Raw genomic sequence first — 72,089 nt, 5'->3', positions numbered from 1 at the left:
ATAATGTTCCTATATGTGTTGCTGAAGTCATATGAATGATTAGAAAGTTTAAAACTTTCATATCCATGGCCTTTTAGGTTTACAGTATTCTTCCGTCTAAAGCCACAATTACACGATAGTTTTTACTTTGATAATTTTTCGCAAAAAGGAAAAGGGTGTAAAAATATTTCTATCCTGCAGTAAAAATAAATGAATGAATAAAGGAATAGCATGTGAGAGAATAAAACAACGTTAGAAAATGGTTCATTTTTTACTGCAATTTTAGAAAACAACAGATGTGTTAATGAAATAGTATCATAATAATTAAAAGAAATAAAAACAAGAGATGAATGTTGACAATATAAAGGATAAAATAAGCATCTTAAAAAACCCAATTGAGATATGAGAGGGAGAATCTCTTTTATTCAATGTTAGATAGAGAGTTTGATATGTTAAGCAATGTTCTGAGGATGTAAATGATTTTCACTTATTTTCTGTTTTCTTACTCATAAATATGCTATTACTTGTAATAATATGACACTATTTGTGAACAACATTTATTTAATTAAGAATACAAAAGACTCTAATGATGAATAATATTTACTTCTATTTATAATCACTATATGATGAGCCTTTCCAATTGAAAGGACTGTTCTTCGAGGGGCAAGAGTTATTTTTCCGCATATATATTTAAATTCTTTGCTTAAACATTTGATTTTTAACTTCAAAGTATTTGCATTGGGTATAGTAGATACTGTTGTATGACGTGCATTATATACTTTTTTCTTTATTATAATATTATAACTTTAATTACTACCTTTATTAAATAAAAAAGTTTGATGGTTAAATAATAATACTTGTGTTGTTCTATTTGCTTTTAAGCACAATTAACATATTACGAACCCTACAATATAAGTTTTGCAGTAATTAGCTAGTCCCTTTTTAATTAACCCTAAGATGAGTATTTCTATTTTACATTTTATCTCATATAAAATGATATTTCTTTGTCCCATTTTATGTGACACTCTTTCTTATTTTATCAGTACTAAGAAAAATATTATCTTTCTATATTTATGAATAATTTAATTTTAAACTGTCCATTGTACCCTTAATGAAATAATTTATAGCCAACACAAATATCGATGTCTTATTTTAGGCCACAAATTTCAAAAGTTTTTAGACCCCGTAAACGGTCAAACTGCACTATCATATATTGGGACGAATATTTTTCTCTTATACAATCAAATAAAAAGTACATTACTTATGTGAAATTTATTTTTCCTAATCAATCAAACTTTTGTGTTATTTTAAGAGGAACTTTATTCTTGTAAGATTTCTCCTAATTCTTCTAAACAGACGACTCTTAATAATATGCAGATTGGCTTTGGAGTTGTGTTGCACTAATCTTTTAAAGTGTTAGTCAGTAAATTTCTCAATGGTTTAAGGCAGACGAAGTAAATATTATCTGCTGAAGTGTTAGTCTTAGTTATTAAGGGCCCGTTTGAAAAAAAAAAAGTTCAGAATTTATTTACTTTTCTCGGAATCGGCCATGAAAATTTTAAATTTCACTTGAAGTTAAATTTCGGAATTTTTAAAAATTTAAAAATTCCAAAAATTTATTTTTCAAGATCTTCCCGTCAAATCACTCATAAAAATTTAAAAATAGCTCCAAATTGTATTCTTGTCCAAACACAATTCTAATTTTTAAATACCATTTTTACTTGAAATTATTTTTTATTTTATTTTTCAAAATTTTACAATTCTTATGTCCAAACGTCCACTAAGGCTTCTCAAAAAATTTGATTTGTTTTTCCATCCATTAAATTTTTCCGTTTACTTTTTAGGAATAGCCTAGTAGCCCATTATACTCGAAAAAGGCATTGCTTAGATTTTTTTGTTCATATACAATATTTCAAACTTATTTACTATTGTCTTAGATTTATAATTTACCCGCTATAACTGTGGTTTCTTTACTGCTCATATACAATTTCTTTAAAGAGTCTCTTTCTAGTTGTGTTTCCTTATTTAAAGCGTGATTCACGCAGCAGTTACAAAAAAAGATGTCCGAGAAAAGAAAAAATAATTGAAAGCCCCTCATTCATCTGTCCCTACCTCATTCAACCATGATTATCAGTTTCTGCACCAAAAGTATTGTGGAATCCAAAAAGATAAAAAGCCTAAACTAAATCGACATAATTACATGTCTAAAGCTTCAAGTTCAATTGCATTAAAACACGAATGAGAACACTTCATAAATTGGAGGATACTCGACGAGGGCAATATCTATTGCATACCCAGCAACGGGTAATTTCAAATTCCTTGGAACAATGAATGCTTCGCTCATACGAGTTGTTGGCACTTCTTCAGCTACTGCACCATAGGAATCCATGTGTCAGGACGGTACTCTTCCCGATTTCAACTCCCTCCTTTTTAATTGCATCAAACAACTGCAAATGGAACAGAAGGAGAGACAAAGTTGGAAGGACCCAACAATAGCCATGTACCCAACCTGAATTACAGTGGTAAATATCGCAAACAAAATATATATATATCAATGATCTCGAGATTAGTTGGAGTTGAAGCGTAAGTAGAACACAGAGATGATAAATTTGTATGGTACAACAACATACAAATTAAAAAATAAATTTCGTAAAAATTTAATATATTTACAATATCATATAAACTAAAAAAAGATTATACAACTAATTATATAATATACAACTTATTTATAACTTATCTACAATTTTCATACATACTAAAAATAAATTTCATACAACTAATTATACACTATACACTTATTTACAACTAATCTACAACTTATTTACAAATTTCATACATTATTTTTACCAGTTATTATACATCTACAATATCATAAAACTTAAATACAATTTTCATACAAATTTTATACAATATGTATTTTGTATACAATATGTATTGGAGCTTGAGCAAAGGCGATTTTTGATATATTTTCAAAGAAAACTTGAGGTAAGTCCCTTGTGATCATTTCTACTCCATAATATTGAATTATCATCGAATAATCCGACTAGATTACATGATTTTGAGGTGTAAATCGGATATTGGAACTTAGAAATTTGAAAATAAGATTTGTAGATTTGAGGGTCGAGTTGAGGTCGGATTTTGGTAAAATTGGTATGGGTAGACTCGTGGTTGAATGGGATTTCAGATTTTATAACTTTTGTTGAGTTCCGAGACGTGGGTCCCATAGGCGATTTTCGAGCCAATTTCGGGTTTTGGTCTAATTTTAAAACTTTTCTTGTGGAATTCATTCCATTAGCGTATATTGATGGTATTATACTGATTGTGAATAAATTTAGAGCATTTGGAGGCCAAGTCCAGAGGCAAGAGCATTGCGGGGTAGAGATTTGACCGGTATGAGGTAAGTAACGATTGTAAATCTAGTCCTGAGGGTATGAAACCCCGGATTTTGTATCATTCTACTATTTTTAGTGACGCACCTGCTAGGTGACGGGCGTGTGGGCGTGCACTGTTGGAAATTTGTGAATTGGTCCGCCCCGTAGCAACTATAAAGTTGCATACTTTGTTGAAACCATTGATACTTATATGTTTTAGAAAGATTTTCTGTAAATTGGGCTGAATGCCATGTTTGGGCCTTGCGCCAATGCTGTTTGGACCCTTAGTGGCTGTTTCTTACCATCCTCTCATTGTTTTCGATTGAAAATCTATACTCAGTCATGTTTATACTTGTTTACCGCATAACTCAGTTTTATGACTCTATTTTGATGCATATAAATATTTTGGGCCGAATGCCCTGTTTTACTAAAATGCCCGAGTAGCCTGATTTGTGAGGATTAGTGTGGATCGGGGCTACCCGCCTGCAACATACTTTATGACTGAGTGAGGCCGAGGGCCTGATTTGTGAGGATGAGTGTGGATCGAGGCTGCCCGCCTGCAACATAGTTTATTATTATCGCACGTGAGTTGTCCTTGCAGATTATAGCGCTTGGGTTGAAGGAGCTCCTCCGGAGTCTGTACACACCCCCAGTGAGCGCAGGTACCTACTCAGTGCGAGTGCCGAGTGCTGAGTGACTGGGAGGAAAGAGTGATTGTGAGGTATGCCCGAGTGGCAAGAGTGATTGTGAGGTATGCCCGAGTGGCACGAGTGACTGTGAGGTTTGCCCGAGGGGCTGTATATGAGTGATGTTTTGCCCGAGGGGCTATTTATGATTTTATCATTTTTGCTCACCTTTGCATTGAGCCTTTGTTTGAAAAACTATTGGAAAAATGTCTTTAAATAATTTTTACTGGAACTGGGTTTAAACGAGATGTTTGATTCATCCTGATTATTTAAGAGCATGTGGTATTTTACTGAGATTTCCTGATATGAACGTTATATGCTTTATTGCTTGTCACTAATGCTCAGTCTTTATTTATTGTTGTTACTTACTGAATTGGCGTACTCACGTTACTCCCTACACCTTGTGTGCAGATCCAGGTGTAGCTGGACACGGTAGCGGTTATTGAGTGTTCTGGTTGCAGATTTTCTTGGAGATAGCAAGGTAGCTATTTGGCGATCGTAGCCCCTGCTATTCTCCCTCTTATTTTTCTCTAGTTGTATTTAGCTATTTTTCGGGCTGAGTTAGCCTTGATATTGTTAGACAGATTGTAGTATATGCTCATGACTAGTGACACCCCGATGTCGGGCTTTTCTTTTCCGCACTTTTATTTTTTCTTTGATTTGAACTTTTTAAATGGAGGTTTTATGTTAAATAACCTTGAAATTTTCTTTTAAATCAAAAATATCATTTTGTTTTGGAAATGAGTCGGCTTGCCTAGTTCCACGATAGGCGCCATCACGACAGGGGTTAGTTTTGGGTCATGATAGATTGGTATCAGAGCCTAGGTTACATAGGTCTCACGAGTCATGAACGGGTTTAGTAGAGTCTTGCGGATCGGTACGGAGACGTCTGTACTTATCTTCAGGAGGCTGCAGAACCTTTAGGAAACTTCACATTCTTGGATTCTTGTCGTGCGAATTTGTTGATTCTAGTAATTAAACATCTGTTGTTTCATTCTCTCACAGATGGTGAGGACTCGTACTACCGGTCAGGAGGACCAGCCACCAGTACCACCAGTCAGGGCCGCGAGAGGCCGAGGCCGCGGAAGAGGCCGTGGTAGGGGCAAAGGTGCAGCCCGTACAACAGTTGGGGCAGTACCTATAGATCCACCGGTTGTCCCAGATCAGGACCAAGTTCCAGTTGTTGATGCACCAGTTCAGGCACCACCTGTGCCTATTGTGATTCCAGGCCTTCAGGAGGCCCTAGCTCAGATTCTGACAGCATGTACTGGCCTTGCTCAGGCGGTCTCTATTTCGATGGCCGCAACCACTTCTTAGGCCAGGGGAGGCACTCAGACTCCTGTCGCTCGCACACCCGAGCAGGTCATTCAAGGACTTCAGACACCAGAGCTACCACCAGCCCAACCGGTTGCTGTTGCTCAGGATTATGTGGTTCCTGCTATGCCTGAGGATGATCAGCACATGTTGGAGAGGTTTGGGAGACTTCAGCCACCACCTTTCAGTGGCACAGAGAGAGAGGATGCTCAGGACTTTTTGGACATGTGTCAGAGGATACTCCGTACTGATGGTATTTTGGAGACTTGTGGGGTCTCATTCACTACTTTTCAGTTTTCTGGGGCTGCACTCAGATGGTGGGAGACTTACGAGAGGCGTAGGCCTGTTGGGGCAACGCCCCTTACTTGGCAGCAGTTCTCCGTGGTCTTTTTGGAGAAGTTCGTGCCTCGATCCCGCAGAGAAGAGCTGCGCAAATAGTTTGAGCGGCTCCGCCAGGGTGATATGTCTGTGACGCAGTATGAGATGCGGTTCTCCAAGTTGGCCCATCATGCTATCTGGTTGGTTCCCACGGACAGAGAGAGGATCATGAGGTTTATTGATGGCCTCACTTATCAGCTATAGTTGCTCATGACCAGGGAGCGGGTTTCGGGTGCTACCTTTGATGAGGTTGTCGACATTGCTCGGCAGATTCAGATGGTTCGCGGTCAGGAGAGGGTTGAGTGGGAGGCCAAGAGGCCTCGTGGTTAGGGTGGATTCGGCGGTGCTCCTTTTGGGTGTCAGTTCCAGCACGGTAGAGGTCGTCATTTCAGACAGGCTCAGTCAGCTCAGCCATTTCATCGGGGTGTATCATCTTGCCATAGTTCTCACAGTTCTCATCAGGGTCACTCATCACTTAGTGTCGTCCCGTGCTCCACCTGTTCAGGGCTCTTTCATGCCAGGTTCTTCTACCAGTCATCCCGGTGCTAGGGGTTCCCTTCAGTTTCCGCCGCCAGCACCAGGGAATTGTTTTGAGTGTGGGGAGCTTGGGCATATGTGGATGTAGTGTCCTCGTTGTCATGGAGGTCTATCTCAGCAAAGGAGTCAGCCTCCGACTACAGCACCCGCTACCTCACCATCCGCCTAGTCAGCTCGGGGTGGAGGTCAGTTAGCTAGGGGTGCCCTAGAGGGGGAGGCAGATCAGGGGGTGGTCAGGCCCGTTTCTATGCTCTCCCTGCCAGACCAGATACTATTGCTTCAGATGTTGTGATTACAGGTATTGTCTCAGTTTGCCACAGAGATGCCTCAATATTATTTGACCCTGGTTCCACGTATTTATATGTTTCCTCGTATATCGCCCATTTTCTGGATATGCCCCGTGAGTCCTTAGTTTATCTGTACATGTATCTACTCCTGTGGGTGATAATATTATTGTGGACCACGTATATCGGTCATGTGTGGTGACTATTGGGGGTCTGGAGACCCGAGTAGATCTATTGTTGCTAAGTATGGTTGACTTTGATGTGATATTGGGTATGGATTGGTTATCTCCATGTCATGCTGTTCTAGATTGTCACACTAAGACGGTGACGTTGGCTATGCCGGGAATTCCGAGGGTTGAGTGGAGCGGTTCTGTAGATTGTGTACCAAGTAGGGTGATTTCATATTTGAAGGCTCAGCGCATGGTTGAGAAGGGTTCTCTATCTTATTTGGTGCAGAGACTCCTGTCATTTATTCTGTTCCGGTGGTACGTGATTTTTCGGATGTGTTTCCTGCAGACCTACCGAGCATGCCGCCTGACAGGGATATTGACTTTGGTATTGATTTGGTGCCGGGCACTCAGGCCATTTCTATTCCACCGTATCGTATGGCACCAGCAGAGTTGAAGGAATTGAAAGAATAGCTTCAAGAACTCCTTGATAAGGGGTTTATTCAGCCTAGTGTGTCACCTTGGGGTGCACCGGTTCTATTTGTGAAAAATAAGGATGGTTCCATGAGAATGTGTATTGATTACAGGCAGTTAAACAAGGTCACAGTCAAGAACAAGTATCCTTTACCTCGTATTGATGATTTATTCGACCAGCTTCAGGGAGCGAGGGTGCTCTCCAAGATTGAATTGAGGTCCGGTTTTCACCAGCTGAAGATTCGGGATTCAGATATTCTCAGGACAGCTTTCAGAACCCGATATGGCCATTATGAGTTCTTGGTGATATGTTTTGGGCTGACCAATATCCCAGCAGTGTTCATGCATATGATGAACAGTGTATTCCAGCCCTATTTGGACTCATTCGTCGTTGTATTCATTGATGACATCCCGGTGTACTCTCGTAGCCAGGAAGAGCACGCTCTGCATTTGAGGGTTGTATTGCAGAGATTGAGGGAGGAGAAACTTTATGCAAAGTTCTCTAAATATGAGTTTTGACTCAGTTCAGTAGCATTCTTGGGGCACATGGTGTCCAGTGAGGGTATTCAGGTGGATCCGAAGAAGATAGAGGCGGTGCAGAGTTGGCCCAGACCGTCCTTAGCCACGGAGATTAGGAGCTTTCTTGGCTTGGCGGGTTACTACCGTCGCTTTGTGGAGGGATTTTCATCTATTGCATCGCCCTTGACCAAATTGACCCAAAAGGGTGCTCCATTCAGGTGGTCGGATGAATGTGAGGAGAGCTTTGAGAAGCTCAAGACTGCTTTGACCATAGCTCCAGTGTTAGTTTTGCCATCAGCTTCAGGTTCTTACACCATGTATTGTGATGCCTCGAGGATAGGCATTGGTTGTGTTTTGATGCAGGAGGGTAGGGTGATTGCCTATGCCTTGCACCAGTTAAAGACCCATGAGAAGAACTATCATATCCATGATCTTGAGTTAGCAGCCATTGTTCACGCCTTGAAGATTTGGCGACATTATTTGTATGGGGTTCATTGTGAGATCTATATTGATCACTGGAGTCTGCAGTATCTGTTAAAGCAGAAGGATCTTATTTTGCATCAATGCAGATGGTTGGAGCTTCTTAAGGACTATGATATCACTATTTTATACCATCCGGGGAAGGCCAATATGGTGGCCGATGCTTTGAGTCGCCGGGCAAAGAGTTTGGGGAGTTTAGCATATCTTCCAGTAGTAGAGAGACCTTTGGCATTAGTTGTTCAGACCTTAGCAGGCCAGCTGGTCAGATAGGATATTTCGGAGCCTAGTCGGGTATTGACTTATGTGGTCTCCAGGTCTTCTCTTTATGACCGTATCAGGGGGCGTCAGTATGATGACCCTCACTTGCTCATTCTTCAGGACAGGGTTCGGAGAGGTGATACTAGGGATATGAATATTGGTGATGACGGGGTGCTGAGAATACAGGGCTGGCTATGTGTGCCTAATGTAGATGGGCTTCGAGAGCTGATTCTTGAGGAGGCCCACAGCTCGCGGTATTCCATCCATTCGGGTGCTGCGAAGATGTACCAGGATCTGAGGCAGCACTATTGGTGGAGGCAGATGAAGAATGATATAGTTGAGTTTGTGGCTTAGTGTCTAAACTGTCAGCAGGTTAAGTATGAGCATCAGAGACCGGGTGGCTTGCTTCAGAGGTTAGAGATCCCAGAGTGGAAGTGGGAGCGGATCACTCTGGACTTTGTAGTTGGGCTCCCACGGACTTCAAGGAAGTTCGACGCTATTTGGGTTATTGTGGATCGGCTGACCAAGTTCGCGCACTTCATTCCATTTGGTACTACTTACTCTTCAGAGCGGTTGGCTGAAATTTACATCCGAGAGATCGTTCACCTGCATGGTGTCCCAGTTTCCATCATTTCAGATAGGGGTACTCAGTTCACATCGCAGCTTTGGAGGGCCGTGCAGCGAGAGTTGGGTACTCAGGTTGAGTTAAGCACAGCTTTTCACCCTCAGACGGACGGGCAGTCCGAGCGCACTATTCAGATATTAGAGGACATGTTGCGTGCTTGTGTCATTGACTTTGGGGGTTCGTGGGACCAGTTTCTGTCACTCGCGGAGTTTGCATATAACAACAGTTATCAGTCGAGTATTCAGATGGCTCCGTACGAGGCTTTGTATGGGAGGAGGTGTAGATCTCCGGTTGGATGGTTTGAGCCGGGTGAGGATAGGCTCTTAGGTACAGACTTGGTCCAGGATGCATTAGATAAGGTGAAATTGATTCAGGAGCGGCTTCGCATGACGCAGTCTAGGCAGAAGATCTACGCGGATATGAAGGTCCGTGATGTGTCTTTTATGGTTGGGGAGAAGGTTTTGCTGAAGTTATCACCCGTGAAGGGTGTTATGAGGTTTGGGAAGAGGGGCAAGTTGAGCCCCCGGTTCATTGGGCCTTTTGAGGTGCTTCAGAGGATAAGAGAGGTGGCTTATAAGCTTGCCTTGCCACCCAGCTTGTCGAGTGTGCATCCAGTGTTTCATGTTTCCATGCTCCGGAAGTATATTGGAGATCCGTCCCATGTTTTGGATTTTAGTACGGTTCAGTTGGAGGGTGATATGACTTATGATGTGGAGCCGGTGGCTATTTTGGATTGGCAGGTTCGAAGGTTGAGGTCAAAGGATATATCTTCAGTGAAGGTGCAATGGAGAGGTCAGCCTGTGGAGGAGGCCACCTGGGAGACCGAGCGGGAGATGCGGGGCAGATATCCATGCCTATTCGAGACTCCAGGTATGTTTCTAGACCCGTTCGAGGACGAACAAATATTTAAGAGGGGGAGGATGTAACGACCCAGTCGGTCGTTTTGAGAGTTATAACCTTGTTTTCCCCATTCCTACTTCTTTTTGGTGTTATTCAGCTATATTATGTTATATCGGGTTAGTGGGTTCGACTCCGGAAGGAACTCGGAGTGAAATGCGACACTTAGTCTCATAATTGAAAAAACAAAGTTGAGTTAGAAAAGTGGACTGGATATGGACCTATATGTAAACGACCTCGGATTTGAATTTTGATGATTCCAATAGCTCTGTATGGTATTTTGGGCTTAGGAGCGTGTCCGGAATATTATTTGGAAGTCCGTAGAGGAATTAGGCTTGAAATGCCGAAAGTTTTATTTTTGAGAAGTTTGACCGGGGGTTTGACTTTTTGATATCGGGGTCGGAATCCGATTCTGAAAATTGGAATACCTCTGTTATATCATTTAGGACTTGTGTGCAAAATTTGAGGTCAATCGGACGTGATTTGATAGGTTCCGGAGTTGTTTGTAGAAATTAGAAATTTCAAAGTTCATTAGGCTTGAATTGGGGTGTAATTCATGGTTTTAGCATTGTTTGAGGTGATTTGAGGATTCGACTAAGTTCGTATGATGTTTTAGGACTTGTTGGTGTATTTGGTTGAGGTCCCGAGGGCCTCGGGTGAGTTTCGGATGGCTTAACGGATCAAAAATTAAACTAGAACAGTTGCTGCAATTTCCTTCTGTTGGAAATTGCTTTTGGCCAGATCGAGCTCAGGGTCGAGGGCCACGACCGAAGCCCAGATCGAGCTTAGGGTCAAGGGCCACGATCGAAGCCCAGATCGAGCCCAGAGTTGAGGGCCACGATCAAAGGCATGATCAAGCTCAGGGTCGAGGGTCACGGTCGAAGGCCGGGTCGAAGACATAATCGAGGGCCAGGATCGAGAACCAGGATCGAGGGGCAGGACCGAGGACCTCGATCGAAGGCCAAGATCGAGGCAGAACCGAGGATGTCTGGGCAGAATTATAAAAACAGGGACTTCTTCTCATTTGCCATTTTTGACAAATTGGAGCTTGAGGAGAGGCGATTTTTGATATATTTTCAAGGAAAACTTGAGGTAGGTCCCTTGTGATCATTTCTACTCCATAATATTAAATTATCATCGAATAATCTGACTAGAGTATATGATTTTGAGGTATAAATCAGAGATTGGAACTTAGAAATTTGGAAATAAGATTTGTAGATTTGAGGGTCGAGTTGAGGTCGGATTTTGGTAAATTTGGTATGGGTAGACTCATGGTTGAATGGGCTTTCGGATTTTGTAACTTTTGTTGAGTTTCGAGACGTGGGCCCCACAGGCGACTTTGGAGTCAATTTCGAGTTTTGGTCTAATTTTGAAGCTTTTTTTGTGGAATTCATTCCATTAGCGTATATTGATTGTATTATACGGTAAACAAGTATAAACATGACTGAGTATAGATTTTCAATCGAAAACAGTGAGAGGATGGTAAGAAATAGCCCCTAAGGGTCCAAACAGCATTGGCGCAAGGCCCAAACATGGCATTCAACCCAATTTACAGAAAATCTTTCTAAAACATATAAGTATCAATGGTTTCAACAAAGTATGCAACTTTACAGTTGCTACGGGGCGGACCAAGTCACAAATCCCCAACAGTGCACGCCCACACGCCCGTCACCTAGCAGGTGCATCACTAAAATAGTAGAATGATACAAAATCTGGGGTTTCATACCCTCGGGACTAGATTTACAATCGTTACTTACCTCATACCGGTCAAATCTCTACCCCGCAATGCTCTTGCCTCTGGACTCGGCCTTCAAATACTCCAAATCTATTAGGGTTAGGCAAGCCACTTACCTCGAACCAATCAAATCAATCTGATTTCACGTTCTTGCCACGAGTATCTGACTCCAAATGGCCCGAATCTATTCAAAACAGTACAATAACATCAATATGCGCTAATGAAATGTATCCCACAAGAAAACTACAAAAATTAGGCCAAAAACCCAAAATTGGCTCAAACCCGGCCCCCAGGGCCCACGTCTCGAAACCCGACAAAATTCACGAAACTAGAAAGCTCATTCACTCACGAGTCTAACCATATCAAATTTACTAAAATCCGACACCAAATGGTCCTCCAATCCACAATTCAAACTCCCAAATCCCTAGTCTCCAACTTCCAATTTTCACCTTAAATACACATTAACTAGGTGGGAAAATACATGGCAAGGCAAGATTATTGACTAAAAATAAGTACAAGGAACTTACCTCAAGAAATGCCTCCAAAATGCTCTCAAAAATCGCCCTAACCCGAGTTTGCAAAGCCAAAAATGATAAAAATCGCGAAGCCCTTCGGTTTTAATCACTGCCCAGGTATTTCCGCACCTGCGGAACCTGGGCTCGCACCTGCGGGTGCGCTTATGCGGAAAAATGTGCGCATCTGTGCAACTCACTTACCCACTCTGCCTTCGCATCTGCGACGAAAGGGCCACATCTGCGCACTCGCGCCTGCGGAGTCCCTTCCGCTTCTGCGCATCTTGCGCATTTGCGAACGTCCTTGCGCAATTGCGGGCATCGCAGATGCGGAAACTTTCTCGCACCTGCGACCCCAGGCCAACTCTCGATATATCGCATCTGCGCTTACATCTCCGCATGTGCGGCTCACGCACCTGCGGTCTCTTTTACGCAGGTGCGAAAACCCTAGAACCAGTAAAGTTCAGAAATTCCTCTAAGTCCAAGTTTTCACCCGTTAAGCATCTGAAACACAACCGAGGCCCCCGGGACCTTGCCCAAACATACCAACCAATCCTAAAATACCATACAAACTTAGTCGAGCTCTCGAATCCCATCAAACAATGCTAAAATCATGAATCACCCTCCAATTCAAACTTAAAAAATTTGAAACTTTAAAATTCTACAACCGATGCCGAAACCTATCAAATCACGTTCGATTGACCTCAAATTTTGCGCACAAGTCATAATAAATATTACGAACCTACAGCCACTTTCAGAATTCCATTCCGAGCTCGATATCAAAATTTTCACTATCGGCCAAAATCGCTGAAAAACTAGCTTTCGCCAATTCAAGCCTAAATCTGCTACAGACCCCCAAAACATATTATGGACGCGTTCCTAACTCCAAAATCACTCAACGGAGCTAACGGAGTTAACGGAATTCCATTCCGGATCCGTCTTCACACAGTTCCGACTACGGTCCAAATCCTAAGGCTTAAGCTCTCATTTAGGGACTAAGTGTCCCAAAACACTCCGAAACTCAAAACCAATCATCCCGGCAAGTCACAATAGCAGAAAAATATTTGGGGAAAGCAGTTAATAGGGGATCGGGCCTATTACTCTCAAAACGACCAGTCGGATCGTTACAAAATTATTTGTTGATAACAAGCACACATGTGACCATCTTGTAGATGCATCTATAAAAAATATATAATATCTGAATGGTCCACATGAAGGGTGTATGAGCCCATATATATATCACTTTGTATACATTTCAAAAATGCAGGAGATTTAACTCCAACTTTAATTATTGATGGTCTAATAATCAGTTTTCCTTGAGAACATGCAGCACAAGAGAATTCTTTAGTTTGAAGAATCTTCTGTTTCTTCAATGAATGACCATGTGAATTCTCAATTATTTTGCGCATCATATTATAACCGGGATGACTCAACCGGTCATGCCAAATAATAAAATCATTAGTAAACTCCTTGTTTACTATGACATGTGATTCAACTACACTAATATTAGTGTAGTATAATCCGGAGGAAAATGCGGGAAGCTTTTCAAGCACATACTTCTTTTCCACTTTTATTGTAGTAATATAAAGGTATTCAACCTTTCCTTCATTGGTGGTCTCAATATGATAGCCATTTTGGCAAATATCTTTGAAACTCAACAAGTTTCTTTGAGACCTACTACAATATAATGCATCATTAACAACCAATATAGTTCCTCCTGGTAGTAATACAGTCTCTCTTCCAGAGCCCTCAATTAATTTTGTACTACCAGATATTGTTATGATATTGGCTTCTTTCATAATTAAATAAGAGAAATATCTCTTTTCTTTTAATATGGTGTGCGTCGTAGCACTATCTAGAAGACATATTTCTTCTTTATTATTCATACGGACAACTAAAGACTGGAAAGTTTTCATATTCTTCAAGAAGAAAAAAAATACATCATAAGCAATATTAAAAAATTTAAGAACAAAAGAAACTACATTTATGAAATTAAATACTGATAACATAAAAAGTTTTATTCAAAATATGAACTTCATAAAACAAAATACATTTATTCTTATAATTTTTCCCAATAATAAGTCTTCAGTTATGATGCTCAAAGAAGTCTCCAGCTTCTAAATAAGTAATATCTGCAAGGCCTTCAAAAATATCATCTTTATAGGCAAGGTTTGCTTCAACTTTATCATGATTATTCATAGGGCCCGCCTCAACATCATTTTGAAAAGTCAAGTGAGTCTCAACTTTATTTTGTTTCCTTTTTATAGATGCTTGATAAAGTTTGACAAAATATTCAGGTGTACGAAAAATTCGTGCCCAATGATTTTTCATACCACATCGGTGGCAAACATTACCTTTGCCTTTTGAAGGATTATTCTGAGAACCTTTATTATTCTCTTGTTTATAACGACCACCACCATGGCGATTATTATTTTGCCCCTTGCCATGCCCACATATATTTATACGGCCACGATAATTATTTTGTCTTTTTTCAGACTTTTGATCTATCGTTTCCAGATTCGCTTCTGGAAATGGAGCTGATCCAGTGGGGCGGGCTTCATGATTTTTCATTAAAAGGGCATTATGTTGTTCAGCCACCAAAAGGCATGAAATTAACTAAGAATATTTCTTAAAGCCCTTTTCACGATATTGTTGCTGTAACACCATATTTGAGGCATGAAAAGTAGAAAGAGTCTTTTCCAGCATGTCCTCATCATTCATAGGTTCCCCACATAATTTTAGTTGGAAAATTATTCTATATACAACAGAATTATATTCACTTATTGTAACGATCCAACCGGTCATTTTGACTTTTAGAACACCGTTCCCCTAAATAAAACTTCACATATGTGCTTTAAATGATTTATGACTTGTGGGGATGGTTGGTTCGAGATTTGGAAGTGTTTGGGTTAAAATCAGAACACTTGGTTCCTTGAGTTGGGTATAAAAGGCCAAGTTTGACTTTAAAAAGCCAAGTTTGACTTGGTTCCTTGAGTTGGATAGAAATCGTGCTTAATAATAATAATAATAATTATACGATACTTGGACAGTTTATTACAGCTTGTAAAGCTATTTGATAAATTGGAATTTTTATTGAAATTGAAGGATTTAATTAATAGATTAGAAATTATTTGAATTGAAGGAATTTAATTAATATATTGAGAATTTTTGGAATTGAAGGAATTTAATTACTTCTGCTGGTTCAATAAAATTATTGTTAACTCTGTGAATCACGTTGATATAAATATTTCTATTTTCATGATTATTTAATATTATTGACTCATAGTGAGTGTCATAGTCGGTCATCTCGTCTCTACCTCTTCGAGATTAGGCTTGATACTTACTGGGTACACGTTATTTTCGTACTTATACTGCACTTGCTGCATATTTTATTATGCGGGTACATATATGTATAGCGGCCTTGTGGGCGCAGAGGTGTGGTTAATAATTGTGTGGATATAGGTGAGTTGCATTCTATATTACGATCCGCAGCTAACAGAATCTCCTTCAGAGTTATTATATTTTCCTGTCTAATTTGTATTCTGGACAGATACTGTATTTTATTTTAATTCCCTAGTAAATGCTCATGCACTTGTGACACCGGATTTTGGGAATGGTTGTGAATTGTTTAGAAATTTAGTTACAAAAATATATATCATTTACTTTATGAGTTTTATCTCTACAATTTTATTAAAGAAAATTTTTATTTCAAAAATACTAAAATGGGTAATTAAGTTACTTGATTATGGTTGGCTTGCCTGGCAGTGGTGTCCGGCGCGATCACGGCCTTTTTTGGATTTTGGATCGTGACAACATGGTATCAGAGCACTAGGTTCACTTAGGTCTCACGAGTCATGAGCAAGTCTAGTAGAGTCTTGCGGATCGGTACAGAGACGTCTGTGCTTATCTTCGAGAGACTACAGGGCTGTTAGGAATACTTCTCTTTTTGATTCCTCATCGTGCGATTCGATTCCTTTGAGGCTTATGCCTTCATTTCCTTCCTACTCAATCTTATGCGACGTGAAGCGCTTGTTATAAATTGGGGATCGAGGAAACTTTTAATGGTACTACAGATGTAGTACATGATGTTTCTCCCTGTGTAATTAATTGGGCTATTGTCGTCGCCTTGCGAAAGGCCGCTCTGTCATTTCAAATTAAGTATCAGTACTACCTAAGGTTTTGAGATTTGGCATTGATTGTTATGATGATTCGTGCGTTGTTATCGCACAGTGTTTATGAAATGGTAAAATGCCCGTCTATGTGTCAGGGCACTAAACGACTTGAAAGAAGCTTTTTCTTAGTACATGATTCAGAGGTTCCATGTTTTATTTCCAGCAGAGAAAAATGCAATCGGGCTATGAATGTTCAGGTTTTGGGGTTGAAAGAGTAACAAAGCCTGATATTTTCGAGTGTGGTAGAGTTCTCAATTTTGATGTGGTGTCATCACCTTGTAAAATGTGTTAAGGTTCGCCAGTGTTATGGTTTTCTTCAACTCGCCTTCACGATATGGTGTTAGGAATTGGTATAGGGTAAGCAGTCGTTAGAGATCGCGGTGTGCAGTGATTCAGGATCGAAGCAGCATTTCTAGTATTGATGTCTCGAAAAGGATGATCGTCACAAAGGTTTAAAGCTGGTAACGAGCTATTGGTTCAAGTGCTACAGAGACGGATTTTGAGTTAAGGCAACAACTGGGCAGCAAAGGATGAGGAAGGACATGTGGAAGGTGCCTTGCGGTGGTTAGGTTCCGAAAAGACCAAGTGTAAGAAAACAGAAGTCGAGTAGTTGCTTAAAGAAGAAGGGTTTGACCAAAGTAGGAGAGTGACAAAGTAGCATATGGGTTACGTGGTAGGATGATTACACGTCTTGAGGAAATGTTTTGAGTGATTTGGGATGTAGAATGGACAGTGACTAGGTCTACAGACTTAAGTTGTAATATTAGCCGCTACATTGAGGAAGATCGGATACAACAGGAGGGAGTTGCTTGATATGAAGAAGGATACAACATGACTTTGGATTGGAATGTATTGTATCACCTTTAGTTGATGTCCACGAGGAGTGAACGGACTGATGCAGCTGGTGAATGAGCTTGGACTCATGATGATCTACTGATTTCGTCGTAATTACACCTAGTGCAGCGATGTTGGAATATGTCAGCATGTAATTTTCACAGGTGGATTATCTCCTGTAAACAGGTTAGCGGTCGTGTGGTGTTGACGAAGCTTCTGCGAAGAATTCTACTGGCTACCCGGTAAGAGATTTAATATGTAAATGTGGCTAGTGGTTCGGAGTGTCTATTAAAGGTTAATAGAAGGATTTCAAAAAAATATTGGCGAGTTGCATGTACAAGATCATGTCAACGATGAAGAAAGAATCTCGGTGGATTCCAAAATTTTGTAATTGTATCTTCAAGCTAAGTGGGAGATCCCCACCGTCTATGATTGCTTTGCGTAGTGTCAACTTGTGCGGTTTCTGGTTATCGGTGTATTTGTGGATCATTGCAACTAAGGAAAGAAAACATCAGTGGTAATTTGAGCAAAGTATTTGGGGAATGTGTGCCATATTTGGCCTTATCAATTCATATTCAGGTTGGTGGGAAGACTCAGAGTTTATGCTTCGTGTAGATGTAATGCACAGGGAAAGTGAGACAGTCGGGTGTTTCCTTGAGAAAGTGTCCATGTGCTAGCAAGGCCTTGGAGTTGATCATGTATGGGAACAAGTCAGAGCAAGTGACTCTCAATAATGGTCCTAGTGGATTCAAAAATTTAAAGTGTGGTGTCTAAGGATCTCGAGTCTATGGTATGGTTGAGTATCGAGCTTTTGTAGCAGATTATGAAACGGGGCTTGGAGTACTCTACGTTATCTTCAGGTTGTGGTGTAGCATTGGAAAAACGGAAGAAAATAACTTCGAATTCATAAAAGAAGTATTAGAATGGGTGTACCAGTTGAAGATGTAAAAATTGCGCACAAGGAGGGATATGAGATAATTAGTGGGTTTTGAAATAGCGTGGTCTCGTGAAATAAGGTCATTTGGTATGAGTGTGGATTTGAGTTCGTGATGTAATGAATGGAGCTATTATTATTTCTAAGGAAAGTTGAGAGTAAATTGAGAAAAGACGGATCGGCTAACAATAGTTGAATCGGCATGATTGTGGCAATGATCAGTTCCTTCAGCGCATAAGAGTTATGCATGTAATTTGTGGCGGTACGTGCGAGGCTTGGTGGCTGCCGTAATTTATTTTATTTGGAGTAATTCAAGTATTATGACATGTTACGTGTAGAGGGATCCCAGAAGAGTTATGATGGTTTAGACCACTACTTGAGGCCGGTATTTTCTACGGATATGGAAATTCAGTCACGTGTTGCAATGGTTCTCTTGAAATGAGTTAAGAAGAAGGTTTCTATATGATGAAGTGTTTACCCTATTAGTGGTTTGGGAGTTATGATGGAATTCTTGTACTCCTGCGCATTGGCGTGGTTAAGTGCACTAAGTAGCATGGGATTCGAAAGTTGAGGATTTAAGATTTTGGTTCGGTGTTGACAAGGATGTCATGAGCTAGGATGAGCAGGAAAGGGATTTAGATGTTTAAAGTAAGATGGTATTGTTTTTGGCATTATCTAAGGTGGATGTTAGGTGTAAGAGACCTTGTGTATTGATTTGTGGATTCTTGATATGCTTTACAGCATTAGTGTAACCGGTAGCATGGATGTGCAGACTTGTTACCTGGTGCGAAAGGTCGTAGGACTGTGTCTCACGGCAAGATTGTGTAAGAGTGACATGTAGTCACTTGATTGAGTGAAGATTGAAACCAAGTATGAAGATTGTGGTAATATCGCTGATTCGAGAATTTATGCCTGGAGGGCGCTCTGTTCATTTGGTTGTGGACTGTGGAAGTTTGTTCCGATTGTGATGGCTATTCTTGTGTGCTATGGGAAAAGGGTTATTATGGATCCTTGAAAGGTTATTAGCCTAGTACGGTGCGATCAGAATCGGCTTGAGGTCTGTGGATAGATTTAAATATGAATACGGGCTCTATATCAGGCCGGATGTGTCCATTTCAGCATAAAAGCTCCCTATGGAGGAGTATTCGGACGTTGGATGTCGTTTCGTCGTCGGTTATTACATGTAATACTATATTGTGCCGTGTGAGTTATGAAACGACTTGATAAATTTCTTAAGTGATGAGGTTCCGCGTAGCGATGGTGTTATGTGAGCAGGATGGCTCTCGAGATTCAGATCATATATCGCACCTTAGTTGTGCTTGAGTTTTGTAGTATATGGCGATGTCGGTCCTTCCAGGGATGATATTATGCACTGATCGTGCTTGTGTCCGATATTCGGATATTTTGTAGTAATGAGAATTTTAGCTCGATAAATATTTTCTTATAGATTCTTTTTGTGAGGATCGGGTGGCACGCCACCACGGGTATGTTGTTTGGATCGGGTTGCACGCCGCAACAATATCATGTGTGGATTGGGTTGCACGTCGCAACAATGTGATGTTGAGTACATTCCCCTATATTCTATTTTGTGTGTTTGTGTCCCATTTTCTGAGGAAGGTTCATGACACCTTTTCAGTTGTCTAATTAGTCACGTGGGTTGAGTAAATCTTTCCGGAGTTCGATTTTCTTATGTATCGCAATCAAATCCGTAGCTTATTAGCTCATCGTGGTGTCATATGAGGCTTTTTGATCGTGTCTGAAATGGTTTATTGCCTGAGCAGCTTATACTTGGTGAGATGAGATTATTGGATTTGGGATCAGTGCGATCGGATTATATGGAGTGTAATAAAGAGCAAATACCATTATTTGGTTATAATGAGGCAATGGTTCTTGTCAGAAGGAGAAACTCAATAATTATTGACTCGGCACTTGATTATGAATTTCTACACATTTCTTCCATCGTGGAAGCATTTCAAGAGTTGGAACAGGATTTATATGTATCATGAGGTGTGTTGTGAACATCAGATTCGTGGAATTTTGGCTATTGTTATCGGAGGATGTTATTATAGTCATATGAATAATGCTGTGCATGGTCTAAACTCAACAAATGTATGCAATCCTGTATTGGTGCATCGCGTAGTGATTGATACGACATTCATAGGTTGGAAACAGGCATGGTGGAGAATTCTGGATGTTAGAATTGGGCTCTAAGGCTTATTATCCTAAATAAAGGGGAGAATTTTCAGATTGGCTCGAGTTAATGTGCTTAACTAGGTGTGGTAGCACGGGTAGGTGCACGAGGTGTTAAATAGTGATTTTGGATAACTCCGGAACACTCCTTAGCACGTTCGATGACGAACGTATATTTAAGTGGGAGAGAATGTAATGACCCAACCGGTCATTTTGACTTTTAGAATCCCGTTCCCCTAAATAAAACTTCCCGTATGTGCTTTAAATGATTTATGACTTGTGGGGATGGATGGTTCGGGATTTGAAAGTGTTTGGGTTGAAATCGGAACACTTGGTTCCTTAAGTTTGGTTTAAAGGCCAAGTTTGACTTTGGTCAACATTTTAAGCAAACAGACTCGGATCAGTATTTTGACAGTTTTGGTGGGTCCGTATCATGATTTGGGACTTGAGCGTATGCCCGGAATCAAATTCCGAGGTCCCTAGCCCGAGTTATGGATTTTTGATGAAAAATATTAAAAGTTTAATTTCAAATAGTGACCGGATGTCTAATTATGTGCAAACGACCCCAGAATAAAATTTTGATGATTCCAACAGTTTAGTATGGTGATTTTGGACTTAGGAGCGTGATCAGAATTTTATTTGGAAGTCCGTAGTGAAATTAGGTTTGAAATGGCTAAATGAAGAATTTAAGTTTAGAAGTTTGACCGGGGAGTTGACTTTTTGATACCAGAGTCGGAATCCAGTTCCGAAAATTTTCATAGCTCCGTTATGTTATTTATGACTTGTGTGTAAAATTTGAGGTCAATTGGAGTTGATTTGATAGGTTTCGACATCAAATGTAGAAGTTGGAAATTTTAAGTTTCATTAAGCTTGAATGGGAGCATAATTCGTGGTTTTAGCATCGTATTTTGTGATTTGAGGTTTCAAATAAGTTTGTATGATATTTTAGGACTTTTTGGTATATTTGGTTGGTGTCCTGAGGGCCTCGGGTGAGTTTCGGATGGTTAACGGATCAAAAGTTGGACTTAAAACAGCTGCTGCAATTTTTCCTTTCTACTGGAAATTCTGGCCCAAAATCGAGGCCTAAGATCGAGGCCCAAAATCGAGCTCCCAAGATCGAGGCTGAGCATCGAGGCCGAGGATCGAGGCTGAGGATCGAGGCAGTGGATCGAGGGCTGCCTGGGCAAAATTATAAAAGAGGGCATTCGTCCCATTCGCCATTTTTAACAAACTGGAGCTTGAGCAGAGGCGATTTTTGATAGATTTTAAAGGAAAAGACATTGGGGTAATTGATTCTAACTTGGATTTGGTCTATAAACACAAATACATCATTGTTCTCATTATTTAATTAGTGTTTTGAGATTGAAATTTGGAAAAATTTTGGAAATCTCATAGAAACGAATTTTTGAGATTTCGATATCGATTCGGAGTTGGATTTGTGTGAAACTTGTATGGTTGGAATCATAATTGAATGGGTTGTCAGATTTCATAACTTTTGCCGTATTCCGAGATGTGGGCCCCACAGATGAAGTTTTAATTAATTTCGGGATTTTTATTGAAAATTTAGTATTTCCTTATAGAATTGATTCCTATAAATTTTCATGATTGTATCGCATTATTTTGGCTAGATTCGAGCCAGACGTAGTTGGATAATCGAGGAAAGGGTCTACTAATGGATTAAATTGGAGCAAGACGAGGTAAGTCTCTTGTCTAATCTTGTGAGGGGGAAATTACCCCATAGGGATTAAATTGAATAATTGTTGCTAATTGCGGGGGCTATGTACGCACGAGGTGACGAGAGTCCGTGCGTAGCTACTATAAATGCTAAAGTCCGGGTAGTTTATGACTCAAAGCATGAATTACTTGTGTAAATTGTATTCCTTGATTAATTAATATTAATTGATATATATATATATATATATATAATATTGTGAATTGTTAGATAAAGATATTAAAGGATGGAAATCTCATACGCTTGATTTTCTATTTAAATCAATTAATTGTTAAGAGAAATTGTTCTTCCTCGTGAATTTTATCTTATAATAAATATACGCTCATTCCAGAGGTACATAAGAAAATGTCCTCCTTTCTTAGGGAGCGGGCCGAACGCCTCGGCAGGATAGATACATCTATGAATCGCACCGCACGTCCCTCGGCAGTGTACACGACACTCTGGATCGGGTCGTACGTCCTCGGCAGAAATCGTGCTTAATAATAATAATAATTACACGATACTTGGACAGTTTATTACAGCTTGTAAAGCTATTTGATAAATTAAAAATTTATTAAAATTGAATTGCAGCTTGTAAAGCTATTTGATAAATTGAAATTTTTATTGAAATTGAAGGATTTAATTAATAGATTAGAAATTATTTGAATTAAAGAAATTTAATTAATATATTGAGAATTTTTGGAATTGAAGGAATTTAATTACTTCTGCTGGTTCAATAAAATTATTGTTAACTCTGTGAATCAGGTTGATATAAATATTTCTATTTTCATGATTATTTAATATTATTGACCCATAGTGAGTGTCATAGTCGGTCATCTCGTCTCTACCTCTTCGAGATTAGGCTTGATACTTACTGGGTACACGTTGTTCTCGTACTCATACTGCACTTGCTGCACATTTTATTGTCCAGGTACATATATATATAGCGGCCTTGTGGGCGCAAAGGTGTGGTTAATAACTGTGGGGATATAGGTGAGCTGCATTCTATAATACGATCCGCAGCTAACAGAATCTCCTTTAGAGTTATTATATTTTCCTGTCTAATTTGTATTCTGGACAGATGCTGTATTTTATTTTAATTTCCTAGTAAATGCTTATGCACTTGTCACATCGGGTTTTGGGAATGGTTGTGAATTGTTTAGAAATTTAGCTGCAAAAATATTTATCATTTACTCTATGAGTTTTATCTCTACAATTTTATTAAAGAAAATTTTTATTTCAAAAATATTAAAATGGGTAATTAAGTTAATTAATTATGGTTGGCTTGCCTGACAATGGTGTCCGGCGCCATCACGGCCTTTTTTGAATTTTGGGTCGTGACACTTATGGTCTTATAATCTTGTAGTCGTAAGTGCATCCACTCATGACGAGCTCTTGGCAGTACCGTGGACTTTAGGTGGTCATATCGTTCCTTCAAAATAGTCCATAATTGAAATGGATCTTTCAAGGATAAATATTCACTTTTTAACCTTTCATCGAGATGATGGCGAAGGAAAATTATGGCTTTCGCCTTATCCTGACTTGATGCTTCATTTCCTTCTTTAATAGTGTCACCAAGACCTTTAGCGTCAAGGTGAATTTCAGCATCAAGTACCCATGGCAAATAGTTATTCCCAGAGATGTCAAGTGCCATAAATTCAAGCTTTGACAAATTCAACATAGTGAAAACTATCATAAAAATAAGTGAATTAGAATGACAAGAATTATTATCAATTCAGTGCAGTACATAATCGTGTATTAATATTCTATATGTAAAATTATCAAACAAACAATTATGTGCAGTGCGATGATAAATTAGTATTTAATATTACCCACAAAAACTTTAGACATGTAAGTATATTTCCATAGAATAAATAAATTGAATTAATATGTACTAGTATAATTTTGTTCTACTTAGAATACGTTTCAATAAGCTAAGTAGGCATAAAACTAGATGATATCAATTCTGACAAGTTTCAACATTCAATACGATTCATCTAATAGTTCAGTCATTAATTTTAAAGTCATTAATTAGTTTGTACACTTAGGTGATAAATTTATTGAAGACACATTTAAACCTTTTAAAAATTTTACAAGAACTCCTTCTAAATGCATATTCTGTTAGAATATTTGGATGTGGGCTTAATTAGTCTAATTATTATAATTTAATTTTAATACTTATTTATTTATGTGTAGGATTAAACTTCTTCGTAGTTTATATAATGAAATAACAATTTAACCGAAACTTATTATTTTCATACCAATGTAATTATTATAATCATATTCAAAACAAGTTATGCATATGGTAATTAAATTGCAGGTTAAAGAAGATCCTAATAGAAACGTTATAAACATAGGAATGTATACCTGAATCGGAAAAGAAACTGACTACCTCTTTTAGGAAGAAGATAAAATTCGGATGAAGCAGATAACCTCAGTTGGTTAGAACCTCGTGCTGATAACGTGTTAAGGAATGAGAGAAAAATAGAACAATATAGTAATGGAGACAAGATATATAGGAGGAGAATGTAAAAATTATCTTATAGTGTGTTTCTTGTGTGTACTTCCATGGACAAAGAATGTCATATTTATAGATACAAGATAACACCTAAAGTTCACCAAATACATCTTAAGAATTAATAGGTACATCTATCTAAGTAGTACATTGAATAATATGTATGGATGGATTAAATGAACATCCATATACATTCACTTTATTTCATAATATTAAGGAAATAATTTGTAAAAGATGATTAAAATTCTAATTGATTTTAAATTGTACATATTAAGACTTCTGACATGGTTCAAATAACACATATTCGATAAATAAAACAGATTTGAAAATCCTAAATAGGTAAATATTAGGAAAATTAAAACATGAAATAATTATAGGTGTGAAACAATTTAATAAAATATAATTTAAACAACCAAGAAAATATTTTTGTATGGAAAGGAAAATAAAGGATCAAAATTGATCTTGCACGATAAAATATTTCTTGTACGATATAGGCACAAAAATTTTACATGAATATATAATATTTTTTATCCTTCATTTAAAAGAAAATTACTTTTTAATTTTTATATTCTCTTCTTTTTTCTTAATATATTGTATCCTTATTTAGTTGATCTCGAACTCCTAAATATTAGGCAATAATAAAAAAATTACTTGGTTTTAATTAAAATCCTAAATATTGGGAAAGTAACTTAAATTACATAATTGTCCAATGCGAAATTTATTTTTAAAGGGCAAAAAGACGAATGACATTGTAGATTGGTGCAACTTCTGTACTAATAAATCTATAATTGCAATCGTTCATCATCATTTATCAATTACTAATTATTTGTTTGGTTGGAGTTACGTTCTTGTTGTTAAAATAAATATTTCATAACATTAACAAATTCACCATCTTTTTACCTATTTAAAGGCTCTTGATTACTAATAAATATTTCATCTGTCTCAAATTATTTGTCGTATTTGTATTTGATATGCCCTTGAAATAATATTAGTTAGAAGGAATTTGACTATTTTACCCTTATTTATGTCTTTAATATAATCTCTCTTCATTGAACTTTTACTTTATTTATGTGTCATCTCCATCTTCAAGAACAATTACTACTAAGGATAAGATGGGGAAAAAATAATTAATTTTGTCATGAACTTCCAAAATGACAAATAATTTGAATTATCTATTTTTAATAATTACGATAAATAATTTGAGATGGAGGAAGTAGAAATTAATTCCATTATATTAGTTGAATATTGGATTATTTTAACTATAATTCCTTGTCTAGCTTTACTTTTAAAATAATTTATAGTTCTGGACAAAACAATAAATGGACGAATCAATACTTTAAATTAAAAAGTAGTATGCCTTGAACACAAATCTAACGCTTAGTGGTGAGATATTTAAACTTTGAAATTTGAATTCCTAAAATGTATTTTAACGTAAAAAATAGTTCTTATATTTGATTCCTAAATATTAGGATTTTGAATTATTAAAGAAAAATTCAAGTTGATTTAAATGTCCTAAATATTGGGATTTTCTACTATAATAAATAAAGTTTTGTTTATTTCAAAATCCTAGATATTAGAAAATTAATAAAATAATTATTTTATTCAATGTGAGCTCTATTTTTAAAGGGTAAAAAAGGTGAACGACATTCGGCTAAGAGCTTTTGTGCTTTTAATATATAATATATATATATATATATATATATATATATATATATATATATATATATATATATATATATATATATATATACACACACACACACACACACACACACATCACGCGTTCAATTGTATTTTTCAAGGCTATTTTTCCCATGTGGACTCTACCTTTTTTACCTTCCTATACTACATATGAAATTTTACTACCCTTCCTAATTAAATTTTAACTTAATTACATGGCCATATATAATTTACTAATTATATATAAATTAGTTTTAAATATATATCCCTTTATATTATGAATTGAATAAGGAATCAGTTATTTCTCATCCATGTTCTCTCTCCTGCGCTCTCTCTCCGTCTCTCTCTATTGCACTCTCTCTCTCTCTCTCTCTCTCTCTCTCTCTCTCTCTCTCTCTCTCTTTGTCTCTCTCTGTCTCTCTATCTCTCATTCATGTTGTACAATTGGTGTTCAAATTGAAATTGTCAATCAACAAATTTTGAAGGTGTTTGACTATCCACCATTGACAACCATTAAAAGTTTTGAAGCTTCAAATTTGAATTTGGATTTTCAAAAACCATTATTTGTTTGGATTGGGTGTTGTTGCTGTCACGACCCAAAACAAGCCTCTGTCGTGATGGCGCCTATCGTGGAACTAGGCAAACCGACTCATTTCCAAAACAAAATGATATTTTTGATTTCAAAGATAATTTCAAGGTTATTTAACATAAAACCTCCATTTAAAGAGTTCAAATCAAAGAAAAAACAGAAGTGCGGAAAAGAAAAGCCCGACATCGGGGTGTCACTAGTCATGAGCATGTACTACAATCTGTCTAACAATATCAAGGCTAACTCAGCCCGAAAATAGCTAAATACAACTAGAGGAAGATAAGAGGGAGAATAGCAGGGGCTGCGATCGCCAAACAGCTACCTTGCTATCTCCAAGAAAATCTGCAACCAGAACACTCAATAACCGCTACCGTGTCCAGCTACACCTGGATCTGCACACAAGGTGTAGGGAGTAACGTGAGTACGCCAACTCAGTAAGTAACAACAATAAATAAAGACTGAGCAGTAGTGACGAGCAATAAAGCATATAAAGTTCATATCAGGAAATCTTAGTAAAATACCACATGCTCTTAAAGAATCAGGATTTGAATCAAACATCTCGTTTAAACCCAGTCCCAGTAAAAATCATTTAAAGACATTTTTCCAATAGTGAGCAAAAATGATGAAATCATAAATAGCCCCTCGGGCAAAACATCACTCATATACAGCCCCTCGGGCAAACCTCACAGTCACTCGTGCTACTCGGGCATACCTCACAATCACTCTTGCCACTTGGGCATACCTCACAATCACTCTTGCCACTCGGGCATACCTCACAATCACTCTTGCCTCCCAGTCACTCAGCACTCGGCACTCGCACTCAGTAGGTACCTGTGCTCACTGGGGGTGTGTACAGACTCCGGAGGGGCTCCTTCAGCTCAAGCGCTATAATCTGCACGCACAACTCACGTGCGATAATAATAAAATATGTTGTAGGCGGGCAGCCCCGATCCATACTCATCCTCACAAATCGGGCCATCGGCATCACTCAGTCATAAAGTATGTTGCTGGCGGGCTGCACCGATCCACATTCATCCTCACAAATCAGGCCACTCGGGCATTTCAGTAAAATAGGGCATTCGGCCCAAAACATTTATATGCATCAAAATAGAGTCATAAAACTGAGTTATTCCTTTCTAAATCATAAATTATTTTTTTCCTTATTAAATTGCACTAATATGTTTAATTGTGAAACTTAGACTAGAGAAGCATGCTTACGTGTTTTAACTGCCTAATTGACATTCTGTGCGTCATGTTTAGTTAAGTCCTTATTTGCCTTATCTGTGTCCAGTATAAACTGTATAACTCGATGCCATACCTGCCATTTCATCTTGCATTGCATATTTAAATTGGGACTACAGACGTATTCCGGGAGATCCCCCTGTACTGCATATTTAAATTGGGACTACGGACGTATTCCGGGAGATCCCCCTGTACTGCATATTTAAATTGGGACTACGAACGTATTCCGGGAGATCCCCCTGTACTGCATATTTTAATTGGGACTACGGACGTATTCCGGGAGATCCCCCAACACTGCATATTTACTTTGGGACTACGGACGTATTCCGGGACATCCCCCATGTACCGCATATTCATTTGATACTACGGGACGGTATCCCGAGAGATTTCCCACTGTGTTTACCTTGTTTTGAGCCGAGGGCTCCCTTAACTGTTAAATTTTCAAAAATTTCTTTAACTGTGTTACCGTAAATTCTACTTATATCTTTTACTGTTTAATTTATTATATTTACTCCGGTAGGGCCTTGACCTGACCTCGTCACTACTCGATCGAGGTTAGGCTTGGCACTTACTGGGTACCATTGTGGTGTACTCATGCCCTTCCCTGCACCTGTTGGTTAAGTGCAGATCCAGGTGCGAGCTATCAGCCTCGGGGTTAGCGCGTGGTGCTAATTCTAGGAGACTTCAAGGTATTTCTGCTTGCATCCGCAGATCTTCGGAGTCCCCTTCTACTCCCTCGTCTAGAGATTTTTCTTTATTATCTTCAGACTTTTGTATAGAGCTACATAGATTATAACAGCTTGTGACTTAGCGATATTCCGGGTCTTGGGAAATTATTTTGTATATGCCGAGTGATACTACTCTTGGCTATTTATAATATGTTGTTTATCTTTAAAATGTTGTGTTTCTTTATATTTTTCGCAATATTAGGCTTACCTAGTCGTAAAGACTAGGTGCCATCACGACACCTTACGGAGGAATAATTTGGGGTCGTGACAAATTTGGCCTTTGCGAGGTTACTAGCTCAATTAATAAGATTAAAAGCACAGTTTTCAGATTATGCAATTAAGACACTTCGTCTTGATAATGCTGGTGAATTTACGTCCCATGCCTTTAATGATTATTGCATATCAACTAGGATAACAATTGAGCATCCAGTTGCTCATGTTCATACTCAAAATAGTCTAGCGAAATCATTGATCAAACGCCTCCAATTAATTGCTAGACCAATGCTTATGAAGACAAAAGTTTCCATTTCGGCATGGGGCCATGCTATTTTGCATGCAGCACCTCTTGTGCGGATCAGACCCACAAGTTATCATAAAGTCTCCCCAATGCAATTGGCTTTTGGTCAGGAGCCAAATATTTTCCATCTTAAAATATTTGGATGTATAGTATATGTTCCAATTGCTCCACCATAACGCAAAAAGATGGGACCCCAAAGAAGATTTGGGATATATGTTGGGTATGAATCTCCTTCTATTATAAAATATTTGGAACCTATAACTGGAGATTTATTTACGGCAAAATTTGTTGATTGTCATTTTGATGAATCAGTATACCTAATATTAGGAGGAGAAAATAAGCACCTGCAAAAGGAGATAGATTGGAATGCATTATCACTATCTCATTTATATCCTCGAACAAATCAATGTGAACATGAGGTTCCAAAGATAATTTATTTGTAAAATATTGCAAATCAACTACCTGATGCATTCACTAACCTACCAAGGGTGACTAAGTCACATATTCCAGCTGCTAATTCTCCTATTCGAATTGATATCCCGGTTGGACAATCTATAAATGCAAATGAGTCTAAGCCACGCTTGAAACGTGGTAGACCAATTGATTCCAAAGATAAAAATCCTCGAAAGCGAAAATAAGCAAATGATCTAGGAGATCATAATATGGAGGCAATTGCTCAAAAAGAGCCCTATGACATAACAAATGATAAGACCTCAGAGGAGGTCCACGTACCTGAAAATAATAAGAATGAAGAGATCTCAATAAGTTATGTCTCTACGGCAAAAAAGTGGGACCGAAATAATATTATTGTCGACAACATTTTTACTTATAATGTTGCTGTTGAAATAATGTAACAAGATGAGGATCTTGAACCAAGATCTGTCGATGAATGTAGACAGAGAAATGATTGGCAGAAATGGAAAGACGCTATCCAGACAAAATTAGCATCACTTAAAAAATGTGAAGTATTCGGACGTATAGTCCAAACACCTGAAGGAATAAGTCAATGGGATACAAATGGGATTTTGCGCGAAAACAAAATGATAAAAAATAAAGTCGTTAGATATAAAGCACGACTTGTGGCACAAGGATTTTCTCAAAGACCTGGCATTGATTATATGGAGACATATTCTCCTGTGGTGGATGCAATCACTTTCAGGTATCTTATAAATTTGGCAGTCCATGGAAAACTTGATATGCGTCTAATGGATGATGTCACAACCTATTTATATGGCACATTAGACAACGAGATTTATATGAAAATCCCTGAAGGGCTCAAAGTTCCTGAAACTAATAAAAGTTTTCGGGAAACTTGTTCAATAAAGCTTCAAAAACCCTGATATGGATTGAAACAATCAGGGCGAATGTGGTATAATCGCCTGAGTGAGTATTTGCTGAAAGAAGGGTATAAGAATGATCTAATTTGTCCTTGTGTATTTATAAGAAGGTCTGGATCTGAATTTGTTACAATAGTTGTGTATGTTGATGATCTAAATATCATTGAAACTCCTAGGGAACTTCCAAAAGCATTAGACTGTTTGAAGAAAGAGTTTGAAATGAAAGATCTTGGAAAGACAAAATTTTGTCTTAGTCTACAAATTGAGCATATGAAAGATAAAATTTTTGTCCATCAATCAACTTATACCGAAAAGATCCTAAAGCGTTTTTATATGGATAAAGCACATCCATTGAGTACCCCGATGGTTGTGAAATCACTTGATATAAATAAAGATCCATTTCGACCTCATGAAAATGATGGAGAGCTTCTTGGTGATGAAACTCTATATCTTAGTACAATTGGGGCACTAATGTATCTTGCAAATAATACTCGACCAGATATAACTTTTGCAGTAAGTTTATAGCAAGATTTAGTTCCTTTCGAACAACAAGACACTGGAATGGTGTTAAGCATATTTTTAGATACCACCGAGGGACTATTGATATGGGATTATTTTATTCTTATGAATCTGATTCACAGTTGATTGGTTATGCAGATGCAGGTTATTTGTCTAACCCACATAAATTCCGATCTCAAACAGGCTATCTATTTACTTGTGGGGGTACAACTATTTCATGGCGTTCAACAAAACAAACTTTAGCTGCTACATCTTCCAATCATACAGAGATAATAGTTATTCATGAAGCTAGTCGAGAATGTGTATGGTTGAGATTAATGACTCAACATATTCAACAATTGTGTGGTCTTTCTTTAAAAACGAAGATTCCAATGATATTGTATGAAGACAATGCTGCTTGCATAGCTCAATTTAAAGGAGGATATATCAAAGGAGACATAACAAAGCACATTTCACCAAAGTTCTTTTTCACATACGATCTTTAGCAAAATGGTGAGATAGATGTTCAACAAATCTGTTCAAGTGACAATCTAGCAGATTTATTCACTAAGGTATTGCCAACATCAACATTTGAGAAGCTGAGACATAAGATTGGAATGCGTCATCTCCGAGATATCAAATAAAGCTTTCATGAGGGGGAGTATAATACGTGTTGTACTCTTTTTTCCTTAACTAAGGTTTTGTCCCAATTGGGTTTTCCTTGTAAGGTTTTTAATGAGGCAACACTCAATGCGTATTACAAGATATGTGTACTCTTTTTCCTTCACTAGGTTTTTTCAAATGAACATCCAAGGGGAAGTGTTATGAAATAAAGTGAATGTATATGGATATTCATTAATCCATCCATACATATTATTCAATGTACTACTTAGATAGATGTACCTATTCATTCTTAAGATGTATCTGGTAAATTTTAGGTGTTATCTTGTATACTATAAATAGGACACCTTTTGTCCATGGAAGTATATACAAGAAACACACTATAAGATAATTTCTACATGCTCCTCCTATATATCTTGTCTCCATTACTATATTGTTCTATTTTGCTCTCATTCCTTAACATTTAAGCAAATATTTAATTTTTTTTGATATAAATTTCTATGTTTTAATAATTTGTTCTTCTTACATATAAATCATTTATTAATTGACGCGACACACACGTGCAACGCACGTGTACTAAAACTAGTACTATATTAAAAGCACGAATGTACTTAGTAAAATATCGTTCGCCTTTTTTACTCTTTTAAAATAGAGGTTACACTGGATAATATAGTCATTTAATTATTTTCCTAATATTTAGCACTTTTAAGTCAACTAAAATGTTGCTTATTAAAGTTTTCCTTATTTAAACTACTACATAGGAAATCCTAATAATTAGGACATCAAAATAAATCAAATTGAACAAATTATTTATAGAAACTAATTAGAAACGTACATATCAGATTTCATGAAGCATTTTATGATTCCATTAAAGGCATACTTTTCTCCCAAATTAAAGTGTAGTCTATATAATTATTTTCTTGAAAAATATACTTATGTCATTAAAATGTAGTCTTTTTTGACTACCTATAATCTTTAACCCATTCTAACCATCTAAAATTCTAAATACCATGAAAAACTTAAAAATCATATTTTAAAATAATGTATGTGAAATATATGAAAAAGTAATAAAAAAACATAAATATATAGCTCACTATAGTCTGGAAACAACATAAACATAATCATTGGAAACAATTACTGTAATTTTAAAATATGTAGAATTCTAAATCAGTTAAAATTTTGATTATTAAATTTTTTTATTTGAATTATGTAGAAAATCTAATAATTAAAAGTTTAAATCAATAAATATTTTATCTTAAATAAATTCTTTCCTTATTTGGACTATGCAACATAACTATAACACATTGCATGTTAATCTTAAAATTTAGAACTTCAAAATCCACTTAAATTTTATCTATTGAATTTTTATATAATATTTAAAAATTACGCTCAGTAATTATTTCAGCTTGCAGAATCTTAAAGAAAAATGTATTCTAAATGAGTAGATTTTACTCAATAATGCACTCAATAATTATTTTTCTATTAATATTTGCAGACTTGAAGCAATAAGGAAAAAATAGTAAAAGATAAAAATATATTCTAAATGAGCTGTCATTAATTGATTTTCTTTTCCCCCCATAAATATTCCAGCAAATGACAGCTCCTTATATATATTATATACTATATTATTTATTATAAATTATAAATTAAATATTAGTCATCTTTAAAGTTTATAATACCACTTATCAATTTGTATTATTTGAAAATTTATCGTAATAAAAGTATTTTTTTTACTTGTTTGTTTCTATATTAGGAAAAAATCAACAATAATTTTTATAAGTTATTCTTATTATTCTTTGAAGACTTCCATTTACAAGATTTCATCCTTTATTTTGGCTGCTAAATGGGATCAACATTTATATTTTTAGAAAGTTATCTATTTTATTTTTATTTTAGAATTCAAGTATATTATTTACTAATATTAATTTATATAATTTAAAAAAAATATATTTATTTATTGACATGGGAAACACACGCGCAAAGCGCGTACTCTAAGGCTAATACTATATTAAGAGCGGAAAGCCCTTAAGTTAAAAGTTAATTTATCTTTTTACCCTTCCTAAAATCTAATTACCCTCCTATATATGGCTACAAATAACCTCCAAACCTTCGTACCCCTTCATTAGAAAATCATAACCATTCAAACGGTCATCTTCTTTCCGACGGAGAAGAAAAATAGCACTCTGCATAATATTTTGCCAGCACGAAGATCGGATTTTCATGGACATATTTATTGTAAGATTGGACAAATAAAGGATGTGTCTAACAAGTATCTCTCTTTCTCATGGTTTGCTTTGGTGTTAATGATTCGGTGGATTCTAAATCTAACACGTTCATATCAACCTTTAATCTGGCTTGTTATATATGCAGTGACTTAAATACATGCATTTCGCAGCCACGCAATTTCAAAAGTATGGATCATCGACCAGTGTTGCTGCAACTCAGAGGAATATTTAATTGTCATAATGCTCATGAGATATATGATTTTAATTTTTTCTTCTTTTTCAGATCATGATTAGAAATATTTGATGCCACAATTTTGGAAGAAGATCATCTCCAAAGCATGGATTCATAAAGAGAGCGATAATGAAAATCAGGTTCTACTTTCTTAGTCATATTCTTTTACTTATTCCTATTAATTTCATACCTTCTGTGAATTTTGTGAAAATCATTTTAATAAATGTTTGGTTAGATGAAACATATATATATATATATATATATATATATATATATTATTTTCATGAATGAAATCATGTGAAATTTATTTTCAAGTAGTGAAATGATATAAAGTATATTATTTGAAAGGATCATATCTATACTTGAAAGTTATTGTTTATGTCATCTGAGATCATGAAAAGAAAATGATATTCCTCTTTAGAATTATTTTTTAAGAGGTTGCAGATTTTTAATAAATTAATTTTATTTTTTTATATGATGAGGAACTACATCTTTGAGTTATTGGGTTCTATGTGGACACTAACTGAAATATGATAAACGTTTCATCATTTTAGATATTTCTATTTTATGCAAAATTATACATATTAAACCATATTGATAATATTTTGTGGATTGCATAGTATATAAATGTGTCTTATGCTTCTACATGCATAATAACTAGGATTGAGGTTCATATGTTGATATATAAAAATATAGGGATTATACTGAATAGCGTGTGAATTCTTTGCCACCTCAAAGAGATGTTGAAGCTATATAGAATATAATCGAGCTTATAAAGTGATGTGTCATGTTATCATGTATTTGAGAACTATGTTTATATTTAAATAGTTTGAATATGAAAAAATAATTTTTGATATGTGAGGTAACATCATACTCCCTCCGATACGTCCCAATATGTTTATTGCAATTCAAATATCGAGAGCAAAAATGAGTACCAGTTTATTTTGTTTATCTCATTTATTTATACATATGGAATTTCGACATGATAAGCATTGATGTGACGACGCCACAATTGCTAATGCAACAAGATATTTTTGAGTGAGCGAAAGAGAAATCTGAGGTTGAGATAGAAAATAATTAGAGATTGAATATTTCCAACAGAGTAATCACGTTGGATTACATTCGGTTTTCAAGAAATATTTAAGATGACGAAAGAAATTGCCAAAAAGCAAATAGCAAAATTTTCAAGAGGGATGAGACTGAAGTCTTATAATTAGTAATTACTGACAGTAGCAACCCAAACTTACAATTGGAAATTCTATGACGAAGATTCAATGTGGTAATAGTAAGTTGTCTATTAATTGGAGAAGTGGCATAACCTTTCTTAGTTCAACCGTGATTAAATTTTAAAGTACTTAATGCAACAACTAGGAACAATGCACACTTATAATGAGTTCGTAGCAACTTATTCAGGATATGGTTTCATTACATATATCCTAAAAAATACGCAGAATCATATATTACATAACTTATATACACGTGCAGGCCGGGCACCTTCTTTCTCTTCATTTCATTTCACGAAGAAGAAGAAAGTTGAGGATGATCAATTACAGTTCCACATCCACTTCGTCCTCGCTTCGTTGTGCGATGGTCTGGTCCATGACTAGTATGCTCGGACTCTCGGATTCGGTAAACGCAATGGGCATGAGGTCTTCATTGGCTCCTATCTGCCCAAAGAATGCTCCTTACGAATGACGGTCGTGCTCATCTTGGACTTGGCCGTGCCCTTTGGGAACGCACGTGTCGAGAAACTAATTATATTATAAGTGGGAAGCCCTTAAGTCAAAAGTTGAATTACCAAAATACTCTTCTAAATAATTTAAATATCTTACATATAAAAAATTGCACAAAAATGCTAAATTTACTTGAAAAGGTGTGGTCCTTCGTATTAGTATCTAATGCCTATTGTTTACTTTGTTTTCAAACGTGTTACCTTTTCGCAAAAGAATAGAAAACGTTGGGTGACTTTTTCAAAATTAGAGCACATAAATTATACCTTCCAAATTCTTACAAACACCATTTTATTTATACTCACACCATCCAACGTCTTCTTATTAACATAAAGAATAAAGTAATAGTCATTATTCTCAATATAATGCTCTTCTCTTCCGTATTTAATCGTTAGAGTTTCACCGTCGGCTGTCTTCTTTCTTTTCCTTTGCCAGATCAACTCTCATTATAGTACTAGGAAGTAGTAAAAAGTAAAGTAATATGTTTTTCCGCTACATAGTAATGGAGTAAACAGTATACAACACATGATCAGATCTCTGCCTTTTCTTCATTGAAACATAAGGCAAAACTGAAACACGATTAATTTGCACCATATCTCATTCTCTTCACGTCATTGAATTTCTATACCTAACTAATATATAAAGAATCTTGGAACAGAACTATCATTTTCCCACTTGGAAATCCTTCTAACTGTTGGTTAAGTTCATCCTGTTAAAATTCCCCCCCCAAAAAATACTTAGTATCCAAAAGAAAGTAGACTCAAAACCATAGCTCATGAGCTCAGATTTCCAGCATGTTGATACGCCGTGTCTCTTACATGGCTGGCCACAATCTCACCAAAAGGCACCAAACCAAGCAACCAAGCTACAAGCTTGTGTTGTACGTACAGTTGACAGTTATTAGGACCAAATAAATAGCATAATTACCTAACACAATGGAGGAAAGATGACACTTGTGTGAAAGTTGGAGTTTGTTAATGAAACATTAATATTTTGCTCCTAAAGCAATGTTAACTTGAAGGAGAAGAATGTGAATCCTCATTCCATCTCAAGGTAAGCTAGCCATTAAAAGTTGGAGTATCTACCGAATACTGAGGCTTTATGTCCTCATTCTACTTCAGAATTAGAAACAAAGCTCGGTATAACCATGTGCATAGGGCAAGAGCTCCTCCACCTCAATTCTTGAGCTTGAACAACTCATTTTCCTCAATCTACTGTGTACTGACTCAACTTCAACCCAAAAAATACTGAAAACGGGTCTATGATCTGAAAATCTAGATTCCCCACGCACATAAGACAACTGTTGGAAACCCCTTCCATGCCACAAAATCCGATCACACCTTCAGATGGAAATTGCACATATTAGTTCTAAACTTAATAGATAAATCTTCAGTAGATATTTTGATAAAGGGATGCAAAATTATTCTTCTTTTTTAGTTTGTTATTATTTTTAATGCTTTTGTTTAAGGATTGCATAGCGATTTTAGATTGAGAACTATTTATTTTTTAATAGTCAAAGAATAACACTAACCATGCAGGTGTGCGACGCTTCTCCTTTGGTTGAATGTCTTCCCCAGCATACATATCTGAATTCCTAGAATATTTATATGTTGGTGGAAAAAATATCTTTCCTTCTTTCCATCCCACAAAAACTCGACCACGTCTTTGTTCTATCCTCAGCTGTCAAGGAAATAGAAAACAAGATCACTTGAACATTGTCCTACGACGATTTCAAACTAAATTAAGTTCAGGTAAAGGAGTGGGAGGAAAAACACAAGATTGTTAGGACACCTGGTCATTTCCCAACAATGCTCTCCAGTTTTGCATCTCAACAAGTGCTTTTGCAGAACGATAAGAAAGTGCAATCCGATAGTTCAAATCCCCAAGCCAAATAACCCGGCTGAAAAAGGTTGGATAATCATCAGAAAATGGATGCATTGAATATTTCAGATTAAACAAATTAAAAAATGTAAACTGAGCATGGTTTTACATGGAAACAACTATATTAAACTCAAGCCTTTCCATCCTTTTCCCCTCAATTATCTTCATAAAACAACTGGAGTTATTTTGACAAAGTAAACAGTCATCTTACTCGTGTTCAAGTATAGTCTCTGGTGACTTCTCTTCACCTGCACCATTAACTTGTGGAAATCTCGTTTTCTTTAGGATCTCCATGACATCAGAATTTCTGCGCAACTCATCACCCTTTTTTTGACCAGAGGTTAAGTGAGTGCAAACAAAGCAAAAGCTTGTCTGATGGAACTGCATACTGATTGAAATAGATCCCTGCAAAACCAAGCATGGAATTGCACGTTACGTTAAGTATTTCTTTTCTAAGTCGAGATGTGCAAATCTCTAAATCAGCCAAAAAATGACCAAGCTTTTCTGCACTTAAAAATTACCTTATTCCTAAGGTAACCCATCAACCCTCTGCCAACACATGATATTTTCATATTCCGAACATGTTCCCTCAAATCACTCCGCATCCATACAGTGAGAAAAATGCCAACCATTTGTTTACTTGCAGCTAAACAGTAGGTTGAATTTTTGGGCATTCTATAACCATATTCCATAGGAGCGTACCCTCCATTTGTGACAGGTGAAAACGAAGTAGTTGGCGAATCTGCAGGTCCATAATCATCATTTGACGAGCCGCATCTGGAGAAATCACTTGGCCTTTGTCCGCAGGAATAATCACTAAGCCTATGACCAGATGAATAATCGCTTGGCCTGTGACAAGATGAATAATCACTTGGCCAGTGAGCAGAAGAATAGTCACTTTGCCTCTGCTCCCACCTAATATTAGGATCAAAATCACTAGACCTATGACCAAAAATTACTCGATCACAAACACTGTATCGTCCATCCATGCGAGGTTGCGAGGTGGATGGATCATTTTCCATGCTCCCGCATTGAGGAGTCTGGAATGACCGGCGATGAAAGAAGGACGATGCCTTGTGTCTTTTTGACCCCTCAAAGTCAGCATTCCACTCGGCAATTGGATCTGGAACAGGAGAAGAAGTGTAGTAACCATTACCTCCACTAGTACCAGGACTGCTGTTTAATGTCTTCCCGATCAAAGCAATCCACTTTTTGGCAGGGCCAGTGTCTTCAACTCCCAGAATATTACCAGCATTTAGCGGAACTATTTCCTGAAATCTGAAAATGCAACAACGAACAATATTGCAGTCAACTATGGTAAAATGTAACCCAAAAGATGTTTTAGCTACTGTGGTAAATGACAAACTTTGGAAAGAAAAAAAAATGAGAATCAAATCGTATAGCACATACCCAAGTACATAAATATCTGCAGGGGGTGAGGAATGAAGCCATTCATCTAGATTCAAATTGCTCGGTGGTGATTCTCCGCCCACATTCCATGTAGACACAAAGACTCTGAGCAATATGAAATTAAAAATATTAGTAACTGGGTACCAAAAAATATTGATGTTGTCACTGACCAGTGACTATAAAGGCAAAAGAGACAAAATCTGGAATATCTATTGGATATATCAAGAAGGCAAACCAATAATTATGTACATTTATAATCTGTGGACGATCAAGATCGACACTTCTCCGTGCGGGATGTTCCATACCCCTGGTTGATTTTTCTGGTCATTTGAGAGGGCAAAGAAACTAGAATTAGTTTAAATCATTGAACAAGAGTCTCTTATATACCACAGTTGGGCATTATATGCATCTAGAGTACCGATCATGCCACTTACCTGTTTTACTCTTCTTCATTGTGCAATGCTCCCAGTCGGATATGCTTCTTCTCCACTCATAACTTCCTAAAGAAGGGAAGATTAACATTACTTCCCAATTGAAGAGTTGGTGACGTTGGTAAAAATCAACCATGATTCTAACAGTTAACAAATTGCAAAATTAGGAATGACTGTATTTTACATTATCTTTAGGGAAGAGAGCCATCAATTTTGGTTGGAGGTAGAGAATAAATAAATAAATAAATACAATTCCAATAATTTTTAGGAATTTTCTCATAAGGCTTGAATTTCAAATTTTGAAACAATCCCTTCACCAATCACCATAAACATATCGTGCAGCTAGAGATAAATATCCATCTCCCAAAGTTTGACACCCTCAAATGGAAAACAAAAGAACAGAACAGAAGCACAAAATGAAGATTCACCTAAACTTTGTAAACAAAGAAGAATGCAGATATATAATCTCCTGGTTTTAGTGACCCCAGAGAAAATCCCAATTCAAAACAACAAGCACACCCCCCCCCCCCCCGGGGGGGCACAACAAACCCCCCAACCCAAAACAATACAAACAAAAAGAAAAGAACAAGGAAAAGGAGGAAAAAGCAATACACACACACACACACACACACATATACACACGTTAAATAGTTTTAATTGTTCTTGGTTTATTGATTGAACCTTGAAAGTATTTATTTGTTTTTTAGGGCAATGAAATATAGGATATGAAATTTTACACCTCCTGATGATTTAAGAGCCCTAATTACACTTTATATAAATATTTTCAAATAATTATCCTACATAATAATTTTTTTAAAAAATTATAACAACTTAATGGAATATGTATCTCTTGATTTGAGGCTCTAATTTTGGTAAATCTTATCCCTCCCAATCTTTCCTATTTCCTTTTCCCCCACCCCCTCTTTCTCAAAAATTTTTCACGTTAATCTTCTTCAAACCACCATCCAGTATCTCAAACTTGAATTATATATAGAAAAAATTGGCTCAAAGCTAGAGGAAATTAGATGCTGACCTCCACAGACAGATTCATCAGACTGAAATTCCTCAATTTTGCCCTTAATATTGAACCATTTCCTAACTAATTTTCTTGACCAGGACAGCTTCAACAATCAAAGGGGAAAATGTCAGGAAACCAATAATTGAGTTAGCACAAAAACAAAACTCCAAAATTGCATTTTCCAAGAAATGAAAGCAAAAGGAAAAAGATTCTTTTAGAAGAATTCACCTTGATTTTCTTGGAATATTCATCCCTCATTTTCTCTGTCACTATTTCTTCCCTTCCCCCTCTTCCAAATAATTCTGAATTACATATATTCAGAGTGATCCAAACAAAATCAAAATCTGGAAAGTCTGTCTTTATGCTACTTCAGTTTCTGACTAATTGTTGTGTAGTAAATGACCAAAAACCAAAAATGATTTAGCAACTTGAGAATGAGCACTCTTCAAAGATTATTTCTTTGTTGGCAAAATCACTAATCTATAATAACGTTACAGTAGAATTTACACACGTTGCAGTATATAGTAGGACTGTAAGAGAAGAAAAAGGAAGCAAGACAACAGAAAGACCAAGGGAGAGACAGCAATCACTTTTAAGTTTAGCACAAGACAAAGTAAGGCTAAAAAAAGAGAAGGAAAGACAGAAAGAAACAAAACCTCGTTTTTTGCTACAACAAAGTGGAGTATGGAACTTGAAGAGAATAAAGTGCAAACTATCCCCCTATCTTTGTATGTTATCTCTCTCTCTCTCTCTCTCTCACACAGACACCCTCTCCCACAAAGGTTAAACTTTTTTTTTTTCTTTTCTATTTGTCCAATTTTAATTGTGAAATTAGTCCATTCCTAAAAAATATTGTGCTTAGAAATAATTCATCTTTAATTTTTTTATACTTTATTTTTTCATGAGATGATTACGTAGCTATAAAAATATCATAACATGTTTAAGAACATAAATTTTAATAGTCTTATTTGTTTTATATGCCTTCACATAAAATAGACAAAAAGGGTATGTAAAATGTTGCTAAAATAAAAATTCTGAATTGGCAAAAAGAAAATAATGCCGTTCTTTTTAGCCGACTAAAAAAGGAGTAGTATTTTTTAATTAAAATTACTAGTAGTATTTTTAAATAAACAAACTTATTGTTGCAAATTACTTTACGTTAATAATATTTAAAAACTTATACCTTTTCAGTCTACACTCTACATCAAAGTTAAATCTTTTGTTTTTTCAATAATCAAAAATCCAAAACGCAAGGTTGGCAGGCCAATCAAGTTGGGGCAAGAGACATGTAATTTTTCAGGCTAAAATTAAGAACGCTTGCAAGTTATGTTGTGTGTAGCCGTGTAAGGTTATCAGATAAATTGTACAGAGTATATGAAACCCACCCATAGTGTCACTCCACCCCTCCCTTCGAGTGTCAAAAATACAGGATCAAATATATAATCCCATATATCCATATCTTAACCTTGATATGTTTAAGAGTTACAAAGCATTAGTTGAAAATCAATTGGAAAAGAAGATTAAAATCCTACGTAGTGATCGAGGAGGCGAATATCTTTTCAATAAATATTTTGTATTTTGTGAAGAAAATAATTTGATTCACCAAGTCAGTGCACTGTATACCCCACGACAAATGGTCTTGCTGAAAAAAAAAAAACGTTGGTAGATATGGTTATAAATGCCATGCTTTTACATGCAAAGTTACCAACGAATTTGTGGGGGGAAGCTTTGTTAACGGCTTGTTTTGTGCACAATAGAGTACCTTCAAAGAAGTTTAAGGTTTCACCATATGAATTATGGAAAGGAAGAAAGCCTAACTTAAATTTCTTAAGGGGGTTGTTTAGCCTATTATAGAATTTCAGATCCTAAAAGAACTAAGTTAGGACATAGAGGAATTAAAAGCATATTTGTAGGATATGATGAGAACTCAAAGGCATACAAATTATTGGACATTGAGTCTAAATATATTGTGGAATCTAAAGATGTTGAGTTCTTGAAAACAAAATTTATTGGTGATTCTAATAGTTCACACGAGGATACATAATTTACTAAAGAAGGTGGGTAATGCAACAAGAATTGGTGATAATGCAGTAACTCAAGAAAATTGTGCAGAGCCTAGTTCTTCTTCTAATAATAAAAGAAAGACAATTGAATCTCCTGTAGAACCAAAGAAAAGTCAAGTAGTTAGAAAGGAGAAAAATATACGTTCTGATTTTATTTCTTCTCAAGCACTAGTCTTTTTGGTAGAAGGAAATAGAGATGGAGTATTAAATAAAATACCCTTTATTTTAAATTTAGAAGAGGATCCTAAAACCTATAGTGAGGCTATGGCTTTGCGGGATTTGGCTTTCTGGAAAGAAGCTGTAAATGATGAAATGGATTCTCTTTTATCAAATAGTACATGGGTATTGGCAGATTTACCTTCTAATACTAAACATATTGGGTGTAAATGGATTTTCAGAAGAAAATACAATACTCATCTACAATCTTTTAAAGTTAGACTAGTAGCCAAAGGATTTAGACAAAAGGCAGGAGTAGATTATTTTGACACATATGCTCATGTGGCCAGGATTACCTCAATAAGAGTATTGTTTGCTTTGGCATCAATGTATAATCTAAATGTCCATCAAATAGATGTTAAGGCGACATTCTTAAATGGTGATCTTTTTGAAGAAGTTTATATGGAGCAACCCGAAGGGTTTGTGCTTCCTGGAAATAAGAAGAAAGTTTATAAATTAGTTAAGTCCTTGTATGGATTAAAACAAGATCCAAAATAATGGCATGAAAAATTTGATAGTGTTATTTTATCAAATGGTTTTAAACATAACGGAGCAGATAAATGCATTTATTCCAAATCCACAAAGAATTATGGAGTGATAGTATGTCTTTATATTGATGACATGCTAATCATAGGAACTAACATGCAAGGCATAAATGAAACTAAAAAGCATTTAAATTCTCAATTTAAAATGAAAGATTTAGGAGAAGTTGATATTATCTTAGGTGTTAAAGCTAAAAGACATAGTGGGGGGTTTTGCCTTATGTCAATCTCATTATATTGACAAGGTTCTTTCCAAATTTAATCATTTGGATATTAAAGAATTTAATACTCTATTTGACGTTTCTAGCAAGATGGTTGAGAACCCCGGAAGATCTGTTAGTCAATTAGACTATGCTAGTGCTATTGGTAGTTTAATATATGTGTCATGACCCAAAATCCAACTAGTCATGATGGCACCTAATTCAACCCGCTAGGTAAGCCAATTTATTAATAATCCAACTCAAGGAGATCTACTGAGAAAATAAATAATAAAGAAACTGTACTTTTATACAAAAATCCCAAGCATTGGTAGTACAAATCATGAGCTTCTAAGATTTAGAGTTTACAAAGTTAGTATGAAATAAATACATCATCTGTTCGAAATGTACATAAGCAGATTTATAAATCTAAATCTACCAAGAATGAGAGGCAGGTGTAACAGGAACGCAGATACATCTTCAATGCTAGCTCCCTCCATACACAACAACATCAGCTCCAAAATTTGCACGCAAGTTGCCAAAGTGTAGTATGAATACAACCGATCTCATGTACTCAATAAACAACATACCTAACCTTAGGTTGAAAGCAGTGATGAGCTTGGACAACGGTCAGAGTCCAACACCAACAGCCAAGATCAACTCGTAACAATATACAGAAAATAGTACAAGTAATACTCAAAAATATGATGCTCAGCTCGTTTATAGTTACGGAAAATAGGCATGCTTTTAAGGTATAACAGTAAAATCCAAATCTTTCACCGAAATTACCAAAGTGTGAGTATATCAGATAAAAACTGCGATTTTTCCCAAAAACTTTTGACAACAGATAAGATATTTCATTCTCAGATAGCATGAGGAAAGTACATCTCTATGCCTATATGTCGATGTGCATGTGAAGTCATGAATGTCACAAAACCGTGTAGCATGAGGAAATGCATCTTTATGCATGTATGTCAAGTATGCAATGCATCACAGTGATGAAGTCATGTACTCACACTTTAAGAGTACTCAATCTCACTGTCTTGCACTCCCACTCATCACGCTCAATCACTCAGCATACTCAGTCACTCAACATTCTATTGTACCTACACTCACTGCTGGTAGGTCAGACTCCGGAGGGGCTGATCTTGCCCAAACGGTAATAAAACCCGCTATGGCGCGTAACTCGATTCCATCATGGATCAATAATACTTGCTGCAGCGTGCAACCCGATCCCATCATGAATCAATAATATTTGTTGCGGTGTGCAGCCAGATCCCATCATGAATTAATAAAACTTGTTGCGACGTGTAGCCCGATCCCATCAATATTACTCTCAATCGGGCCCTCGGCCTCACTCAACCATCATCCTCTCCAGCCTATCGGGCTCACAAATCTTATGCCAAACAACCCAAACAATAATAATATTATGTGACAACAATTTATAACAGAGACTGAGGTATGGTATGCAAATGAATGAATTTGACTGAGTACATAATTATAATTTAAGCAAATAACTCAACAACATAAATGACCTTAGTGGGTCCCAACAGAATCAGTATATAGCCTAAACATGATTTCTAACATGGATCACAACTCAATTACTTTAACACGTAGGAATTTCATGGAGAGAAACAAGATTATGTAACTACACAGTACTACATAATCAACCGAGTCATAATTCACACGGTGCACACCCACACGCCTGTCACCTAGCATGTGCGTAACCTCATCATCAAACACATAACACATATATTCAGGGGTTCATACCCTCAGCACCAAGTTTAGAAGTGTTACTTACCTCGAACAAACCAAATCCAATACCGAGCAAGCCAAATAATACTCTAAAAATGCCATCCCGCGCGTACCAACCTCCGAACGGCTAAAAACTAGCCAAAAGTAACTCAGGAACATCAAATAATACCAAAGGAAACAAACCCAATCGATAAAGGTTGAATCTTTAATCAAAAGTCCAAAGTCAACCAAAAGGTCAAACCCGTGCCCGCACCTCGGAACTCAACAAAACTTACAAAATATGACAACCCATTCAATTACGAGTCCAACCATACTAGTTTCACTCAAATACGACTCCGAATCGATGTTCAAAACTCAAAAACTCACTTTATGAAATTTTAGATAAACCCCCCAAATTTCACTTTGAAATCATTAATCAAATGCCAAAAACGAAGATGGATTCATGAAATATAATTAAAATCGAGTATATAACACTTACCCAAATCTATGTGGTAAACGTCGCCTCCAAAATCGCCCAATTCCGAGCTCCGCAACTCAAAATACGACCAAATGAACAAACTCTCGATATTATATGCTTCTGCCCAGTTCTTCTGTCTCGTTTCTTATACCAACGATTCCGAAACTCGCTTTTGATGTCTCCAATGCATTCCTTGTAAAATTTCAATCAAGTTAGGCTTTTGAATCACCCCATTTGACCTTATAATGAAGGAGTTATGTTGGTTTCGATATTTGAAAATATTGCAGATTTTTAAATACCAATGCAGTGACAATTGCGTAATTAATCTGAAAAATATTTGGCAACCAAATTCTTAGTAAAATGACCATAAATTCCTCATACGATGTCGAAACTTGATGATTTTAGTTGCTATGGTTCCAAAATTACGACACGGATCTGATGCTTCAATAAAAACAAAAATTAGAGCTCATTTGCTTAATGTGGTACCATTTATGCTTGAAGAAATGACGTCGAAACATAAAAAAAAGCGAGCGCAACACAACCCAAAACCTATCCGAAACTCACCCGAACCCTTTGGGACCCTGTCCAAACATAGAAAAAAGTCTCATAACATAACACGAACTTACTCGAGGCCTCAAATCACGTATAACAGTATCAAAACCACGAATCGCACCTCAAATCGAACTTATTGAACTTTAAAATTTTCAACTTCCAAAACTCTTGCCGAACCTTATCAAATCAACTCGGAATGAATTCAAATATTGCATACAAGTCCCAAATGAGATAACGAACCTATTCCATTCCGGAACCATAATCCAAACCCTTCAACTCCCGGTCAAACTTATGAATATTCTAAACCTTCAAATTGCCAACTTTCGCCAATTAGTCCCAAAACCTTCTAGAGAATTTCCAAATGCAAATCCGGGCATATTCCCAAGTTCAAAATCACCATACGGACCTAACGGAACCATCAAAACTCCGATCCTAGGTTAAATACTCAAAAGTCAAACTTGGTCAACTCTTCCAACTTAAAGCTTCCTAGTTGAGAATCATTCTTCTGAATCAATTTCGAATCACCTGAAAGCCAAAACCAATGATACATACAGTTCATAATACATCATAAGGAGCTACTCATGCCCTCTAACCACCAAGCAAAGTGCAAATGCTCAAACCAATCGGGTCGTTACATTCTCCCCCACTTAAACATACGTTCGTCCTCGAACGTGCCAGAGTCGTTCCAAAGCCATCAAATCGACGTGTAACCTTACAATGCATATCCCCGGGGGTGATCCCATGTCACCCAATCCATGTAAGCCTGACAACACGACATATCTGAAGATCATTACTTTAACCTTAGTCTGTAAGCCTTAAAACCCAATTTCTAACATTCGAAATTTCTTATAAGACCTGAATCTCGTATCTACACATTGAATATGTATGAACAAGCTGTATCGAGCCATAACCATAACCCAAGATGTAATCACATGATATCCCGCACAACTCGCATACTCATAGCAATAATTCCTGATCACAGTAGCTGCTCAAAACAAACCCGATACCTGTAGTAAACCTCATATCAAATAAAACCTCGTTCAAATTCTTCGTACACTGCCGATGATGAAAGAAGCACATAGAAATTCATAACCACTCATCGGGCCAACAAGTCATGGAGCTCTCTCTCTCTCTCTCTCTCTCTCTCTCGTCTGACAAGAACCAAAGCCAAACACTAAGATGACTTCCAATATTGTTCTTCCAAACATATCGCAATCAAATTCGATAGTATCCATTCTAGGTCCAACGACCTTATCTCATCAAACACAACTATTCTATTGACATTCCACACCAATAAAACCTAAAGTCACAACCATGCAATCTGTGCACCACTAAGCAACAATTCAAATATACCCAAACACGAAAAATGAATCAAACGAGAGAATCATCCTGCAAGGTCAACAAGTGCCACCAAAAATGCAATGCTATGAACCCATCACACATAGTAGAACCAAAACACATGAATCTATCACAAAGGATCATATCCCGACATAAATCCTTTGCAACATGTGACCCTATCCAAACACCGGTCCTATGAAATACCTCAAGCCACATTTCTCAAAATCAACAACCACACACAATTCGATATTATGTACACAAAGAGAGTAACACAATATACCACAGTCCGAAGAGACCATAACCAAGGTGCAATCAACTATTCAACAGTCCAATAACCATTTCGCTCAAATTCCCCTGCAAGGCCCAAACAGAACCGCATCGCGTGTGCATATAACGAACAAGTCACACCCCCTGTAGCATAGAAAAGTAACACATAGAACATCTCAGAACACAAACAAGCTCAACTCTAACCGAATGACACACCCTCAACACTAACAGTTCTGAGTCAACAAATCCGACCTGGTGTAGAATACACATCCTCATTGGGCTTACCAATGGGCCCCCAAACCAACTCCGGTCATCCCCAAATGGATAAATGGTCCTCCAAAAGTCCACAATGACATAACCATAGCACGTACTACCATCTAGCTAACTTTGGCCACATTTTCACAGTCCACAACCACAGAACAATTCACTTCTGAGAACTCCCAGTCTCCAAATCCATAGAACACACGAATCACCATAGCTGGTCCAAACTTCACTACTCGAATGACTATCACATCTCTCATACACAATCATCCACGAGAAACACTTCTATAATTCTTCCATGCCACATAGCAAAATTTGGACATCAATAATTGATCAACCAGGCGAGTACTGCAATACCAATGAAGTATCCGTAAGTCAAAACACAGTGCGCCTTCTGAAATACGCACCCTTCTCAGGCAATACCAGGTAGTAATATCATTCATCTAGTCGTCTGAAACCATTCATGTTGTCTAAGAATTCATGACCTTTCCTTCAAAACTGAACCGTGACCTTGTACATGCAAACCTCAATCCCACACAGCATACCGCATCTATCATGCCATCATATGAAAAATACGATAATCTCATAATCAACTCTGAGTCACTAGCAGAATACATACCCGATCAGTCAGAAACCTTCCATTTGATCCCATATAGGAGAGAATCACAATATGCAACATGCTCTTCACGCCGATAGGAAATATCCATCTTAAATCGTGGTAGGAACCATCAAGAACTCTTCGAAACCCATTTGCACATAATCCAGCCATCAGAACTTAATCTCTCTAACTCAACCAAACCACGCAGGTCACCAAACCCAAGAGTATTACCACAAAACACATGTAGAGACTCACCACATCATATATACCCAAAGATTCGATCGTATCCATTACCGTGCTGACCCAAACTACTATCAAGCTGTCCTATTTCTCTGAGTTCCTTCCGAATTACCCTCAAGTTGACACTTCTCCTTGCCAGAACACCATGATCCTTACCCAAAACTCACCACTAGAGATCCTAATATAAAACCACACCGCCCTAAGGCCCATAAGCCGTTGTATTCCCTCTTAAGCACCCCAAAAGTACCACAATTGAGACACCCACTCTGAAGAGACCTTCTGTGAATCTAAAGTCATTTCCTTCACCTTCCTGATACTGAATGTAGAATCCATAATGATATAGAAATACCGCAAGTCCCGACACCATCCAATGCAAATCTCAGATTCTAGCCATATACAAGTCCGAAAAATTCTCAATTGCCACATAAAAATCTTAAATCCATTAGAACCTTCTCGAGAGTCATCAACTCTGCTCAAATCTCAATTGCACCACCCAAGCGGGCCGAACGACCTGTGCCCTATTAGCACAATAACACCCAAAGAAGTAACCCCGCCTTAATGCAACCGAGTAAATTCCTACTCCATGCGCACTACATCCGTCATGCATAACAAGTCAAATCATTCCATGATTTTCATATACCCATAAAGTGTAATATAATTCGTATCCAGAAATTCCCTTACTCGAGTCATCCTCGATCTCAACCCATGCAAGTCATAACTGATTCACAAGTATGCCTCAAACCGAAATCAGTACAACACATAACCATGCAATCAAATCATCGATAGCAGTCTCCCCAACTTTACTAGAGAAAAACGAACCCGAGATTACGTGACCAAAGACAACTTATCATTCAACAACAAAGAGGTCGAAGGCATCTCTCAGCCCCACAACGATGCTCTGGTAATTTCTATCTTATTAGATAAAGTTCAAGTTAAGCGTGTTTTAGTGGATCCAGGTAGCTCTGCGAATATCATCCGATCGAGGGTCGTGGAGCAACTCGGTCTGCAAAATAAAGTCGTGCCCGCAGCTCGGGTCTTAAACGGCTTCAACATGGCTAGTGAAACAACTAAAAGGGAGATTATTCTACCGATAAATATGGCTGGGACCATCCGAAATACCAAGTTGATCAAAGACATAGAACAAAACACTCGATAACTCATAATGCGCATACTCTATTACTTCCATAATACCGCATTGAGATTCAACTAAATTCTTCACAAGCTCATTCAACACAAACCATAAAATACCTCAAACCATCTGCTATGCTCGCATTCATCCTCGTGACAGTAAGATAAACCTTCACCACCGATCCAAACTCAAGTCGCAACACATATAACTCACTGATGGAAAGAAACTCTCCACACCATCATCATAAGGAGCACGCATCTGTAGATTACCCCCAAAGTGATAACCCACCTGCTTATCCCCAAACTGATATCTCTCTATGCCCTTTCACGACCACAACTACTACACAATCACTTAATCTTCCCGATTCTGAATTAGTCAACAAGACATAAGAATGTACTTCGTTCCATAAATGAAATAACATGAAAGAATCTCTCAAAACCCTCATAGCTCAAGACTGTATAACACATCTACATAAATCGAGCATCCAATAGTCCTTTTCACATCTCAAGCTAACGCTTCTCGTCATATTCAAACCATCTAAACACATCCCGCAGTCACATGATACACATCATATAGCTATCCAACCACTCACCAAGCCATAAATTCCACTCATAGGGACACTATTGGACATATAAGTCCAAAAGCACATGCTCATCCAACTGAAACTATCGAGCCTAAGTTACAGTCTAAACCTGGCCTCAAGTCCTCAAGACTGGCCCATCACCAAAACACAAAAATGCATATCGTACCTCATCCATGGAATCCATATGCCGTCGATGCAAAGCTGATACCGAGCGCTCACATACGCATAAGAGTGAATGGAAGGAATTCAAAGAGTTATGCTTCAAGCTGAATCAATACCGCATGATAAGGAAAGAAAGATGTGAAGTTTATCCTAGATGCCCTGTAGCCTCTCGAAAATAGGTATGGACGTCATCATACCGATCCGCAAGACTCTAGTAGACACTTGCTCATGACTCATAGAACCTACAAACATAGAGCTCACGACCCAAAATCCAACTAGTCCTGATGGAAACCCGCTAGGTAAGCCAATTTATCAATAATACAACTCTACGAGATCTACTGAGAAAATAAATGATGAAATAACTGAACTTTTATACCAAAACCACAAGAATTGGTAGTACAAATCACGAGCTTCTAAAATTTAGAGTTTACAAAGATAGTATGAAATAAATACATCATCCATTCGAAATGTACATAAACAGATTTATAACTCTAAAGCTACCAAGAATGAGAGGCAGCTGTAATCGGAACGCAGATACATCTTCAATGCTAGCTCCCGCCATACACAACAACATCAACTCCAAAATCTGCATGCAAGTTGCCGAAGTGTAGTATGACTACAACCGACGCCATGTACTCAATAAGCAACATACCTAAACTTAGGTTGAAAGTAATGATGAGCTTGGACAACGGTCAGAGTACAACACCAACAACCAAGATCAACTCGTAACAATATACTGAAAATAGTACAAGTAATACTCAAAATTATGATTCTCAGCTCGTTCATAGTTACGGAAATTAGGCATGCTTTTCAGGTATAATAGTAAAATCCAAATCTTTCACCGAAATTACTAAAGTGTGAGTATATCAGAGAAAAACTGTGATTTTCCCCAAAATCCTTTGACAACAGATAAGATATTTCATTCTCAGATAGTATGAGGAAAGTACATCTCTATGCCTATATGTCAATGCTCATGTGAAGTCATGAAAGCCACAAAATCGTGTAGCATGAGGAAATGCATCTCTATGTCAAGTATGCATGTCAAATGCAATGCATCATAATGATGCACTCATGTACTCACACTCTTTGAGTACTCAATCTCATTTTCTCGCACTCCAACTCATCACATTCAATCACTCAGCATACTCAGTCACTCAGCACTATATGGTACCTGCACTCGCTGCTGGTATGTCAGACTCTGGAGGGGCAAATCCTGATCAAGCGCTAATAAAACATATTGCGGCTCGTAGACCGATCCCATCATGAATCAATAATACCTATTGCAGCATACAACCCAATCCCATCATAAATCAATAATACATGTTGTAGAGTGCAACCCGATCCTATCATGAATTAATAAAACCCGTAACGGCGTACAACCCGATCCCATCAATATTACTCCCAATCTGGCCCTCGGCCTCACTCTGTCATCATCCTCTCCAGTCTCTCGAGCTCACAAATCTCATGCCAAATAGCCCAAACAATAATAACATGATGTGACAATAGTTTATAACAGAGACTGAGATATGATATTGTCACGACACAAAATCTAACTAGTCGTGATGGCATCTAACCCATCCCGCTAGGTAAGCCAATTAACAACTATCCAATTAATGCGACTTATTGAGACAAATGAATGATAAAATAACTGAACCTTTATACATTTCCCAAGGACTGATAGTACAAATCATGACCTTTTAAGATTTAGAATTTACAAGCTAGTATGAAATAAAATACATCTGTTTGAAATATACATGAACATATTATAATTCTAAAGCTACCAAGATCAAGAGGCAACTATGACCGGAACGTAGGTACATCTTCAAATCCAGCTCCGGCCATACGCAACAACATCAACATCCAACATCTACACGTAAGGTGCAGAAGTGTGGAGTACAACCGACCCCATGTACTCAATAAGTAACAAACCTAACCTTAGGTTGAAAGTAGTGACGAGCTTAGACAAGGGTTAGAGTCTAACACCGATAGCCAGGAACAACTCATAACAATATAACTGAAGCGGTACAAGTAATAACTTAAAGATGTAATGCTCAGCTCGTTCACAGTTCCGGAAAATAGTCATGTTTTTAAAGTATAATAGTAAAACCCAAATCTTTTACCGAAATCACCAAAATATGAGTAAGTTTGTAAAACTGTGATTTTTCCCAAAACTTTCAACAGGTAAATGTTTTATTATCATATTTGGTCTGAGGAAAGTACATCTCTAAGCTTACATGTCAATGTGTATGAGAAGTCATGAATGACGTAATACCGTACAACATGAGAAAAATGCATCTCTATGCCTGCATGTCAGGTGTGCATGTCAAATGCAATGTAACATAGTGTTAAAACCATATGCATACTCTCAGAGTATCAATTCACTCAGTCCTCCCAGTCGCTCAATCACATCCACTAAGTCCTCACACTCACTCTCGGCACTTGCGCTCGGCACCCGCACTCGCACTCGGCACTGTACAAGGCAGATCCATCCCAGGGATAATCTAGCCCAAAGAATCAATAGCAAATGCACTCACTATAGGTGTGCAAACTCCGGAGGGGCAGATCCAGCCCAAGCGCTATTATAAGCCAATCATGGCATGATTCAATAATTCCTGTTGCGGCGTGCATCCGGATCCAATCGTGAATCAATAATACCTGTTGCGGTGTGCAACCCGATCCAATCTATATCACTCATAAATAGGCCCTCGGCCTCACTCAATCATCAATCTCTCCAGTCTCTCGGGCTCACAGTCTCATGAAAATCAGCCCAAAAATGATGATATGATGTATCAATAAATGGCAACAGAGACTGAGATATGATATGCAAATGAATGAGTATGACTGAGTATGTAACTGCAATTTAAGCAAATAACTCAACAACATATTTGACCTCAATGGGTGCCAACAGAATAAGCATATAGTCTAAACATTATTTCTAACATGGATCACGGCTCAATCACTCTAGCATGCAGAGATCACATAGATAAAAACAAGATCAGGTAACTACGCCGTACCACAAAAACAACCGAGTCAAAATTCACACGGTGCACGCCCACACGCCCGTCACCTAGCATGTGCGTCACCACTATACCAACACATAACACGTATATTCTGGGGTTCATACCCTCAACACCAAGTTTAGAAGTGTTACTTACATCGAACAATCCAAATCCAATACCGAGCAAGCTAAACGATACTCCAAAAATGCCATCCCGTGCGTACCGACCTCTGAATGGCTCGAAACTAGCCAAAAGCAACTCAAATACATCAAATAATGACTAGGGAAAATATTCCAAAAGATAAAGGTCGAATCTTTAATAAAAAGCCCAAAGTCAACCAAAATGTCAAACTCGGGCCCGCACCTCAGAACCCGATGAAACTCACAAAATTCAACAACCCATTCAATTACGAGTCCATTCATACTAGTTTCACTCAAATCCGACTCCAAATCGTCAAAACTCAAATATTTATTCTATGAAACTTTAGACAGAAGCCCCCAATTTCCCTCTTGAGATCCTCAATCAAATGCAAAAAACGAAGATAGATTCATGAAATAAAATCAAAACTGAGTAGAGAACACTTACCCCAATCCATGCGGTGAAAATCGCCTCAAACATCGCTTCAATCCAAGTTCCATAGCTCCAAATATGATAAAATGGCAGAAATCTCCGAAATAGAGTACTTTATATTCACTGGACGAATCAATGAATCGCGATTGCGGAAATATCATCGCGATCACGAAGAAGAAAAATGCACTGACCAGAATTACCCTACGCGATCGCGAAACAACCTTCGCTAACGCTAAGAACAACCAACACTGCCTCCCAAAAATACCCTATGTGATCGCGTAAATATCAATGCGAAAGCGAAGCACACATGCTAACAAGCATCCGAACGCGTCCCATCTTACGTGAACGTGTTGAAATATTTCCAGCTCCGTGTTTCCCGCCTTAGCTCTATGCGAACACGGCCTCCACCATGCGAACGCTGACAGTATCCAGCTCCAAGCTACGCGATCACAGCCCTCCAATAGCGACCGCGATTTAGAAACTGCCCACCTCCAAGTTTTCCTCTACGCGATCGCATCACATACTTCGCGATCGCGAAGACCATTTGGCGCACTAGACTTCAGCAGAAACCAGCAATGCAATATGAAGAAGAAATGGTCCGAAATAGATCCGAAACATGCCTGAGCCCCACAGAACCACGCCCGAACATTCCAACAAATTCCCATAACATAACATGAACCTACTCGAGTCCTCAAATCATGCATAACAATATCAAAACCACAAATGGCACCTGAAATCGAACTTAATGAACTTTGAATCTTTCAACTTTCAAAATGCGTGCCGAAACATATCAAATCACCAGAATGAACTCAAATTTTGCACACAAGTACCAAATGACATAACGAAACTATTTCGATTGCCAAAACAACAATCCGAACTCGATTTTAGAAAAGTCAACTCCCGGTAAAACTTATGAACATTCCAAACCTTCAAATTTCTAACTTTCGCCAATTAGTGCCGAAACCTTCTATAAATATCCAAATGCAAATCCGGGCACACGCCCGAGTCCAAAATCACCATCTGGACCTAATGCAACCATCAAAATTCTAATCTGAGGTCAAATGCTAAAAGGTCGAACTTGGTCAACTCTTCTAACTCTAAGCTTAAATCATGAGATTCATTTTTCCAAATCAATTTTGAATAACCTGAAAACCAAACCCGATGATTCACACAAGTCATAATACATCATACAATACTACTCAAGAATTCAAATAGCTGAACGGAATACAAATGCTCAAAATGACCGGTCGGGTCACTACATTCTCCCCCACTTAAACATTTGTTCGTCCTCGAACGTGCCCAGAGTCGTTCCAAAGCTATCAAACCGCCGTGTAACCTTACCATGTACATATCCGGGGGGATCCCATGATACCCTATTCCATATAGGCCCGACAACCCAACATAACTGAAGATCATTACTTCAACCTTATCCCGTAAACCATAGAATCCAATTTCCAACATCTGGAATTTCCTCTAAGACCCGAATCTCGCATTTACACACTGTATAAGTTTGAACAAGATGTATCAACCCATAACCATAACCTAAGTACTAATCACATGATATACCGCATAACTCGCGTACTAGTAGCAATATTTCCAACCACAATAACTGCTCTAAACAAACCCTGTACCGGTAATAAACCTTATATCAAACAAAACCTTATTCTAAAACCTTCGCACACTGCCGATGATGAAAGAAACATGCAGAAACTCATAACCAATTTATCAGATCAACAAGTCATGAAGCTCCCTCTCATCTGACAAAAACTTAAGCCAAATCCTACTCCGATTTTCAATATTATTCCTTCATACATGCTGTAATCAAATCCGATAGTATCCATCCTAGGTCCAATGACCTCATCTCATCACACAACCACTCTAGTGACATGCCACAACCCGTGCAATCCGTGCACCAATAAGCAACAACCCAAATGTACTCAATCATGGAAAATGACTCAAACGTGAGAACCATCCTGCAAGTTTAGCAAGTACCATCACAACCGCAATGCTACAAACCCATCATACATAGTAGAACCAAGATACACAGATCTAACACAAAGGATCATATCCCGACATAACCTAGCTGCAATACATGACCCCATCCAATTACTGGTCCATATGAAATACCTCAAGCCACAATGCTCAAAATCAATAACCACGCGCAATTCAACATCAAGTACCCAAGGTGCATGATCGTAACCATGGAGAAGCAAATAACACAATGCCACAACCCGAAAGGACCATAATCAAGGCGCAATCAACCATTCCACACCCCAATCACCAAATCACACGAAGTCCGCTATAAGGCCTAAACAGAACTGCACCATGTGTGCATATAACCAACAAATTACAATCCCTCAGAGCATAGAAGAGTATTACATAGAACACATCAGATACGCATAAGATCAATTCTAACCGAAAGACACACCTTTCTGTAATAACGGTGCCGAGTCAACAAATCTGACTCGGCGTAGGATATACATCCTCATTAGGCCTACCACTGAGCCCCCAAATCAACCTCGGACATCCACAAATAGATAAATAACCCTCCAAAAGTCCATAATGATCTAACCATAACACATTCTATTGTCTGGCTAGATTTGGCCACATCTTCACAGCACACGACCACGAAACAATATGCTTCTGAGAACTCCCGGTCTCAAAATCCATAGAGCACATGAATATCCATAGCTGATCCCAACTCAAGCACTTGGATGTTTAACACAACTCTCATACACGATCATCCCATGAGGAATACTTCTATAATTCTTCTATAAAACATAGCAAAATCTAAACATCGGTAGTCGATCAACCAGGCGAGAACTGCAATACCCACGAAGCATCCGTAGGTCAAAACTCAGTGCGCCTTCTGAATGTATGCTCTCCTCAAGCAATTCCAAGTAGTAATACCATTCATCTAGTCATATGAAACCGTCCATGTTACCTAAGAATTCATGATCTTCCCTTCAAAATTGAACCGTGACCTTGCACATGCAAATCTCAACCCCACAGAACACACGCATCCATCATGCCATCATATGAAAAGTAGGAGAATGTAAGGCCCCGTAAAATTTTTCAAAGGAAAAACAATAATGTTTCATGGTGCCGAACTAGGTTACGTGTTTGAGGATTGTAAATTTTTTTTGCTTCGAGCTTGCGAGCCGCGACTCGGACTTTTTGGGTTGAACAATGCACCGAAAAGTAAAGAAACATTTTTGGCAGAAAAGTGCATTTCTACGGTCCATTATACGACCGCAGAATTACTCTGCGGGCCGCATAATATCCGCAGAAGTGAGGCAGGAGAGGGTTAGTCTGGAAGCAATTATGCGACCGCACAACAGTTATGCGGACCGCATAGTGACCTCATACACAGACAAATATTTGGCCGGTTTTGGTCACAAATTATGCGACCGATATGCGGTCCGCATATTGATTATACGATCGCATACCTTGTTCCGGAGCTCCAATTTTGCATTTTTAAAACCTGACCCTACTTCGTTAAATACACTCTTTGGGACATTTTTGAGCTATAATCTGACATTTTAGAGTGAGAGAGAGTGCCCTAGAGTGAGAAGGTGTTCTTCAATAATTGTTCTTCAATTCTTGCTCAAGTTTTAGAAGATGAAGAAGGGAAACTCACTAGGTCTTCATCCCAAAGGTAAGATTCTACACCCTAACCCTCAATTTCTAAATTTTCTGAAAATGGGTAAATAGCAAGATAATTTTTGGTCATGAGAGTTGTTTATTTTATATGTATGTGATATGAAGGAGTGTAGGAAGATTGTTGAACTAAGCATGGTAAATATTGAGTTGTGGGATGATGGAATCCTGTATGAAAAGACCTTGAAACTTTATGCACACCTAGTGTTTGATAAAATGCTCAAATGAGCTAGAACCATGATCATCTTCCTAATTTTGGTTCAATTTGTTATATTTCTAAAATAGATTGAAGTTGCTAAGAATTCCGGAACGTTTTAGAGTTTAAGGAATCCTGATTGAGGTATGTTGGCTAAAAGTTTCTCTTAGAATTGGATTCCACGATATTCATGTGAATTATGTAAGTTCCGAGTGGTTCATTATAAAATTGGCTATTCCGAGTAAGATTGGGTTGAAAAATATATGTTCAACAAATATTCCAAATGCTTTATTTATGTTATGTTATCAATTGAGGATGCGTTAAAAATATGGATTGTGCATTAGAAATGTTTGACTTCAAGTTAAATTCAAACGAAGGCTATTATGCCAAATTTTGTGAAGAATCTCTATGTGCCTTAGACTCTTAATTTCTCACATGTATACTACATGCCTTGATTTGAATTATTGTTGTTGTTGATGATGATGTTGATGTTAGAAAGGGAAAAGGTGAGCATGAAATACTAAATATGGCAAACGTGCAAAGAATGATCTTATAATTATGGCCATTAGTGCCAATGAAATGAAAATATATAAAAGTAATATGAAATGCAATGATTGATATAAAAAGGTTGATGTCTCGAATAAGATAGCCTAGCCGATCGAGTCGTGATCGGACACCATGCCGCACACATGGTGGTGATTATGCTGGAAATTATAAATTGAAATTATGATTGTGGCCGTGTACCTAATGGATAGCCTAGCCGATTGGGTCGTGATCAGACTCCGTGTTAAAGACGGTGGTATTGATATTAAAAGTAATTGTGGTTGATGTCTCTAATGAGATAGCCTAGCCGATCAGGTCGTGATTGGACTCCGTGCTGAGAGTACGGTAGTACTGGTATTGTGAATAATGGTATTGTGGACAATGGTATATCGATACTAAAAATCTCCCAATGTGAGATATGGAAATTAATTGAAAAACTGTCTTGATCCTAAATTGAGGTTTGATGTTGATTAAGGCTTCCATTAACATTATGATAATCTTCTTTGTATTATTTGTCATTTTATTGAGAGGGTGTTTAGTTATACATACTAGTGCTATTTGACAGTACTAACGTCACTTTTGCTGGAGGCGCTACATATTTAAATGGATGCAGGTGGTTCCACAGTAGGAGATATTGATCAGTGATAGCAGTACACCTTCTTCCCAGCTGACTTGGTGAGCCCCACTTCATCCCGGGGTCATGAATCTTTCGTACTTTGTGTATTCCATTTGAGGTATAACTAGGGCCTTGTTGCCGGCATTATCATTGTACTCTTCTTTATCTATAGAGGCTCCGTAGACATAGTGTGGGTTGTGTATTGGTGCTGGGAAAGACAAAATATGTTATGTTGTGGTTGTATTACTTGTCCCATTCGAGACTTTAAAAATGATGAAAATTATTATTAATGAATTGGTATTGTAGACATGAACACCTTTTTGTCTAATTAATGAAAATACGTATTATCTCCATTCGTAGATGAGTTTGGGTAGAAGAAAATCTAATAGGCTTGCTCGGTCGGGTTCACTCGGCTGAGCGTCGGTCACGCTCCTCGGGTTTGGGGCATGACATACTTGGTATCAGATCCTAAGGTTTTAAAGTGTCATAGGATGTCTCGGAGCCGTGTCTTGTTATTATTGGTGTGTTGTCGACCACATCTATAATTAGGATGCTACATGGGCATTTAGGAATAATACCCTTCTTTCATGTTCTTGATCGTGCGATAAAGCTGGTTGTAAGATTGTTTCTCCTTTAACTCTTGAGTTGCTCTAATTTTCAGTACATGGCACCTAAGAAGAAGGCAAGAACTGGCCAAAGAACCAATGTCACCCCAAGAGTGGCAGTTGATCCTATATTTGATGATGCGGGTGAGCACCCGAGGGGTGAGGATATTCCCCTAGTTACTACACTGCCTGACTCTACTACAACTGATCAGACCACACCTGTCCATACACCTACTAAAGGTGCAACGGTCCCTCCAACTGATATACCAGTTCCACCTCCAGTTCTAGCTTTCGATTCTTGTGTTTCTGATGTTGATCTTAGGGGAGCCATACAGATGTTGGCTCAGATAGTGACATCCCAGGCCCAGAGATCAAATGTTGCACCCACTTCTTCCAGTCAGCCAGGGGATTATACTAGTTCTATGATGAACAGGTTTCTCCAGTTGGATCCTCTAATGTTCATGGGTACTAACCCAGAGGAAGATCCCCAGAACTTCATTGATGAGATGCATAAGACTCTCCGAGTTATGTGTGCTACTGAGACAGAGGTAGTGGAATTGGCCTCCTACCGCCTGAAAGAGGTGGCATATTCTTGGTTTGAATTATGGGAGGAGTCCCGTTAAGAAGGGATCCCTCTGGCGAGGTGGGGCGAGTTTGCCGATGCCTTCATTGATCATTTCTTGCCTGCCAAGACTAAGGCAGCCCATGCTGCTGAGTTTGAGAACTTGAGACAAGGTAGCCTGAGTGCGTGGGATTACCATATAAGATTCGCGTACCTGTCTAAATATGCTATTTACATGCTACCCACTATGGAGGCTAGAGTGTGCCGATTTGTACAGGGCCTTAGTCCCTTGGAAATTAATGAGGCTTCTACAGTTTCCTTGAATTCTAATATGAACTATGGGAAAATGGTGGCATTCGCTCAAGCCACAGAGACCCGTAAATTAAGGAACCGAATGGAGCGAAAGGGAAGTAATAAGGCTCGATCTGCGGGCAACTTTGGTGATTGTTCTGGTGGTGGCAAGTCAACATTCAGGGGAGGGTCGTCAGGGCATCCTAGTCCTTTGCGCAGTCTTTGGCTAGTGCACCGCCATCAGGGCCCAGTCAGCAGCAGCAGTGGAGCCATTTCAGGCCCAATTAGGGTAACATGGGCTCATATCAGCAGGGTCGTCATGGTGGTAGATTCTAGCAGCAGAGAAGGCACCCATGCCCTCGTTGTGGAAAGATGCACCTAGGAATGTACTAAATGGACTTACCCATATGCTATGGATGCGGACTGAGGGGTCACATTCAGAGGGATTGTCGTTCATCCCGCCATGGTGCGGGTAGGGGCCCAGCACAGCTAGCCAATTCTGCAGCTACTACATCCTCAACACCTCCTCCTCCAACTCGAGGCACTCCAACACCCGCAGGGCGTGGTGCAACTAGGGGTGGAGCACAGAGTTCGGGAGGATCCGACCGTTTCTATGCTATGAGGGGTCGCCAGAATTCAGAGGCTTCTCTAGATGTTGTCACATGTATATTGACTGTCTAATCTCATGATGTATATGCTCTTATTGATCCCGATTCCACTTTATCATATGTCACACCTTATGTTGCTATGGAATTTGGGATAGAACCAGAACAACTTTATGAATCATTCTCTGTATCTACTCCGGTTGGTGAGTCTATTTTGGCCGCATGGGTTTATAGGGATTGTGTTGTTACGTTGCGTGGTCGGTACACCGTGGCCGATCTTATTGAATTGAGAATTGTCGATTTTGATGTGATAATGGGGATGGATTGGCTTTATTCATGTTTTGCCAAGCTTGATTGCGGAACCAGGACTGTTAGGTTCGAATTTCCAAATGAACCAGTTATTGAGTGGAAGGGTGATGATGTAGTTCCCAAGGGTAGGTCTATTTCCTACCTTAAGGCCACAAAGATGATCAAAAAGGGGTGTATTTACCATTTGGTCCGGGTTACGGACACCGATGCTGAGGCACCTACACTTGAGTCCGTGCATGTTGTGAATGAATTTTCGGGAGTCTTTCCGGATGAACTCCCTGGGATTCCACCAGACAGGGAGATTGATTTTGGGATTGATGTGATGCCAGACATGCATCCTATATCTATTCCACCCTAGAGAATGGCACCGATAGAATTGAAGGAGCTAAAGGAACAATTGAGAGATTTGTTAGAAAAGGGTTTTATCCGGCCAAATGTATCGCCTTGGGGCGCACCGGTCCTTTTTGTATGAAATAAAGATGGGTCACTAAGAATGTTTATTGACTATCGGCAACTTAATAAGGTCACAATCAAGAATAAGTACCCACTTCCAAGGATAAATGACTTGTTTGATCAATTACAAGGTGCCAGGTACTTCTCCAAGATTGATTTAACATTCGGGTATCACCAATTGATGATTAGGGAGCGGGATATTCCAAAAATAACTTTTAGGACCAGGTATGGGCATTTTGAGTTTCTAGTGATGTCTTTTGGGCTAATAAATGCCCCAACAGCCTTCATGGATCTTATGAATCGAGTTTTTAATCCATTGCTTGACTCTTTTTTGATAGTGTTTATTGACGATATTCTTTTATATTCACGAAGTCGGGAAGACCATGTCGATCATCTCAGGGTAGTTCTACAAATCCCGTATCAGCACAAGTTATATGCAAAGTTTTCAAAGTGTGAATTTTGGCTTGAATCGGTCACATTCTTGGGTCATGTAGTCTCTAGTGAGGGAATTAATGTTGATCCTCAGAAAATTTCAGCTGTGAAGAATTGACCGAGGCCTACAACTCCAACCGAGATTCGCAGTTTCTTAGGCTTACCTGGATATTACATAAAGTTTGTGGAGGGGTTTTCTACTCTTGCCTCTCCATTGACTAAATTGACGCAGAAGGCAATTAAGTTCCAATGGTCAGATTCTTGTGAAAAGAGTTTCCAAGAATTGAAAGCAAGATTGACTACGACATCGGTGTTGACTCTACCAGAGGGTATAGATGGATTTGTGGTATATTTTAATGCTTCAAGACTCGGGCTTGGATGTATATTAATGCAATATGGCAAGGTTATAGCTTATGCTTCTAGGCAACTAAAGAATCATGAAAAGAACTATTCAACACATGATTTAGAACTTGCGGTAGTGGTATTTGCATTGAAAATTTGGCGTCATTATTTATATGGCCTCTATGTTGATATATTCACAGACTATAAGAGCCTTCAATATATTTTCAAGCAGAAGGAATTGAATCTGAGGCATTGAAGATGGCTTGAGTTACTCAAGGACTACGACATTGATATTCTATATCATTCGGGAAAGGCCAATGTTGTGGCAGATGCTCTTAGCCGGGAATCCATGGGTAGTTTGGCTCACTTGGAGGCATATCAAAGGCCATTGGCCAGGGAAGTTCACCGATTGGCTAGTATGGGAGTTCGTCTTGCGGACTCTAGCGAAGGAGGGGTAATTGTGCAAAATAGGGATGAATCATTGCTTGTTGTGGAAGTCAAAGAGAAACAGTACAATGATCCATCGTTGGCACAACTAAAAGAGGGGATTCATAAACATAATACCATGGACTTTTCTCTTGGCATGGATGATGGTACACTAAGGTACCAAGGGCGACTATGTATTCCAAATGTGGATGGTCTCTCTGAAAGAATTTTGACTGAAGCTCAGACTTCTAGGTATTTCGTGCACCCAAGTTCTACAAAAATGTATCATGATCTTAAGGAAGTCTATTGGTGGAATGATATGAAGAGGAATGTAGCGAAATTTGTGGTGAAGTGTACAAATTGTCAGCAAGTAAAGGCCGGACACCAAAGGCCCGGTGGGTTAGCATAGAACATAGAAATTCCAATGTGGAAGTGGGAAATGATTAATATGGACTTTGTGGTAGGATTACCGTGCACTCCGCGCAAGTTTGACTCAATTTGGGTAATTGTGGATCGACTCACGAAATCAGCACATTTTTTGCCGGTTAAGGCTACCGATACAGTGAAGCAGTATGCTCAATTGTATATCAAAGAAATAATCAGGTTGCATGGTACCCCAGTTTCCATCATTTCTGATCGGGGAGCACAATTCACTGCTAATGTTTGGAAGAAATTTCAGCAAGGTTTGGGTACTCAGGTGAATCTTAGTACAACCTTTCACCCGTAGACTGACGGGCAGGCAGAGCAGACTATTAAGATGCTTAAGGATATGTTACGCGTTTGTGTTCTAGACTTCAAAGGTAGTTGGGATGATCATTTACCACTCATAGAATTTGCCTACAACAATAGCTATCACGCTAGCATTCAAATGGCACTCTTCGAGGCTTTATATGGTAGGAAATGTAGATCTCCCATTGGGTGGTTCGAAATTGGGGAGGCAGATTTAATAGGGCCAGACCTCGTGCATCAGGCTATGAAAAAAGTTAAAATCATTAAGGAGTAGTTGAAGACTGCTCAGAGTCGTCAGAAATCCTATTGGGATGTTCGTCGTAGGGATTTGGAGTTCAAAGAAGATGATTGGGTATTCTTGAAAGTTTCCCCCATGAAAGGGGTAATGCGATTTGGTAAGAAAGGGAAATTGAGTCTGAGGTATGTCGGACCGTACAAAATCATTCAAAGGATCGGTGAGGTGGCGTACAAGCTTGAGCTACCACATGAGATGTTATTAGTACACCTAGTGTTTCATATGTCTATGTTAAAGAAAGTAGTTGGAGATCCGATACTCATTGTTCCAGTTGAGACTATTGAGGTAAATGAGAAATTTACATATGGAGAGATTCCAGTTTCTATTATTGATCGACAAGTTCGAAAATTGAGAAATAAGGAAATTTCCTCCGTGAAAGTGTTATGGCGAAACCAACAGGTTGAAGAGGCTACGTAGGAGGCCGAGGAAGAAATAAAGAAAAATTATCCTTATTTGTTTGAATAACTATGTATTTATAAAGTTGTGATCTAGGAAAATTATAAGACTTACTTTCTATGAATTTTGTATCAATTGTACAATTGGCGTTAAGGATGTTCCTATCTGGTAATACATTGCTTGTGAGGCCACAATTGGTGTTATTTTGTATTATGTTATGTCGTTGGATTATGTATATCCTGTTAGGATGTGTTTCTGGGGCTCTCTGATAGGTGGATAGGCCCAGTTACAGGGGAAACTTTGGCGAAATATTTGGAAATTTAGAGAGTTAGTCAAATTTAGGGTTGCTGGTGTGTGGTATGAAATACTGAGTTGCATAAGATGCAAATAAGATATTTTTACCCTCATTCAAGGATGAATGATCCTAAGTGGGAGAGAATGTAAGGCCCCGTAAAATTTTGCAAAGGAAAAAAATAATGTTTCATGGTGCCGGACTAGGCTTACGTGTTTGAGGATTATAAAAATTCTTCGCGACGAGTTTGCGAGCCGCGACTCAAACGTTTTGGGCTGAACAATGTACCGAAAAGTAAAGGAACATTTTTGGTGGAAAAGTGCATTTCTGCGGTCTATTATGCGACCACAGAATTACTCTGTGGGCCGCATAATAGCCGCATAAGTGAGGCAGGAGAGGGTCAGTATGGAAGCAATTATGTGGTCGACTATGCGACCGCATAACTGTTCTGCGCTGCATTATGCGACCGCACAATTGTTATGCGGACCGCATAGTGACCGCAGACACAGACAGATTTTTGGCCGGTTTTAGTCACCAATTATGCGACCGATATGCGGTCCGCATATTGATTATGCGATCACAAACCTTGTTCAGGAGCTCCATTTTTGAGTTTTTAAAACCCGACCCTATTTTATTAAATACACTCTTTGGGACATTTTTGAGCTATAATCTGACATTTTAGAGTGAGAGAGAGTGCCCTAGAGTGAGAAGGTGTTCTTCAATAATTGTTCTTCAATTCTTGCTCAAGTTTTAGAAGATTAAGAAGGGAAACTCACCAGGTCTTCATCCCAGTGGTAAGATTCTGCACCCTAACCCTCAATTTTGAAATTATCTGAAAATGGATAAATAGCAAGATAATTTTTGGGCATGAGAGTTGTTTATTTTATATGTATGTGATATGAAGGAGTGTAGGAAGATTGTTGAACTAAGCATGGTAAAGATTGAGTTGTGGGATGATGGAATCCTGCATGAAAAGACCTTGAAACCTTATGCACACCTAGTGTTTGATAAAATGCTCAAATGAGCTAGAACCATGATCATCTAATTTTGGTTCAATTTGTTATATTTCTAAAATAGATTGAAGTTGCTAAGAGTTTTGGAATGTTTTAGAGTTTAAGGAATCCCGATTGAGGTATGTTGGCTAAACTCTTCTCTTAGAATTGGATTCCACGATACTCATGTGAATTATGTAAGTCCCGAGTGGTTCATTATAAAATTGGCTATTCCGAGTAAGATTGGGTTGAAAGATATATGTTCAACAAGTATTCCAAATGCTTTATTTATGTTATGTTATCAATTGAGGATGTGTTAAAAATATGGGTTGTGCATTAGAAATGTTCGACTTCAAGTTAAATTCAAACGAAGGCTATTATGCCAAATTTTGTGAAAAATCTCTATGTGCCTTAGACTCTTAATTGCTCACATGTGTACTACATGCCTTGATTTGAATTGTAGTTGTTATTGATGATGATGTTGATGTTAGAAAGGGAAAACGTGAGCATGAAATACTAAATATGGCCAACGTGCGAAGAATGATCTTATAATTATGGCCAATAGTGCCAATGAAATGAAAATATGTAAAAGTAATATGAAATACGATGATTGGTATTAAAAGGTTGATGTCTCGAAAAAGACAACCTAGTTGGTCGGGTCGTGATCAGACACCATGCCACACCCATGGTGGTGATTGTGCTAGAAATTATAAATTGAAATTGTGATTGTGGCCGATGTACCTAATGGATAGCTTAGCCGATCGGGTCGTGATCGGACTCCGTGTTAAAGACAGTGGTATTGATATTGAGTGTAATTGTGGTTGATGTCTCTAATGAGATAGCCTAGCCGATCGGGTCGTGATCGGACTCCGTGTTGAGAGTATTGTGGTACTGGTATTGTGAATAATGGTACTGTGGATAATGGTATATCGATACTAAAAATCTCCCAATGTGAGATATGGAAATTAATTGAAACACTGCCTTGATCCTAAATTAAGGTTTGATGTTGATTAAGGCTTCCAATAACATTATGATAATCTTGTTTGTATTATTTGACATTCTATTGAGAGGGTGTTTAGTTATACATACTAGTGCTATTCGACAGTACTAACGTCCCTTTTGCCGGGGGCGCTGTTCTTTAAATGGATGCAGGTGGTTCCACAGCAGGAGATATTGATCAGTGATAGTAGTACACCTTCTTCCCAGCTAACTTGGTGAGCCCCACTTCATCCCGGGGTCATGTATATTTCGTACTTTGTGTATTCGATTTGAGGTATAGCCGGGGCCTTGTTACCAATATTATCATTGTACTCTTCTTTATATATAGAGGCTCCGTAGATATAGTGTGGGTTGTGTATTGGTCCTGGGAAAGACAAACTATGTTATGTTGTAGTTGTATTACTTGTCCCATTTGAGACTTTAATAATGATGAAAACTATTGGTATTGTAGACATGCACACCTTTTTGTCTAATTAATGAAAATACGTATTATCTCCATTTGTGGATGAGTTTGGGTAGAAGGAAATTTAACAGGTTTGCTCGGTCGAGTTCACTCGGTTGAGCGCCGGTTGCGCTCCTCGGTTTTGGGGTGTGACAGAGAATCTCATAATCAACTATGAGGCACTAGCAAAATACATACCCGATCAGTAAAATACCTTCCGCTTGATCCCATCCAGAAGAAAATCACAATACGCAACATGGTCCTCAAGCCGGTGGGAAATATCCATCTCAAACCGTGGTAGAAACCATCGAGAACTCTCCGAAACCTATTTGCACATAACCAAACTATCAGAACTGGATCTCTCTAACTCAACCAAGCCACACAGGTCACCAAACCCAAGAGTATTGCCACAAAATACCTGTAGAGACTCACCACATCATAAGTACCCAAGGAAACGATCATATCCATTACCGTGCTGATCCAAGCTACTGCCAAGTTGTACTATTTCTCCGAGTTTCTACCGAATTACCCTCAAGTTGACACTTCCCCTTGACAGAACACCAATATCCTCAACCAAAACTCACCACACGAGACCCTAGCATAAAACCACACCGCCATATGACCCATAAGCCGATGTATTCCCTCTTAAGCACCCCAAAAGTACCACAATCAAGACACCCACTCTGAAGAGACCTTCTGTGAATCTAAAGTCATTTCCTTCACTTTCCTGATATTGAAATGTAGAATCCATAATGATATAGAAATACCGTAATCCCCGACGCCATTCGATGATTCTAGCCATATACAAGTTTGAAAAATTCTCAATTGCCACATATAAATCTTGAATCCATTAGAACCTTCTCGAGGGTCATCAACTCTTCTAAAATCTCAATTGCACCACCCAAGCGGGCCGAACGACCTATGCCCCATTAACATGATAACACCTAAAGTAGTAATTCATACCTCTAAGCAACCGAGTAAATTCTTACTCCATGCGCACTACATCCCTCAAGAATAACCATTCAAATCATTCAATGATTTCCATAGGCCCATAAAGTGTAATAAACTATGCATCTAGAAATTTCCTTACTTAAATCATCCTCCAAACCAGCCTCTGCAAGTCATACCCGATCCACAAGTATGCCTCAGGCCGAAACCAATACAACACGTAGCTATGCAATTAAATCGTCGATATCAGACTCCCCCACTTGGCTCAAAGCCATAGAAGAAAATATCTCACCGAGCCACCAGTCCCATTCATAAGGACACCACTGAACATAGAAGTCCAAAAGCATATGCTCACACAACTGAAATTACCGAGCCTAAAATGCGGTCCAAACCGGGCCTCAAGTCCCCCAGATTGGCCCATCACCAAAACACAGAAAACACATCTTGCACCTCACCCACATAATCCACAAGCCAACGATGCACTGATGATACCGAGCGGTCACATGCACATACGAGTGCGTGGAAGTAATTCAATAAGTTATGCTTCAAGCTGAATCAATGACGCACGATAAGGAAAGAAAGATGGGAAGTTTATCCTAAATGCCCTATAGCCTCTCGAAGATAGGTATGGACGTCATCATACTGATCCGCAAGACTCTACTAGACACTTGCTCATGACTCGTAGAACCTATGAACCTAAAGCTATGATAACAACTTGTCATGACCCAAAATCCAACTAGTCATGATGGCACCTAATCCAACCCACTAGGTAAGCCAACTAACAACTATCCAATTAATGATATTTATTGAGACAGATGAATAATAAAATAACTGAACCTTTATATATTTCCCAAAGATTGGTAGTACAAATCGTGAGCTTCTAAGATTTAGAATTTACAAGCTGGTATGAAATAAAATACATCATCTATTTGAAATATACATGGACAAATTATAATTCTAAAGCTACTAAGATCAAGAGGCAGCTATGATCGAAACACAAGTACATCTTCAAATTCAGCTCCCGCCATACACATCAACATCAATATGAGTACAACTGACCCCATGAACTCAATAAGTAACAAACCTAACCTTAGGTTGAAAGTAGAAATGAGCTTGGACGAGGGTCAGAGTCCAACACTAACAGCCAGGAACAACTCATAACAATATAACTAAAGCGGTACAAGTAATAACTCAAAGATATGAGGCTCAGCTTTAACACGGTTCCAGAAAATAGGCACGTTTTTAAAGTATAACAGTAAAACCCAATTCTTTTACCTAAATCACCAAAATATGAGTAAGTTTGTAAAACTGTAATTTTCCCAAAATTTTTAACAGGTAAATGTTTCATTATCAGATGGCATGAGGAAAGTACATCTCTATTCTTACATGTCAATGTGTATAAGAAGTCATGAATAACATAATACCATACAACATGAGGAAAATGCATCTCTATGCCTGCATGTCAAATTCAATGTAACATATTGTTAAAACCATGTGCATCTTCTCAGAGTATCAATTCACTGAGTCCTCCCAGTCACTCAGTTCTCACAGCCACTCATTCCTCATAGTCACTCATTCCTCACAGTCACTCAGTCCTCCCAATCACTCGACACTCGCGCTCGACAATGTACAGGACAGATCCAGCTCAGGGTAGATCATCAATAGCAACTACGCTAACTGTGGGTGTGCAGACTCCGGAGGGGCAGATCCAGCCCAAGCGCTATAATAAGCCAATCATGGCATGAATCTATAGTACTTACTGTGGCGTGAAACCCGATCCCATCATGAATCAATAATACCTACTGCAGTGTGCAACCTGATCCCATTAATATTACTCACAAACAGGCCCTCGGCCTCACTCAGTCATCAATCTCTCCACTCTCTCAGGCTCACAATGTCATGAACATCAGCCCAAAAATAATGATATGATGTATCAATAAATAGCAATACAGACTGAGATATGATATGCAAATGAATGAGTATGACTGAGTATGTAACTGCAATTTAAGTAAATAACTCAATAACAGATATGACCTCAATGGATTCCACCAGAATAAGCATATAGCCTAAATATGATTTCTAACATGGATCACAACTCAATCACTCTAGCACGTATCGACCTCATGGACAAAACACAAGATCAGGTAACTACACCGTATCACAAAAACAACCAAGTCAAAATTCACATGGTGCACGCCCGTTACCTAGCATGTGCGTCACCACAACACCAACACATAACACGTATATTTAGGTGTTCATACCCTCAGCACCAAGTTTAGAAGTGTTACTTACCTCAAACAAGCCAAATCCAATAATGAGCAAGCTAAACGATACTCCAAAAATGCCATCCCGCGCGTACCGACCTCCGAACGGCTCGAAACTAGCCAAAAGCAACCCAAATACATCAAATAATGCCTAAGGAAATAATTCCAAATGATAAAGGTTGAATCTTCAATCAAAAGCCCAAAGTCAACCAAAAAGTCAAACTCGGGCTCGTGCCTCGGAACCCAATGAAACTCACAAAATTCGATAACCCATTCAATTACGAGTCCAACCATACTAGTTTCACTGATATCCAACTCTAAATCGACGTTCAAAACTCAAAAATTCATTCTATGAAACTTCACACAAAACCCCCCAATTTCCCTCTTGAGATCCTCAATCAAATGCCTAAATGAAGATAGATTCATGAAATAAAATAAAAACCGAGTACAGAACACTTACCCCAATCCATGTGGTGAAATCTCCTAAACAATCGCTTTAATTCGAGCTCCATAGCTCCAAATATGATAAAATGGTCGAAACCTCCGAAATAGAGTACTTTATATTCAATGGACGAATCAATGAATCGCGATCGCGGAAATACCATCGCGATAGCGAAGAAGAAAAATGTACTGACCAAAATTACCCAACGCGATCGCGGAACAACCTTCGTTAACGCGAAGAACAACCAACACTGCCTCCCAATAATACGCTATGCGATCGCATAAACATCCATGCGAACGTGAAGCACACAAGAGACCAAGCATCGCGAACGCGTTGAAGAATTTCCAGCTCCTAGCTTCCCGCCTCAGCTCTATGCAAACGCAGACAATATCTAGCTACAAGCTACGCGATCGCAGCCCTCCAATAGCGACCACAATTTAGAAACTGCCCATATCCAAGTTTTCCTCAATGCGATCGCATCGCATACTTCGCGATCGCGAAGACCATTTGGCGCACCAGACTTCAGCAGACACTAGCAATGCAATATGAAGAAGAAATGGTCTGAAATCGATCTGAAACAGGCTCGAGCTCCTCGGGATGAACATTCCAA

General features: G+C 38.1%; 1 protein-coding gene and 1 long non-coding RNA gene across 3 annotated transcripts; one reads left to right on the top strand and one right to left on the bottom strand.

The window, feature by feature from the left end:
- The first annotated feature begins 33,895 nt into the window (after positions 1-33,895).
- LOC117275985 (uncharacterized) lies at positions 33,896-39,129 on the top strand. The gene is made up of 3 exons (XR_004506208.2): positions 33,896-34,195; positions 34,293-34,381; positions 35,727-39,129. It is a non-coding gene; the product is annotated as an uncharacterized lncRNA (long non-coding RNA).
- On the bottom strand, positions 36,925-41,449 carry LOC104093035 (type IV inositol polyphosphate 5-phosphatase 7-like). Of its 2 annotated transcripts, XR_011408769.1 has the most exons (10): positions 40,940-41,449; positions 40,727-40,814; positions 39,697-39,762; positions 39,512-39,582; positions 39,263-39,367; positions 38,374-39,130; positions 38,064-38,257; positions 37,763-37,871; positions 37,503-37,651; positions 36,925-37,311 (listed from the first exon to the last, which is right to left on the bottom strand). XR_011408769.1 is itself a non-coding variant. In XM_070177646.1 (6 exons), the coding sequence occupies exons 2-6, from the start codon at positions 38,542-38,544 to the stop codon at positions 37,095-37,097; spliced, it is 840 nt and encodes a 279-aa protein (XP_070033747.1). In that variant the 5' UTR covers positions 38,545-38,701; positions 39,009-39,130; the 3' UTR covers positions 36,925-37,094. The 2 variants fall into 2 exon arrangements, 1 of the variants encoding a protein (XP_070033747.1); XM_070177646.1 differs by lacking the exons at positions 39,263-39,367; positions 39,512-39,582; positions 39,697-39,762; positions 40,727-40,814; positions 40,940-41,449 and having other exon boundaries at positions 38,374-38,701; positions 39,009-39,130.
- Positions 41,450-72,089: the final 30,640 nt, after the last annotated feature.

Source organism: Nicotiana tomentosiformis, chromosome 6, assembly GCF_000390325.3.
Source record: "Nicotiana tomentosiformis chromosome 6, ASM39032v3, whole genome shotgun sequence".
Taxonomy (NCBI): Eukaryota; Viridiplantae; Streptophyta; class Magnoliopsida; order Solanales; family Solanaceae; genus Nicotiana; species Nicotiana tomentosiformis.
This window is presented reverse-complemented; position numbering and strand designations above follow the sequence as displayed.

Excerpts from the sequence above, each read along its gene's own strand:
- LOC104093035 (XM_070177646.1), bottom strand. The coding sequence starts at position 38,544 with ATGGAATATGGTTATAGAATGCCCAAAAATTCAACCTACTGTTTAGCT. Across the intron at positions 37,872-38,063 it reads GAGACTATACTTGAACACGA|CCGGGTTATTTGGCTTGGGG; the intron begins GTAAGATGACTG and ends AACCTTTTTCAG. Across the intron at positions 37,652-37,762 it reads CATTGTTGGGAAATGACCAG|CTGAGGATAGAACAAAGACG; the intron begins GTGTCCTAACAA and ends TTTCCTTGACAG.